At 36.6% G+C, this 60,948-nt stretch overlaps 2 protein-coding genes across 2 annotated transcripts; both read left to right on the top strand.

Annotated features, from left to right (window-relative positions):
• Window positions 1–18,212: 18,212 nt before the first annotated feature.
• LOC125231174 lies at window positions 18,213–47,755 on the top strand. Its single transcript, XM_048136537.1, has 6 exons — window positions 18,213–18,225; window positions 28,318–28,460; window positions 29,384–29,543; window positions 37,858–38,062; window positions 45,814–46,322; window positions 47,275–47,755. Exons 1-6 carry the CDS (start codon window positions 18,223–18,225, stop codon window positions 47,701–47,703), a joined length of 1,449 nt encoding a protein of 482 aa, XP_047992494.1. The 5' UTR covers window positions 18,213–18,222; the 3' UTR covers window positions 47,704–47,755.
• On the top strand, window positions 30,670–32,735 carry LOC125231175. The gene is made up of 2 exons (XM_048136538.1): window positions 30,670–30,844; window positions 32,194–32,735. The coding sequence occupies exons 1-2, from the start codon at window positions 30,758–30,760 to the stop codon at window positions 32,719–32,721; spliced, it is 615 nt and encodes a 204-aa protein (XP_047992495.1). The 5' UTR covers window positions 30,670–30,757; the 3' UTR covers window positions 32,722–32,735.
• Window positions 47,756–60,948: the final 13,193 nt, after the last annotated feature.

Raw genomic sequence — 60,948 nt, 5'->3', positions numbered from 1 at the left:
GTGTGTACCTACTTATGCTTAACACAGCAAAAGGGAGTATACAAGTTTCTAATGGGGTGGAAAGCGCATGTGACACTCTTTGAGTTCCAGGCGTCCAAAGTAGTATAAAAAAAAGCTTCAATAGATCTAAAATTATGAACATTTGAAAATACTTCCCGCCAAAGAAACAAAATTCATCCTCACTTTCTCGGCACGTGGCAAACCAACAACAAACGGGCCTCTCGCTCGATTTTGCCCAGAACGTGCAAGTTGTGGAATGAGCTACCTTCTGAGGTGTTTACCTTGCGCTATGATATGGGGTTCTTCAAGAAGCAGGTATTTAGGGAAACTAAAACTTAAAAACCCGTCCATCTAGTAGTTTTTGAGTTTATTGCGAACATAATACAAACACACAGACATACATACAATAGGATGAAACTATTAATCGATGAGATACCGACATTCCCAACGCTTTTATGAAATTTTGCATTACATTTTTGCCATTTGCGTTGCGGCCCATCAAAGTTGCGTAAGGTACAGCGGGACAAATCTCGACTGAGGGGCAAATGTAACTAATCATTCCATTATAATTACACTACGATAGTACTCTTTATTTTATTATACTGTGATGATGTTGAGTTCTACATGATTGTATCCACTGAACCCTACCATATATAATCGGTGGATACTCTATTTAACAATGCAAATATAGTAAAACATGGAAAAGGTGTACCAGTTACATTTGCCCCCTATCGAGATTTTGCCCCGCTGTACCTTACAAGAAAACTCCAAACCTGTCACTCACACCACTCCCGGTTCTCAAACGTTACTCAATAATAACTCGGCTACAAAATAGGTATTTATTTAATCGCTGAACAATTGTGGTCTTCTTACCAAAAGAGCCTTAAACTCCTGTTTGCAATAGAGAAGAATTTCTCATCAAATTTAAAAGGAAAACATCCTTATTGCATGAATAATAAGGGCTCTTTAGGCTTGGGAGTACAAATAATCCTTTCAGAAACTTCAGCGGTCAAGTTAACAAACTTTTGTGTATTTTGTATTGTTATTTGTAACAATGGTGAGCTTTTGAGATCATTTTGAAACATTTACAAAATTTACTGAGGGAGTAAAATACAATATTGCTATGGTTATAAATATCTATTTGATGACATGTAACCTGGTGTTATTAATAAATTATCTGTATCTGTATCTGATGAAGCGCTGGTAGCCTAGCGGTAAGTGCGACTTTCGTTCCGGAGGTCGCGGGTTCGAACCCCGGCTCGCACCAATGACTTTTTGGGAATTTATGTGCGAAATGTCATTTGCCAGTCGCTTTTCGGTGAAGGAAAACATCGTGAGGAAACCGGACTAACTCCAATAAGGTCTAGTTTATCCTTTGGATTGGAAGGCCAGATGGCAGTCGCTTTCGTAATAACCTAACCACAAAATTAAAAATTTGAAAACCGGCCAAGTGCGAGTCGGGCTCGCGCACAAAGGGTTCCGTAGCAGCAAATATAATAAACCAATAACTTAACCAAAATTACAGTTAAATCAACCTATCTCAAAAACTATAAGAGATACTTTGATCAAACCAAAAATCGTTGAAAGAGTTAATTAGCATGCATCACCTCTATTTTTTTTAGAATTTTATACCCCGTAGTTATAAAAATAGAGGGGGGGGGACATACTTTTTACGACTTTGAGAGCTGATATCTCAAAAACCGTTCACTTTAAGAAAAATGTTTTTTAGAAAACTTTATATCATTTTAAAAGACCTTTCCATTGATACCCCACACGGGTATGTACATCGAAAAAAAAATTTTCATCCCTCAGTTACATGTATGGGGGGCCCCACCCCCAATTCTTTTTTTTTTACTATTTAGTGTCATAATTTTGTAGCGGTTCATACAACACATATTCCCATCAAATTTCATCACTGTAGTACTTATAGTTTCCGAGTAAATCGGCTGTGACAGACGGACAGACGGACAGACGGACAGACGGACAGACGGACATGACGAAACTATAAGGGTTCCGTTTTTGCCATTTTGGCTACGGAACCCTAAAAAACCCCCGACTAATCTGACGCACGAAAGCTGCAAGCTGCGATTAAAGACGGACAACTCAGTGGATTTTACTGAGTTCATTTGACACGCTAAGTAGATTAGATACGTTTGCTTGATCTAGGTATATATATATGACATCTGTGGAGGCGAGTTTACCCTACGTATACATAATTATGTTGGTAAGTACTTATACCGTCCGTTAGCCGTTTTGACCTAATAAAGTAATCAGCTGAACATAAGGAAATATATTACAAATACAACATAATATACCTACATATTATTTGACCGCAATCACGGAAACCTACATATGTCTTATGTAATACATAAAATATAAACATGTGTATATATAGTATACGTACTTCCTTTATTGATTAAAAGCTATCGAAGGTCATTGAATCGTTAAAACGAAACTGAATTTGAAGTCCTGTACCTGTAATGATTTAATTTAGACCTACTCCTCATCTTGGATGGCATATAAAAAAACCCTCGTCTTAAAATAATTTGCTCATTTATAATACCAAGTAAGTGAAATTTCACTGTAACACATACCTATGTATTGTACCTTCAACTACACTACATACCTACTTTATCAAAAGGCAGAAATTGTCATACCATATCCTCCTTGCGTTATCTCAGCATTTTCCATGGCTCATGGGAGCCTGGAGTCCGCTTTGACAACTATTACCAAGATTTGGCGTAGACACAAGTTTTTACGAAAGCGACTGCCATCTGACCTTCCAAGTTCCAACCCGAAGGGTAATAGACCTTATTGGAATTAGTCCGGTTTCCTCACGATGTTTTCCTTCACCGAAAAGCGACTGGCATTATCAAATGACATTTCGCACATAAAACTCCGAAAAACTCATTGGTGCGAGCCGGGGTTAGAACCCACGACTTCCGGTACGAATGTCACACTCACACGTACTTACCGCTAGGCTGGAGCAGAAATTGTCATACCAAACGTCATAATGATTGGTTCAGCAATAATTTCGCCAAGTATTCGCATGGTAACAACAGTGAGTCAAACACAATGAAATTACTGTCAGCGCTGCGCGGGCGCAGTGACGTGTCACGACAAGTCATTACGTGTGGGGTGATCCATAATTGTACCTACACCAGCCTTTGCAAGCGGCTTCGTTCGCGTTAAAAACTTGCGAAATTCTCCATGCAAACTTCCACCTCCCATTTTAGTGGGGGGGGTTAGAAAGAGACAAAAAGTAGCCTAGGTCCAACTTGGACTTGGACCGTCCAAGTCCATTCCTTCAATTATCTCCTCTTAAAAAATTACATCAATTTGTCGCTCCGTTTAGCCGTGAAAGGCCGACAAACAAAGAGACACACACTTTACTATTTATATTATTAGTGTGGATTATGATTTCGAGTGTGCACGGGAAAACGCCCCACTTTGTCGATTGCTATAAAGCCGCTTTATCAGTTTATTTATTATAAAGATACAAGTAAATCTCGCCTTAAAGGTAACCGACAAAGTGGGACGTTTTACTAAACACATTCACAATTTTAGGCTAAATAAAAATACATAATATAAAGAAGTAAGATTTTCGCCATATTCATATTTGCATTTGTTTAAAAATTTGCTAAAAGATACTAGCGTTGTTTAGCAATTTTATCCTTATAGTTTATAGTTTCGCCATGTCTGTCTGTCGGTCCGTCCGTCCGTCCGTCCGCGGATAATCTCAGTAATCGTAAGCACTAGAAAGCTGAAATTTGGTACCAATATGTATATCAATCACGCCAACAAAGTGCAGAAATAAGAAAATGGAAAAAAATGTTTTATTAGGGTAAATACATGTAAAGTGGGGACTGATATTTTTTTACATTCCAACCCCAACGTGTGATATATTGTTGGATAGGTATTTAAAAATGAATAAGGGTTTACACAGATTATTTTTTGATAATATTAATATGTTCGGAAATAATCGCTCCTAAAGGAAAAAATGTGCGTCCCCCTCCCCCTCTAACTTTTGAACCGTACGTTTAAAAAATATGAAAAAAATCACAAAAGTAGTACTTTATAAAGACTTACTACGAAAATTGTTTTGAACTTGATAAGTTCAGTAGTTTTTGAGAAAAATACGGAAAACCACGGAACCCTACACTGAGCGTGGCCCGACACGCTCTTGGCCGGTTTTTAAAGATTAAAACTCAGATATAAAACATAGTCCCAGATATAAAGCATCGTTGTATTATCTATATACATTATCTATAAGTAGGTATGTATAATACATACAATGCCTCATCATCATAATCATAGGTCAGTTATTTCGCCACATGTATTCGCGTAGCAACAGCGTAATAATAATCGCCAGCGCTGCGCTCACGCACCGTCGCGTCACGAGTGTGGGGGTGAACCATATTTAATTGACGGGTGTTTATTGTTCTATTTTTAAGTCGGTTGCTATGCTGTTGATTGAAAGAGAATCTAAAGAGGTCAATATACAGAGTGTAACAAAAATGGTGGTGATCCGTTTAAGGGCGTACTCAGTATCGTATTCTTTTCAGGAAAAAGTAGATGAAAATTTTTTTTTCGCTAAAAAAATTTCACTTTTGTATGAGCAGGGCCGCGCGAATCGGTCGAATCTCCATATAAAAATAAAAAAATTTTTTGCGAAAAAAAAATTTTTAACCTACTTTTTCCTGATGAGAATACGATACTGAATACGCCCTTAAACGGATCACCGCCATTTTTGTTACACCCTGTATGAGTAGGTAATATGACTGTAATTACGTCAGCATTTTTTTTATACTACGTCGGTGGCAAAAAAGCATACGGTCCGCCTGATGGAAAGCGGTCACCGTTCGTCTTTCACGGCAAAACGGAGCGACGAATTGACGTAATTTTATAAGTGGAGGTAGTTGGAGGGATAGAGAGAGTATTTTTTGTCTCTTCCTAGCCCTTACTTCCCTGAAACGGGGGGGGGGAGTATGAAGTATTCCACAATTTTCGAATTGAACGCGAGTGAAGCTGCATGCAAAAGCTATTTATTAAGAAAATTGTGTCAAGTAAGGCTACGTCTATTGTATTTAACCATGACTAATTTCAATAAAACCAACTCAAGCCACAAAAACCTTGAAGTCCAAAATGTCAGGTATTAGACTGAATTTGCTACCGTAATCTAGATACTTCTAAAACCTAGCCACTTTTTTCCGCACCTGTTAACCTTCGCAACCAAAATTAACTTGTCCGATCTAACTTTTTGCTTGCCTACCGTTACCGTACAATGACTAATGAGTCATACAGTTATCTCTTTCTAGCTTTGGATGAGTGAAAGGGACGGGTTACGCTTTTTTGTGACTGTTGCCAGGCGGTGATGATAGGTCAGTTGCGAATAAAGAGGGTTTAGCTAAAATTTTAACCATTTTAGTTTATACAAAAAGTTCATTAGTGTCCTGTCAAAATTAATTAGGTTAAGTACGGTTAAGTATTAATTAAGTACTTTTTGATGTTATTTGATTGGGCTACAGTAGTTTTATTTAATAGGTATTTATGTTGGGCCGATTATATTTTATTAATTTAGTATTAAGCTGATATATTTATAGATATTAACAACGTGCCGCATTCTTGGGTTTTATACTTACATATATTATTTAGCTTAGCTGGAAGAAATTGCTAAATTGGATAAGTTCGAATTTGTACAAATATGTGAGTGTTATTTTTTTCCAGTTTTATGTGTTTTTTATACAATAAATTGTGTTACTACTACTACTCGTAGCCACATAAAAGTATTAGGTAAAATAATAATCAAACTATATATCAGATAATTAAATAACTTTAGTGCTTCAGTGATAAAACTACTCATTTCCCAAGATAAGAAAGAAATTCATAAAAATTCCTGAAATTCGTTACTCACTTCCATTCCACAACCCGATACCTACATATGTACATCCGTCCAAATCGATTGCTCACAATTTCATAATATAGTATCGAGTTACATTAGTGGGTATTATGAGTATACTTACATACAATCACGGCTGTATTTTTCTTAACATTTTTATATTAAAGGAAAAATTGGAAAAATTTACGCTTCCGGCGGGACTTGAACCCGCATCATTTTTGCAATCCGTGCAATGCTCTCACCAATTGAGCTACGGAAGCCACGCCGGACATCGCAAATCTTTCCATGCCTTTCCTTATGTACACACGTCTTGGGGTGACGTCCAATTTTTCCTTTAATATAAAAATGTTTAGAATCGTTAGCAGACGTTTCTGCTTGTTAAAAATTAAATTTTGTATTTTTCTTAATTATAAATGGGCGTACTATTGGCCACAGACTAGCCAAAAAGCCAAAGACGTGGCTTACGGTGGAGTGAGCTCGCCCAGATGCCTGTTTACTCTTGATTGGAAGGTTGCCGGGTGTCCCATAAAGGGGTAGGCAGAACACATGAAACTACTGATGGTCCAGTACCACTCTTGGCAAATAAGGGGTTGAAAAAAAATAATTGTGAAAGTAATTTCACAATATTACTCTTATGAGTATGCTCATTGGAATCGAGCGTAGGGCTTGCCTTTTTGGGGCAATGGGGAAAAGTTAAATTTGTGGTAATGTATAGTTTTTGGTACGGTATGTTTGGTAGTTTTAGGAAAAGTAAGCTCCCAATTTTTCACAAAAATGTATTGAATTTAACTGTTAAGTGTGTATTTTATCTTTGTGCTCTAGAGCCATAATGGACATCACCAATATACATAGTGGGGCCTGTAACAAAGGCGAAGAATTGAACTGTAGGCTATTCTCCTTATACTGATCAACATTTGTTCAGTGACTTTTAAAAATTATGAAGTCTTTAAATTTTTAATTTTTCATACAAAATAAATATTCGCTTCAATGTACGCCATTATTGTTGTCATTGACGTTGTCTGTCACACTTTAGACTTAACAGAATTCGCAATACATTACCTCTTAGAAAAAACTTTCAAGGGTGATAAAAATCAAAATACAAGTTATTTTTAAAAGTCGCCGAAAAAATGTTGATCAGTATAAGGAGAATAACCTAGAGTTCAATTCTTCGCCTTTGTTACAGGCCCCACTCTGTATTATGCCTTGTTTTTTACTTTGCTCAATCTGGTTAACTCGAATCATAAAACGAATGTTAGTATTTTGCAACTACACACTATAAGTAACCATACTTTAAAGACACAACAATATATTTCGCAGATTCGACTATTTATACGAATTTTTAGTAATTTTTTTTAGGTTTAGTTTAATCACATTTTCAAAAAAACGTCCTGTTATTTCAAACTGAATTTACACTTTTTTTTTTAATTTTAGTTACCGAGGCGACCTTGCTAAATTAATGCATTAATATGAATATTAAATATTATCTGCTTATCATACTGTGCACATTTAATTTATGTAAATACTTCCTACTTCATACCGTCCTTGTTTTGGGACGTGTATCTTTACGAAGATAACAATGAATTAATTTATTCACTGCCAATGAAACAATAATGGAGTCTTCGCGTTTCGTCACACATTGTTCGAGCTCTGAATGCGACGAGCGCATGGCAACACACGTCTTTATAAGAATTACGTCCATATCTTATGTAGGTGCATGAATCAACTTTTTCTTGATACTTGTTGCTATGGTCCCGTAACCTGAGTCGCAAAAAGTTTTTCCAGTATTATACTAAATACCAGTAGTTTGATGTTGTTTGAATTTTAAAATACCTTATTAATTTGATATATGTAATCGAATGCAACGTTTTAACGTTGTATTCTTTCAGGAAAATTCTCCTCTCCTATAAAGCAACGTTGTAAATGTAAACTAGGTACGACCTAAGTATGTAGTACTTACCTACACTTTTAATTATACATTTAGTTTCTTACATTTTCCTATATTGTTGGCAATTTCGTAACAATATAGCAAAATGTAGAAAAATTGCATATTATTTTATTTTCGTATCCGGCTATTCCGGTTGCTTACAATATCAAGTAAAAATAACAATTATTATTTTATTTTAATATATAAGAAACAAAGTCCATAAAACTGAATATGAATATTTATAAATTTTTACTAATATGCATTTAGCAACTTATTTACAAAATTCCACTACATAATTTAAATAAAAATGTTTTGTAAGAACAATTAATTTACGTATTGAAAATAAGTATTTTGTTTCCATGTGAAAATTGTGCAAATAATGTGAATGTCGTCATTAATTTGTTTTCGACCTAAATGTTGTATTAACAAGAACAACGGTTAGTAACAGATGTGATACGTAAGGGGTTATAAATAAATTATTAGTTCTGACTTCTGACGTAAGTAAACTACACCGAGAACCACGTGGTCTTAATTTTTATTCCTCATCATCATCATCATTTCAGCCATGAATCGCCCACTGCCGAGCATAGGCCTCCCTTCGTGTACGCCACTTATCCCGGTCCTGGGCTAATCTCATCTCATTTTTATTCCTACGAATAGACAAGTAAAAGTGACTTTTTGTCTATCTTTATTTGTACCTATATATTTGTATGTTTACCACTGATAAATAAGCCGACAAACATTTAGACAGAATTTTAGAAACTAAATGAGGCCGCCATTTCCCCTGTCTTCGTACGTAAGGGCCCATTTAGACGGTACGAGAACTCGCATACGAGTTTTATTACATTGCCGTATTTGATGGTAAATTGTATGTAGGTAATCTAAACAGCCCGCAATGTAACTAAAATCGCATGCGAGTTCGCAAGCTGCCTAAATCAGGCCTAACTGTCGTATATTTGACATTTTTTTGCCAATATATTCCGATTTGCTTCAATCGCTTGAATTTCGCCATAATTAAGTCCGTACATATATGATAATCGTTATTCTATAAATCGATCGAATTTCGTCATCATTTCCACTTCCCTTGGTAACAGTGACAGGTGTAGTGTAGTGCGTCAGGGCACGTCAGGGTGAATGCGACTAGTTGCGACATGTCTTATCGGTCACCTCATGACGTAAAAAATTGTACCGTACATACAAAGGGCAGGAGGGTAAGTACTTGACGACTGTAGCACTTTAAGTTCTCGCGCTTTGTACACATATTTAAAGTCACATACAGGTTGAACGCGATTAATTAACATTATTTTTACCATAACATTAGTCTTCCGCGACCACGGCCAGTGCAACCGGCCGAAACGTTGGGAAAAAAGGTAAAAATAATGTTAATTAATCGCGGTCGACCTGTATCTGACTTTAAATACTTGACGACTGCAAATAAAGTGTTATATTCATAGCTCCGATTTGGTACTTATGCACATAATGTCTCAAACATCCTCTTCTTCCCAAAACAATTGATGGAATTTCATCATAATTGCGTCCGTAGCTTGAGTCACTTCACTTGAGGCACGTCTAGTGCGAGCAGTGCGTCAGGGCCAATGCGACCAGTTGCGACATGTCTTATCGGTCACCTCGAGTCAGGGTTGATAACGGGTTAAACACGTGGTTATTTTAGTATAGAGGAAATAAATAATATGCGAAAATGGAATGCAGTACTGTAGTAGTATAGAATGGTATCGAAGAATCAAAACAGATTTTTGGAGGCGGTTTAGAAATTGATACACTGTTGCATAATAATTCCAGAAAATGTTATAATAATTATTAATACAAAGTTAAATACCCATCGTTCATACATTATTACCTTATTTTGTTAATTAGAATTAATTAAATGGCGCACATTTCTCTTTAAAAAACGAAATTAATGTAGCAGCGAAAATAGGGTATCCTTGAATTATTATCCAAATATGGACATATTGAGTTTTAAAATATATACCTTTATTGCAAAAATGCGCCATGTATGTACATACCAAAAGACGATTTTAATACGACTAACAAACATAAAGTAGGTACTAAATGAAATGGATCAATTTGACAGTCATTTGTCAAATTGTCACATGAACTTTTGACCGTCGTTAACACTATTCGACACTTGGTCAATGTCATTGTTAATATTGCCAGTTGCCGCGGACAGATAGAAGTCGCAATCATTAAATCTTTGACTAAATAGGATAAAAGGACTTTGATAAAATTACAGGTGTTTCTTTAACAAGATTGTCCTAAAGAAACGTCTTGGCATATTATGATTTTATCATTTTTAAGTGTTCCGTACCTTATAAAGGAAAAACGGAAGGAACCTTAGGATCACTCGTGCGTCTGTCTGTCCGTCTGTCACAGCCAATTTTCTTTTGAAATGAGATTCTGTAGGTTTGCTTATTCAGTGACCATAATTATTTCTTTATGTGAGTGAATTATGTTCATACATGTTTCACATTTGAAGCGTAAATATTAAAACTATAAATTCCAGATTAAATGCTGTTATGCCATGACATGAACGAGACATTTTAGAGGACAACTTTTGTTTAACACCCAATTTAACTTACCTACCCAAAATCGTGCAAAATAAATATCATTAATGACAATTGAAAAAAAAAATCTATTATGGAATTATTACAAATTACTTAAAAACATAAGTACAAAGGTACCAATTTATTTTGCAAACTAAAATTTTCCACAACTTAAGGTAAGGTCGTAAGAAAACCGTAATTTTTTTTCTACAGATTACACAACATTGCTCATAGGTTACGGATAACGGGCAACGGCCGAATCCGCCTGACGACAGTAACGAACGAACGATGTGACTCAGCGGCGAACGACGAACGTGCTGTCTGCGCGTACGCACGCACCACGTGTTTCTCGAACAGCTAGAACTTTCTAGAATTCTGGAGGCATTCTTAAAAGTGTTCCTTGAAGAGGGATTCTAGAAAGTGCTCGAGTGAATAGCTACACATCTATCAGCATCGAGTCTCGTTTTATGTAGGTATAGGTATGAGAAATCGCTCCTTAACTGTTGGCATTTTCAGAATTTGGGACCCCCCCAATTAGCAAAAGTTGTTAACAAAAATTAACTCGCTGTCATTTTGCGACAGTAATTAAGCGTAAAATCTATCTAAAATGTACTTTTTTCACATTCTGAATATAGATTATCGCTTAAGGTTTATGTAATTAACACAAAAACAATATTTTTATTGAAATTTCTTGCTTAATTATCGTCACAAAACTGACAGCAAGTTAATTTTTGTTAACAACTTTCGCTAATTGCGGTGTCCCAAATTCTGAAAATGTTCTTGTACATATGGGTGGACCCTACGAGATTATCTCTGGTCATTCTTTCTGGGGGTTACAAAAGAGCAATGTCTTACATATTGAAATTTAATCTTTTAAAATTAGAGAAACATTATTATGCTAAAGCTGCGAGGAGAATTACGATTTCAAGAAGTAAATCTGAGGGGTCTATATTAATTCGCATAACTGAATACTTCTAATATGAATTGGCATACCGTTTATTACGCATAACGTTTAATACGCATATCATTATTTCGCATAACAGATTACGTATAATGCTAATGCGCATAATGTAAAATGGTATAACGATGAATTGGTATAAGTATAATAAGCATAACTTTGTTTCGTATTATTAAATGGCATACAAGAAAATTATATTTTCACCACACTAACGGGTAAAGGCTTACTTTGCTGTTCGAAAACAGATATCAAATTTGCATTTTAGTCACAAGAGTGCAAAGTAATTTCATACAAATTTTAACTTGATATTTTAAGCTAGTTGTTTAGTATACAACCTTTTTATTTATATCGCTGTACTACCTCATTGGATTTAGTGAGGCTACTGGCCTGTTAACTTACCCTTGTGACCAAATATTAAAATTTCGAGTCCTCGATTTCGTCGCTTGAAAATCTGAACGATGAAATAATATTATTTAGACAGATAGATAGATAGATATATTCTTTATTCATACCCACAACATACATGGCATTGAAAATTTAACATCCAAAAAAAAAAAAATTTAAAACAAAAAACAGTAAAAGAGTTACATGCAAACTTAACTAATAACATTATTTTAACTAATACCTATGCCATGCATCGTGGCAGAGAAAAGGCGCTGACTCAGCGTCGTGATGCGGCAAGCCACATCGCTGGTATTCTGCCAGTACCTTAATATAAAATGTGCAACGCTTTTGCGAACAGTTTATACAAGAAAAACTAACGTGCTAGTTGTGTGCAGTGTGTGTGTGTGTGTGCGTGTGTGTGTGTGTGTGTGTGTGTGTGTATGTGTGTGTGTGTGTGTGTTATAGATAGGTGTTGAAAGAGTGTTTCTGTGCGTTTAGGCTTTATTTTAAGGCATATATTATTGGACAGATGTAAGTGATTAATTGATTAAATACGTATTTGTGACCAGAGATGGAGACAAAGAGAGAGAGTTAAGGGTAAATTCGGTTCAACCTTGCTGTTTTTGTTTATTAAAAAGTTCATTTTTATATTTTATTTTGAAATTTGCTTTATTTTTTAACATACGAATTGGTGGTGGTATGTTATTCCAACATTTAGTTGCGCGGTACCGAAAACTCCCCTTGAAAGCGGCAGATCGATGTTGGGGAACCTGTAATACTATCGCTCTGGAAGCTCGCATTTGGTGATGAATACTACTTTTTGAAAACCATAAGAGTTTATTATATAAATAAGACGGCTGCTTGGTTTGAATTGTATCGAAGAGCAGACAAGCCAACATAAGCTCTTGGCGGGCGGCCATTTTTAGTATTCCAGCATTATTCAAGAACGGCGTGATATGAGTACGAGGAGGGATTTTAAAGCAAAATCTGGCACAAGCATTCTGAACCCTTTGGATTAGACGCCATGATCGTGCAAGAAGGCAAGGACCATAAGCCGCAAGGCAATAATTAAGTTTTGACAAAACAAGGGCTTCACAAAGTCGCACACGCAGAGCCACAGCGAGGTAACCTTGGATATTATATAGCACCTTTAAACGATAAAAGCAATTTCGAACAACGTCCGCCAAGTGCCTCTCAAAACGCAAATTTGTATCCAATAGGAGTCCAAGATTTTTTGCTTCGTCAACGCGATCCACTTTCACATCGTTGATCCTAACGTTTGGCTGTTTAGAAATTATATAATTAGTTTGATTTAAAGATCCAAGCACCATGTACTTCGATTTAATAGGATTAAGGACTAAACAATTTGCAGAGGACCACTCTGAGAGTCGCCTTAGATCATCATTCAATTTAACAACGGCAGTAGTAAAATCTCGTGGGGGAAACGATATAAAAATTTGGAGATCATCTGCGTAAAGATGGTATTTGCAGAATTTGATGCAATTAATAATATCGCTGCTATACAAAATGAATAAAAGAGGCCCCAATATTGATCCTTGAGGAACTCCTCGTTCCGTAGAAAGTGGATCAGACATCAAGCAAGAACCATCCTTTTGTGCCAATTTCACGATTTGCTTTCGATCATTAAAATAACTATGGAACCAGCGTATGGTTTTCTCATCGAATCCGTAAAATCTTAACTTTGAAAGAAGAAGTTTCACATTTATACAATCGAACGCCCGGGAAAAATCCAACAAAACCAAAATTGTCCCATGCCCAGCGTCTTGTGCAGCTAGGACTTCGTCTATGACATCAAGGAGAGCTGTGGTAGTGCCTCGCTTTTTCCTAAATCCTGATTGTTTTTCGGGTAGTATGTTATTAATATCTAAATACTTTGAAACTTGATCATAAACCACTTTTTCCAATATTTTAGATAAATAAGGCAGAATACTGATTGGGCGCAAGTCCTTATGATCCTTCGGATTATTGATTTTTGGTATAGGTCGAACAATAGCAGTTTTCCAAGTTAGGGGCACCTATTTAATTACTATCCGTTTTCAATTTCGTTAGTAAGGTACAGCGGGGCAAATCTAGACTGGGAGGCAATTGTAACTAATCCATTTTTTCCATTATTACCTACACTATTTCCATTATTATATGTATCCACTGAACACGCCTACCATTTATAACCGGTGGACACTATTTAATAATGCAAAGATTGTAAAACATGAGAGAAATGGACCAGTTACATCTGCCCCCCACTCGAGATTTGCCCCGCTGTACCTTACTTACCCCTATTTTTTTCATGCTGAGTAAGCGAGACAGTACCTATAAAATTAAACACTCAAAATCGAGCGCTCGAAATTGGAAAATCAGCCCCTGATTGATCCAATCGCTTGCTCCATACAGTTAGTAAGTATGGCAATTCATTTTAGGATAATTAAAGTTATACGTAATAGTAGTATGCAAATTTCAATTATGCAGATTCATTATTATGCGAAATAAGAATTATGCATTTTTAATATTATGCTTATTCAATGTTATGAACAATTATGTTATGCCAAATCTGTTATGCGAATTCAAATTATGCGAATTAATGATAGGCGAAATAGAGGGCACCCATTTTTTCCATTATTACACAATGATGTTGAGTTCTACATGTATCCACTGAACACGCCCACCATAATTATGTAACCGGTGGATATTCTATTGAATAATGCAAATATTGTAAAACATGGAAAAAATTGACCAGTTACATTTGCCCGCGAGATTTGGGCCCGCTGTATCTTACGTACAATATTAGAACTCATGCGTTTTGTCTTCAGAATCAGATTTTTTGTGAATAGTTTTAATAAAAAGATCCTTATAACCTTAAGATTTATTGTATTGTTTCCTCTCATTTGTATATCTTACAAATATTATAATCATATTAAGAGTAGCATATTCGTAACTTTCCATGTTTTTATTTCCTAGTATGTCATAAAACAAGTTCCTATTTATTTAATTAATGAACAGGTCCGTTTGTCCGTTGATAAGAGCCACGTTACTTCTGGTTGATAAGACCAATTAATGTTTACACTTGTGAGGTAATTTGATAAGTTAATGACAAAAAATAAGTAATTATAACTGGTATAAGTTATTTTTGTGAGCTTTGGACTAGGTTTAAACACGCAATGTTTTCATGAGGTTTCATAAAGACGCAATTCATAATGTTAAGTCATTTTTAACCGACTTCAAAAAAGGAGGAGTTTCTCAATTCGACTGAATGTTTTTTTATTATTTTTTATTTTATTTTTTTTTGTATGTATGTTACTCGATATCTCCGAGAATCGTGGACCGATTTTCAAAATGTTTTTTTTTATACATGACGCTTTTACTATCTATACCCACAGATAGTAATAAAAAATATTTTTGTCAAATAAAGGGTTAAATACCTACTTACCGTTTTAATTTTAACTAAAAATATTTTGTATAAACAATACTACAGGTTTTTAAAAATAGTTTTATTTATACTTTTGCTTATTTTATGTAAATCCAGTTTTGACAAAATAAAACGATTTTAAATTAATTAATAACCCCCTTATTCATAAACGTACTCTAAAGTTATCAAGCCGATAAAGTTCGTTTGTCCTTTTCTATCACACCAATACGTCGGAAAGGGACAAACGAACTTTATCGTTTATGAATAAGGGGGTTAGTCTTTACAATTAAAAGTTATAATATGTATAACCCTTCATTAGGTAACTAAGTCATTGGCATAATGATTTTATAAATTTCACAATGAGTACCTAGTACCTACCTTGTATACCACATTAGCTCTATCCATATTGGGAAGGGATTTCCTCAATTCTATTTTGAAAACACGAACCTGCTACTAAATATTTATTATGTAAATGTATTAATTCTCGCTTTTAGACGTAAGTAGGCATTACTTGGGCCTTTGATGATAACATATGAAACATTTATGTATTTTATTATGTCTGAAAGAACTAACACAAAATCTAACTTCTCCTCTCCTACCTTATCCTATCTCAAAACCTGATGCAACCTCCCTGTATGTTACGCTTACGGAGGTACACTGAGAGAAATTTGCATTGTGAATTTAACAAGTTCGACTTGTTGCGGTTTATCCGTTTGAATCAGCGAAACGTATGTTTAAAACAATATGTGTCAGGTTGTTTTTATAAAATCGACTTGTTGATTCAAATATATTGCCGATTCAAGTGACAAGTAGCTTGTTGTTTGAACCAAAGAGCACGTAGGCGCTATTTTAACCAAAAAACTTGTTGAACGAACATGAAAACTGGTTGTAAATTTATTTTTTATTAACAAGCAGAAACGTCTGCTAACGATTCTAAACATTTTTATATTAAAGGAAAAAATGGAAAAATTTACGCTTCCGGCGGGACTTGAACCCGCATCATTTGCAATCCGTGCAAGGCTCTTAACCAATTGAGCTACGGAAGCCACGCCGGACATCGCAAATCTCTCCATGCCTTTCCTTATGTACACACGTCTTGGGGTGACGTCTAGCGCCATCTACCGACAGACTATTACATCTTGTAACCCCGCCGGAAGCGTAAATTTTTCCATTTTTTCCTTTAATATAAAAACTGGTTGTATTTTCTCTCAGTGTAGGTACCTTACCTGCCCTATAGAACAAAGGTGCTACGTGCCCACCCTGCCGAGCTCCGTGTCATATCTTATCACCAACGTCACTGCTACGTGCTCATGATAAGAGTGGCGTAAGTGGGGGACACGTCATGTGGTGATGGATTCAGCACCACCTTTGTGGAAAGGGTGATCCGCTGTTTCTTCTTCCGTGACACAGTATAATAAAGAGTACTATCGTACAGTATGGCCACTCTCGATCCGCGCTGATGCCGCCCACCCCCTCTCGGTTACCTCACAGTTACCGCCTAAAATTGTTTATATAGGTATTATAGTTACAGAGATAAAAGCCGCCGCGCCATAACACTTTTCGTTACACCTGGTTTTCGGTCCGGTCACTCTACTACGGGTTTTTAAAGACGTTCACCTAACGTTTCACGTCAAAAAAAGATCTAAAGACAGGCGGTTTTAGAATCAAAAGTAATTGTGTGTAGGTATTTTAATAAAATAAGATGTAAGTATAGAATAGGATTGTGATTTGAAAGATATTTTAAAAGCGAACAATTGATATATTTCTTATTATCTATATACTATCCACACGACTGACAACTTTTATTTAAAAAGTTGTGCATGACGCAAACAGTCGATAATAAAATAAGTTATTGCGTTTTAATAAACTAAATTTAGTCCGTTCTTTGTTTCCTTATAGCCTAGGGTTATCACTTGTACGAAATAAGCGCTTGTATTGCATCAGTCTTGATAGTAGGTGGCTAAAGACAAGTGTTAATAATCAGGTAAATACCCCAGAGCTATAATATTCAGATAGAAGAAATTTAATAAGTCAATATAGACTTATATTGACTGGGATATAGACCGTGATTACTTTTCTGATTTTTGAAAGCAGCCGACACGCGCGAAGGAGAGTAGATCGCGCGCTGTCTACGCAACTTTGACATCCACCCGCCTTCGTCAGTTTTCCGTGATCATGATGCATGCAACTGCGTCGAAATATCGGGAGCTCGACAAAAATCAAAAAGGTAATCACGGTCAATATAAGTCATTCAAAACTCTTGTCAATATATTTGTATAGTCACAGTTTGTACTGACTTAAATAAATAAATATTATACCCCTTACACAGATCAACCTAGCCCCAAACTAAGCAAAGCTTGTACTAATGGGTGCTAAGCGACGATAAACATACCTACTTACCTGTTACTTACACGTTATTGGATAGGACATATCGTCACTACTTTTAAAAAAACTTGTATCTTCTTTTGTCAATGAAGAAAAGAATGTAGTTAGTATGTATAGAATGCATAGAGACTTACTACGTTTTAACTTTGATGAGCAGTGTGAGCTCTGACCCTTGTTGAGTGTTCTTAATTTTTGTGTTGTTGATAAATGACCTACCTAGATTTCTTAATATAGGTAAGTTACTTGCTTATCGCTCCTAAGCATATTATATAAGAGAACATGATATAGATGCAGATTTTTTTTTTTTTTATTAGCCTACTGTAGTGTCCCACTGCTGGGCAAAGGCCTCCCCTCGCTTCTTCCACTCAACCCTGTCATGTGCGTAATTTTGCCAGCTTGGATAAAATGCGTTCAAGTCGTCCCGCCATGCAGATAAAAATTATAAACTTCGTAGTATAACCTGCTAAAAATTAACAAAATATTGCGATTTAAGCTAAATTTAGTCTATATATTTCCTTATAACCTAGGGTTATCACAGACCGGCATTATATATTATTATTGCATCAGTTATACGAGAACAACACAGTAGGTTACATCAGCCAGCCATACATTTAATCTAATAAAACCACGTTTTGTACTAATGGCAGTTTTCATTAACGGTTAAATGTGACCTGAGCGTTTAATGGGTTAATGGTAACGTACATTTATTTATATCACTTGGTAACAGAGGTAATGAGTAATTTAGGTTAACCACAAATGATACATACCTACATACCACTTACAAGGATACAGTCGAGTTCATAAACATTTTTTCACTTTAGTGCTTTTTCACATTATACGATCCGATATCGGATGTAGTACCGATATATCATACATTGAAGCCGCCATCTTTGATTTTTGCCTTTGAAATCCTTCCGACATCCGATATCGGATCGGATAATGTGAAAACGCACTTACTGCTACGAGTTAAGACGATACGGTAGGGGTCAATTCTCCATACAAACGCTCTCGACTATTTCCTCCCTGGTTTTTGAAGCAATGATTTTTTCAACACAGATTGTTATTATTTTTATCTGTGTCGGACCGTTTTGATTTTTTTGATATTCTGCTTTTTAAAGACTCTAGAGCCAATCAAAAATTTACAAAAACGGCCTTTTTCATTGTGGCGCAAAAAAAGGTGTGGTACTCAAGATTGGTAACAATTAACCAAAAATGCTAAACGGTCCGACATAGATTATTTCATTGTTATTCAGATTCTCAAATTTCGTTCCGATTGATTAAGTTTTGAAGGAGGAAAGAGTCGAGAGCGGAACCTCGATTTTAAAGATTTTTTTGAAATATCTTTTGACTGAGTTGTTCTTAATGGTCAATTTTTTTTGATAAATCTAGTTAATAACACTTGTATATTCAACTAAACTTCCCAAGTTGAAAGGGGGGGCTCCTTTCCATTTTAGCATTTTCGCTACCGTATCCTCTTAAGTTGAAGAAATGTACTAGATATTTACAACTGTACTACACAGCAGGTGTAATGATGACAGTGACCTATTTCACATTGACATTGACACTTTACATTATCAATTTCTGTGCCTATTTCTGGGTTGATGAGTATGCATTACTACTAAGTGTCAATATTTCTTTGTTGAACAGGCAATGAACAGCGAAGTGTCACTATCGGGCGACAATTTAAAGAAAGAAAGAAAGAAAGAAAGAAACGTTTATTTGGTGTATAAAAAAAATTAAAACTTAACCTATTACATCTTAGTTTAATAACACTTTATACACCAAAATGGTTGCCACTCAGCATTTGCCGATGACTAACTAACTAAGTTACCCTGATAGTGTCCCTGCCTGCTAACGCCGTTTCTTGCGTGGGCGACGGTCGCGCGATGGTCGCATACGAAATCAAACCTTATCGATATGGAAGTAGACGATGCGATGAGACGCGACGGCGACGGTCACGCGACGGTCGCACCACCGTCGCCCACGCAAGACACGGCGTAAGCCGCGGTCCCGGTTTCGAATCCCGGTAAGGGAATTTATTAGTGTGATGAGCACAGATATTTGTTCCTGAGTCATGGATGTTTTCTATGTATATAAGTACCTATGTATTTATCTATAAAAGTATGTAAGGTGTACTCGGGTAATTCCGAACGTCAAAAACCGTCGGTAAATTCCGAAAAGGGACCTTTATTACTATGGAATAACGGGTGATTATCATTTGAATTTCGGAATTATCCGATTAACGGCATTACCCGAATACACCTAAATATGTATATCGTCGCCTAGCACCCATAGACCCCATAGTACAAGCTTTACTTAGTTTGGGGCTAGGTTGATCTGTGTAAGGTGTCCCCCAATATTTGTTTATTTATTTTTATTTGCAATAAAACACGTAAATAGATACTGAATGGGTCTTAAAACTAAAGAAAGTGTCAATGTATTCGACCAGTAGGCATGCAAAAATACAGATTAAACTTAAATTGTAAGATGTCAATAATGGAAAATGAAAATGAAATATTTATTTTTCAAGTAGGCATATTACAATGCGCATATGAACGTCAAATATTCCTCAGTTGCAATGTCACAATTTCCTTATCTTTCAACCCATCTTTGCCAAGAGTGGCACTGAAACTTGAGTATTTCATGTACTCTGCCTACCCCTTTATGGGATACAGGCATGATTGTATGTATTATATAAGATGTCAATATCATGCATCATCAATCATCAACACATGTCATTGTGGTGAAACATGCCACAGGTGGAATAAAACGGAATGGTGGCCGTTTACAGTATGAGAGATGAGTCAAAGAGTAACCAACGTCACAGATGATGAAAACTTGTCTTGCAATAAATCAGTGACGAAGCCCTGTCATAATCAACACATAATAGGCCCAATATCAATGGAGAAAGGTAGAATATTCATTAAAGCTGCTGTGAGGACAGTGAGAGACATGTCCAGTCTTGTCTACTCTCGTGCTAGCCAGAGGAAGTGCCTCTGTGTTATGGGCTTTATTTTGTACCTGCGATATGAAAATATAGGGTAAGTTCAAACAAAGAAACACCCAAATTTCAGTCTTGAAACAGGTAATCAACGATTAAATAAATAAATAAAACATTCTTATCTTAATTACTTAATAAATACTGGTCAGAACAACAGACACTTTTTAAAAAGACGCCTATGAGTCTAGAGTCACGTATACCTATCACAGGCAGCACATCAAAAAGTCTTATCTATCTTCATGTTTCATAGTGACTTATGACCTCTTGATTTTATAGTATTTTTGCAGCAATGGCTGATGCAATTTTCTACGATTAACGATATAATCATCATGAGGAATTAAATTAATGGTAGTTAATAATTAAATAAATGTACGTTTGCTGAACGGCGGTATTATGTTAACATCATGTGATGTTACGAAGGTAAGTGGAAATATACAGACATGCAGGCTCCGTGTAAATAAAGCTGGTCATTATCACATTTTATATAGTTATGTAGGTTTAGTTTTTTTTCGAACCCCGGCTCGTACCAATGAGTTTTTCGAAACTTATGTGCGAAATGTCATTTGATATTTGCCAGTCGCTTTTCGGTGAAGGAAAACATCGTGAGGAAACCGGACTAATTCCAATAAGGCCTAGTTACCCGTCGGGTTGGAAGGTCAGATGGCAGTCGCTTTCGTAAAAACTAGTGCCTACGCCAAATCTTGGGATTAGTTGTCAAAGCGGACCCCAGGCTCCCATGAGCCGTGGCAAATGCCGGGATAACGCAAGGAGGATGATATAGTTATGTAGGTTCAAGACATAATATCTCCTCCACAGGACAGGCATAGTTATTGATTAAGTTTTGAAGGAGGAAACAGTCGAGAGCGGAACCTCGATTTCAAGGATTTTTTCGCAATATCTTTGAACCGAGTTGTTCTGAATGGACAATTTTTTTTCGATAAATCTAGTTAATGACACTTAGTATATTTAACTAAAATTCCCAAATTGAAAGGGGGGCCCCCATTCCATTTTAGCATTTTCGCTCCTTTATCGTCTTAATATCATAAAAAAAATTGAATTAACTTTTATTGTTTCTAATAAATAAAATTATAAAATACTAAACTTAATACGGAATATGTGTATAAAATAAGGATACAAAAGTAATCTATTTCCTTACTTAAAATTAGCTTATAAGTAAAAAATGCTCCCCAAGTCGTCACTGTGTGTGTGTGTGTGTTATGGTGCCCAGAAGGCTGGCAGCGTTACCCCTTTGGATAGCCAGACTTAACCTCTGGCCGAAGTAGCTGCCACCTCTCTGGTCATCAGAGGCATCCACCAGGTGCTGGGATAGACCTAAAATACCTAAACAGTTTAAAAATAAAAATAGTAATTAAGTATATTCAGATAATCATATTGTCACAAAATAGTACTTGCCACGTATTAGGTTTATATGTAATTAATCTGGTAATATTATTTTTAACAAGCAGAAACGTCTTCTAACGATTCTAAACATTTTTATATTAAAGGAAAAAATGGAAAAATTTACGCTTCCGGCGGGACTTGAACCCGCATCATTTGCAATCCGTGCAAGGCTCTTAACCAATTGAGCTACGGAAGCCACGCCGGACATCGCAAATCTTTCCATGCCTTTCCTTATGTACACACGTCTTGGGGTGACGTCTAGCGCCATCTACCGACAGACTATTACATCTTGTAACGGCACTGGAGTCTCAAGTTATATTGATTGGAAGCGTAAATTTTTCCATTTTTTCCTTTAATATAAAAATAATCTGGTAATAACTGTCATGACTTAAAGAGCCTTACGTAAGTTACTTACCTACGTAAACTTAGTCATTACGTACTTACATTTAACAATTAATTTCAATAAAATAAACTAAAGACGTGACTGACTCAAGCGGATGAAAACGTCAGCTTCCGTTACACAAGTATATTGACAATGACAGTAATTTATGTATAAAATTTAATTTAACAATATTTCAGTCTATACGTCTCATGCATCATGAGATGGCTCGATCTTTAGTCCCCACGCTGACCTAATGCAGATTGGGGATTTCCCATACACCTTTGAAGTATAAAAAAATTACAATTCCAACATTAAAACTAAAATTAAACCTAAAAATAAAACTAAATAACAAGCTACCTATGAAAATACTTAACTACAAAAATAAAACTGTTATAAAGATGTACATCGCAATCGCAGATGAATTCAAGTTTCCTCACTACGATTTTCCCCACCGAAAAATTAGTATCACCTGTGTGCGTATCCGAATGCACAAACGCTTATGAAACGCTCACGATAATATCTATTTCGTAGGTATCTATCTCTATCGCTCTTGCGTATTGGTGCGACAGAGCCAGACTACCTTTCGCGGCGTTTCATTTTCGTTTCACGTCGGAGAAATGCCATTCGGCTACGGGGCCTGATATTATAGCTAGAGCTAGGATTTTAACCCGCGACCACGTACCATAATGAAAGTCGGGCGTCATATTCACTCGGTATAACTACCGATTATCAAATATCTGGTGGTTGATGATCTCTGATGGTTGTTCTAAAATTCAAATTCAGATACAAACTGTTTTGTAATTTATATATAATATCTGGGCGACCGAGCTTCGCTCGGTTCTATTTTAATAGATCACGTCTTTAGATAAAAAAAAACTCTTATAAATACAAAAACAAAAAAAAGACAAAAAACAAAAACTTATTTCTGGCCGGGATTCGAAACCCTGACACCTACGATCTATCTGCGTACATTAGACCAACCTCGTACGACTGAGCAAAGCGGAATCGATGCGCGCGCGGCGAAATTAACGACCATATTTTACGTTTACTAACGCGAAAGAAAAACTCATGAAAACTCGAAAATTCGCGTTTTCCGGGATCTAAGGCTACGCTAGATAGATTTTTCACCCCCTAAAACCCCCACATAACAAATTTCAGTGAAATCATTAGAGCGGTTTCCGAGATCGTCTGTATATATAAATAAATAAATAAATAAATATACAAGAATTGCTCGTTTAAAAGTATAAGATATCTTACCTTACTCTGCGGAACCGGAGTTACTGAAATTTGAATCTGAATATATAGATAGACTACTTCATATAAACTTACTCTGATTTAACTTGAGTGTGCGCTGAATGACGTATGTCTTTTGATATTATATTGCACAATACCTATTGGAGTAGGCAAGAATTATGACGCTTCTGAACGTTATGGTAAAGGAAAGCCTATGTTTCATTTTCACTGCCATTGCCATGCTTCTGGGACAATATATTTATTTTTTTAATCATTATTGAACAAAAAAATACCTAAAATTGACGGACATAATGCATTAATGCTTTAATAAATATATGTATGTATATGTACTTCAGGGATAGTTATCAAATACTACATAAGTAGCCAGAAAGCCTTATACATATTGAAGTAAGCCTCTACTAATAAGTATCAGACATTTTGAAATACGCTAACCGATAGCGTAAAAATCACGAAAAATTATATTCATTGTAACAAAAGTTAACAGTTCTCTGAAACGGTTTCTAGAACCAAAAAATTACATTCCTTTTCTTAAACGTCTAAAACTCATAGAAATATTCATTATTACTCGCCAATTCAACAATTAAAAAATTACTAAATTAGACAACATGCGGTCTTATCGCTAAAGAGCGATCTATTCCAGAAAACCTTTGGGTAAATGGAAACAAGACGCAGAAAAAAACAACTGTAGTACCTTTATAAGCTCTGTGGCCTATTTCACCACAGTGACGACACTTGGCAAGTTGGCACTACAATTTTGTACCTATTTCTAGGTTGATGCCTATATAATAGAGGTATTATTGCTGAGCGTCAATATTTCTTTCTTGAACAGGAAATAAACGGCGAAGGGTCACTGTCGTCAATTGTTTCTGTGATGGAACAGGCCTCTGATGACTGCACCAATCATATTATTATCACTTTCGCAATGCCTGCATACCCCGGTTCGATCCAGGAAGCTATCACATATTATATTTACTTTCCTAGCAATTTGCCGCGTAATGTTCTGTACCTCTGATTACTTATTGGTTTGTAATAGCTTCCTGCATACTTGCAACAGTGATGGCAGTGTGGGTAGTAGATAATATTTACAAAATAGATTTATAAGACTTTAGATATAAATATGGAATTTTCAGATAAAATCCGTAATAAACAAGTTACGCTCAGATTTCAAAACGACGTGCTAAAGACGAACGAAATACTAAAAGTTAAATTTAGACTTCAATAATGTTAAAATAAATCAATTATTATTAGCTGTTCTTAGATCCAATATGGATCGGCGGATATTTCACTATCAATAACCACAAAATTAAAATTTTGAAAAACCGGCACACGGCAAACGGCATAGTAGACCGATTTTCATGAAACATGGCTAAGAACACTCCCGACTAACTCAGCTTTCAAACAAAAAAACGAAATCTAAATCGGTTCATCCGTTCGGGCGCTACGATGCCACAGACAGACAGACAGACAGACACGTCAAACATATAATACCCCGTCGTTTTTGATGATTTTGAATCATAAATATAGTTTATTTAGTTTTTTGATGTTTTATAGTCAGTATTACTTACCTAAATAAGGTAATTTACTAATAATAATGTAATTACGATGATCAAGCATATTGTTTGAAACCGCGACCTCGATCGACTCACTGACTAATTAGTATAAGGTGACTCCTTTGTTATTCGTCATACAAGGTTTTATAACTATGAGGAGCACTTATCTTTAGTCTTTTTTTAATTCATCATCATCATCATCAACATATCAGCCCTTTATCGCCCACTGCTGAGCATAGGCCTCTCTTCTAGTACGTCACTTCTCCCGGTCCTGGGCTAGTCTGATCCATTTTTTTAATTTTTTTACTACCAGTATTCAGGCGGTCTAGCATAAATTGCGTTCTCGTGCCATACACACATCAAAAGAGACTTCAAGTATGAACTCGTGGGCGAGAACGCAAGTTATACGAGTGAAAACCTATGAGCAAAACTCTTAGATAAACACTGTATTTATATTTGAAAATAAACGTATATTTACATAAATATTACCAGCTCTTAACAAACTACACGTAAACAACACTTCAATTTTCTCCTATCACCCGCTTTGCCTAATAAATCTACCAGCATAAACTGTGATGACGTCACAAAATGGCAAAATGTCTGCCGTGAAACAAAAACTACACGACCGAATCCAAAAGTCTTAACCGCCCACACCTCTATACTAAATACTGTTCTTTTAGAATTGGTCGGGTTTTCTTATTTTAGATCCGAGACACCTGTGCGCGTATTAAAGAAGGGTGCAAAACTGATATATTGGCTTATATTACTTGTCTCTTGTAGGAAAGTGAATTATGTCTGGGTTTAGTAGGTCCACAGTTCGGAAGATCACGAATGTTAATCTGGTGATATACTTTGATTTAACTGTTATAGCGCTTTCACATTATCCGATCCGAAATCGGATGTAAAACCGATATCCTTTAGAAAGCCTTGGCATCTTTTTCATTTGTTTATAGCCTCCCTACATCCGACATCGGACCGGACCGGATAGTGCGAAAACGCCCTTAGGTTTACATGGCTAAAAGTAATTACATATTGGCTTACACATAAATAAGTACACTTTATTCATAAATAGTATATGTTCAGTCCAATTTTTTTCACGTGACTAAATAGGTAAACAAACAACCTGTTTTTAACTATTCATGTAATCTCTCTCACTCAATATTTCCTTTACAAATACTTTCTTTTAATCACTAGTTATCTTATCTTAAACAAGTAAATAACCGAACAAATATCATACGATTCTCGCTGATAACTGATACATTGAAAACTTGGTGTGGTTCGTGGATTTGGTGACTAAGTAATTATTCGATATGATATGATAGACACCTGATGAGTTTCTTGTCTGATAACATTTTATCATAGAAAAATAAAGATTTCAAGAAACACCATAGTCTATTTTAATATGACATTGCCATTACTTTTCATGAATGTCATTTAGAAAAAATAAACATTTTTTTTTATAAATAATACATTTTTTTACATACGTACTTACTAACTTTGTAAAAACCCCCGACATATCGCAGTAGTCCGATTTTCATCAAACATGACATCAACAATCCCGAAAAACGTGATCTAAATCGGTTCATCCGTTCGAAAGCTACGATGCCACAGATAGACAAACGCACAGACACGTCCAACTTATAACACTGAGCTCATTTTGATACTTTAAAATGAGCAAATATGTATAAGCCTCCACACGTGATACGAACCCTCGTATCAAAATAACCCAATTTTACTTTACAGATCGCATAAAAATATTCAAGAAAATAACAAATTCTACTCGCAACGCAATAATCTCATTTGTAATCGATGTTATACACCGCAAGGCCGCCATCTTTGTTAAGACGCTACAGGAGCGAAAATGCTAAGATAGAAAGGAGCGGGCCTTCCAATTTGGGAAGTTAAATATACTAGTGTTATTAACTAGATTTATCGAAAATAACCTAACCACAAAATTCAAAATTTTGAAAAAACCCCCGACCGCGACCTAGTGCACCGATTTTCATGAAACATGGCTAAGAACACTCCCGACTAACTCAGCTTTCAGACAAAAAAAACTAAATCAAAATCGGTTCATCCGTTCAAGAGCTACGATGCCATACGAGACAGACAAACAGACAGACAGACAGACAGACAGACAGACAGACATACACACAGACAGACACGTCAAACTTATAACACCCCTTCGTTTTTGCGTCGGGGGTTAAAAAACTGTCCATTAACACTCAGTTAAAAGATATTGCGAAAAAATCGAGATTCCACTCTTGACTGTTTCCTCCTTCAAAACTTAATCAATCGTAACGAAATTTGAGAATCTGAATAACAATCAAATTATCTATCTAGGACCGTTTAGTTTTTTTGGCTAATTGTTACCAATTTTGAATACCAGACCTTTTTTTGAGCCAGAATCATTAACGCCATTTTTGGAAAAAATTTATTGTTTCTAGCGTCTTTAAAAAAAAGAATATCCAAAAAATCAAAACGGTCTAACACAGATAAAAATAATAATAATCTGTGTTTAAAAAATCATTGCTCTATCTTTAAAAACCAGGGAGGAAATAGTCGAGAGCGTTTGTATGGAGAATTGACCCTTCCTGTACCGTCTTAACCGTGTGTGCGTGCACACAGACAGAGTGCGAGCCGGGCGAAGCGAGCGCCAGTCAGGGCCGCGCCGCCATTGCGATCGCCGCGTGGCCATATTGATTTCGCGTTCTGCACATTCGCGCGAGTGATAGAGTTGTGCCTACTCGTTCACTGAAAAGATCGCTCCCAACAGTCCCAACTAGTACGATCTCCGAAGTGTACTAGTTCGTTCTTTTAGTACATTAGTACACCGAGAGAGCGTGAGACAAATACGCTCGCTCGTACTAGCCGAGAGCTGATTGGCCGTTTTCGCCTCTCGGTCCGAGTCAGTCGGTTTTAGTTCGGTTGCGGTCGGATCACACGGATCGCTTTGCTGTCATTGTCACTCTTCGCTCCTTTCGCTCCCATTTTGTTGCGCGTGTGTGAGTGTACTATATGTACTAGAGAGCAGAATCATTTGGGAGTAATTCGGTCTAGTACAGTGGAGGGAATCGTGTCTTTTGTACATGTCCTACACAAGTCTAGCGAGTGAACGAAGCGAGCAGAGCGCACGCTAGCCAGCTAGATGGCTATTCGCTATCGCTTCGACAACACAACGCTTTCTCTCTTTGTAGCTTTTGGATTGGAGCGTAAGCAAACGCCGTTTTGAACAAATGCCGAAGATAAATCGCACGTACTGCACTGTATACGGCTGCCTTGTCAACAATGTTAAGAATCCGCATCATTCATTCTTTTCGATACCTCGTAATGAAGCAGTGTAAGTATTATCCGACGATAATTACGATATAAAAAATTAAAATTTTTATAAAACCCCCGACCGCGACATATTAGACCGATTTTTATGAAACATGGCTAAGAACACTCCCGACTAACTCAGCTTTTAAACAAAAAAACTAAATCGAAATCGGTTCATCCGTTCGGGAGCTACGATGTGCACAGACAGACACACACACAGACAGACAGACACGTCAAACGTCGTTTTTGCGTCGGGGCGAGCGATTTAACGCTTTAGATTATTTACTAATACCTATGTACGTTGTAATAAGTAGAAAGGTACAAACAGGAATGTTAAGTAAGCCATGGAGACTATCTGTACGGGAAAACAAACATTGGGACGAGAAAAAACGCACCTCAGATCCTTCTTTGGTTTCGGGTGCCGGCAGCGGTGACCGCTTACGCTCGTTTGGCTCATATCTAAAAATATTTTTTTTTACTGACCGTTTTTTGCCCCGAAAAAAAAATTGTATTTTTTATCACTCGATGCCAAACAAGCAATGGGACGGCCTGCTGCTAAGCAGTCACTGTAGCCTATGGATACAAGTCTGACTTCGAGAAATTTCCTTCGCACGTGTGTTATACAACGTTTTACAGTACATTTCACACCGTTTAAAATTTAGACATAAGCAAATTAATTACTGCTTTGCGCCTCATGGCGGTAAAAAGTAGTATCACTTGTATTGTAATTGTGCCTTATAACACAAGTGTGGAAAAAAGAGCTTTGAAAAACGAGTGGCGATAAATTAAACCTCGTTCAAGGGGAGTGTTTTAAATCGAATCGAAACTTCGGAGGGCCATCTGTACTGAAAAATGTCGTATGATACACGTGTGAAAAAAAATTCGTTGTTTTTTTTCGCACTTGTATCGTAATGTACTATTTTAATGTTGTGGTTATTTCTCCAGACGCTTGCGCTGGCTCCAACTAATGGGGCGCATGGACATAGTGGACAGCTACCATTACCATAGAGTGTGCGAAGAGCACTTCAAGCCGGAATACATCCTGCTCAAATCCACCAGGAGAATGCTCAAGAGGAATGTTCTGCCGACCTTGAAGCTGCCTTATGTGAGTAAGATCACAGAATACAATTTTTTTGTTATCCGTTAAATTCGACAAGTCGTTAGGTTAATTATCAGGAACCACCCTGTATATCACTTTTAGTTAAATTCGCAAAAAAAATCATAATTTTCATACATAATAAATTAATTTATTATTGTGTAAGACCCTTAAGAATGACATTTAAGTTAGTGTCAAGTGATTGGCGGCACATGACATTAGGAATTAATTGGTAAAGGCTGTGTTGTGCCAAAAAGTCGACAGACGTCCTCTATGAACAGTTTTTACAAGGATGTGCCAAGTTTTATCACTTAATTTAAGTAAAATTGTCAAAGAACGAGTCAATTTAAAACCTCATTCTAGAAGTAACAGTTTTTTTTTAATACTACGTCGGTGGCAAACAAGTATACGGTCCGCCTGATGTAAAGCGGTCACCGTAACCTATGGACGCCTGCAACTCAAACAGTGTCACATGCGCGTTGCCACCCCATTAGAAACTTGTACACTCCCTTTTGCTGTGTTAAGTACACAGCAAAAAGGCCAAAGATATGCCAAATAATGTAAATTATTTATTTTGCTTAAATATTTATTAGTCAAGTCCACTTGTGTATAAGTTTCTTTTAAATACTATAAGCATAGTTGCCCTCAAAACGTACTTTGGCGGCCTTGGCTGTACATGTGGGCAGTGTGATAATACTCTTTATTATACTGTGGCAGTGCACACTGGGCACCAAAATTAGTGACCATGTCAGAGTTTTGTCTCAGGCTATCAACCACTTAAGGGTCATTCTCCGAGCAAGGAATTTACCATGGCCCCGGCCATAAAGCACAGTTCTAATGTTATATTAATTCTGCAAAAAATACGATAACATAATTGCAATGTTCTCTACCTGGAGAGCATATAATGTATATTAAATATCAAATGGATCGTACTTAAAAAAAATCTTGAAGCGGTAAAATCTGACAACCGTGCCGTGTCCCTAACCCAGAATTCAAGAAATTATAGCAGATTACTTAAAACCTATTAACATTTCAAGAAGTCAATGTATGTTTTCATATATCTAATTAGTCGACTAAACATATTTACAATTCTTTATTACGAAATATAAACTAAAAATAATATAAAGGTATTTTTTTTTACTTGTCTCAAAGACAAGCCTGAGAATCATGCTTATTTGAAACCACACTAATACCTCGCCAATGAATCGACGTAGCGGTATCTAATGTCCTTCAACGTCAAGTGTCAGTCGCGGCGTATCAGCCGAACAGGCAACACGTCGTCTTCACGCGGGATTTTTGGAGCACGAAAGGTAAGATCGCCAATATTTCGTTTTGGTTTAGGCTGATTTCTGAATATGATAAAGATATTTCCAAAACCTCACGTCCATTGTTTATGTAAAAATTCCTACAGTACACTCAGATGGCCTATTTAAAGTAACCTTGAGCTTGTTTAAAAAATCGTAATGTTAAAGAGTTATTTTGAGATTTGTTATTAATTCTGATTATCGTGCATCTGACTTTCATGGATTTTTGTGACATGAAAGTCAGAAATCATGCATGATAATCAGAACTATTCATATAGTAGTCATAAGTTCGTCATAATTGTTATTAGTATTACTATTGTTTCTCCTGTTCATGGTAAAATCCCGGTATTTAGTCATATACTATGCAATATGATATAAAGTGTAGGTATAAATATCATACCCTACGCAAAAACACCCTGTTAATGTTATTATTAAATGGAAACTGATTTAACAAGTTCTAGTTCCTGTTTTACGTACCACTTTACTGGTTACTTCAAAATTAAATACTTCACTGTCAATGTCATTTTATTTTCCGTTTGATTGTGTCGTTTGAAAATAAATTTAATTTTAAAATGCCTTCCCGTTACACAAATGATGGTCACCATAACATGGTAACGTGTTATCACGATGCACACTACAGTATGGCGAGAGCTGCCACTGCTGCCAGGCTCACATGGTGATTTTTTTTAGGCTATATTATAATATTTTTTGTTAGGTAAATGAAGTCAAAAAAGTTACATGAAAAGATTTCTTAATTTCTATTTAAAATTATTTTTGTAATGTAAAGTATCATGTGTTAAAACATCTACAACTAATACATTAGGATCTTATACCGCATGTGGATTCCATACGGGCGAATAATGTATCCAGTTATAGTATCTGATCAAACGAATCGTATAGGATAATTATTTTGTTAAACAGTGTTATTAATTAAGAGTCATTATTTTTTTAAATCTGACCAAGCGGCAATGTACGCCGTCCAACTTAATTCGACATGACATAAACGTCATGTCGTAATGACAATTAGGTAGGTACGCTAATTGATGTGGACGTAATACATTGCGTGCTGAATTATTATGTACGAAAAAAAAATCTCGTCTATTCAAAAAGAAAACATATAGTTAAGCTCCTTGGGTCCGATACTAATCGTTATTAAGATATTCGCCCGTATGGAATACACACGCTGTATACGTAAATATACAAAACTTCATGATTCAGTAATACATTTTCGCACTCATCGCAAAAAATAAATGGCCTTACAGTGTTCTGATACCCAGACTAAGTACACGCTAGACTAAAATACCATCTAAATATCCTTTTTTATATCAAATGATTACTCTGATACCTGATTTCAGATAACAATGGCAAACAAAAAACAAAGCGATGAAGAAAAACGCCTAAAACATAAAATGAAAGAACGTGAACGAAGACGTAGGATAAAGAGTGATCCGGTTCTCAATGAGGCTATGAAACAAAAAATTAAAGAAAAATATGCGAGAAAAAAGGCAGAAGGAAAAATAACAAAACTTCATGAGGAACCACGCAAAATCCAAAAAATATTAAAACAAAAGAATCGCGAGAGTTCCAAAAAGCATTATTATAAAAAGAAAAAAGAGGCTGAGCTAGTATTAAATGAGAGGCTCATAGATATTCCAATAAATAATGTAAGTGAAAATGTTCTGGATCCGTTAACTCAATCTCTGGTTCAGTCACAGCTACCGTCATCTATTGCAGCTGATGTAGGTGAAACATTCTCTGCTCAAGTAGATTCTGCATCTAATTTACGTGAAGCGTCTACGGCTTCTTCAAGATCTTTCACAGCACATCACACTGCTAACTGCAATATTGCAGTAGATGTACCTTCGCCATCGACTCGTTCTTAAGTAGTGTCTCCGTGTAATATACGTGAAAACTCTCCAGTGCCTTCAAGCTCCTTAGCACAGAACACTGACAACATAATTAATCCAGTAAATATACCTTCGCCATCGACTCTATCTAGTGATGGATCTATCCACTCTTGACTGCGATCATATAGATAATAAATCCCATGAGGACTATCAAATACTTCAAACTTCAACGCCAAAGAGAAAGACGATTTCAAAGGTGAATAATTTCAGAAAATATAAGTACAGGGTCAACAAAGAACTAAAACTACTTCACAATAGAATAACAGAATTAAAAACAGCTAACAGAAATTACCTAAAAACAATTATGCGGCTCCGTAACAAAGAACATAAAATGCGGGACCAAATCAATATAAATCAAACACCTAATTTGAGCACAGATGAAATACAAAGCCCGGCATCACAATTAGAATCTGAACAAGATACACGTTTGATAACTGAAATAAAGAAAACTATTCAAAGTTTTTATGAAGAAGATTATAACAGCCGTATGTGCCCCGGAAAGCGAGAGTGCACTAGTAAAAATAAGGTTAAAAAACAAAAAAGATTCCTCACAGACTCGTTGCAAAATTTACACCAGAAGTTTCAAAGGCAGTATCCAACATACACCGTCAGTTATTCTCATTTCTGCAAACTTCGTCCATTCTGGGTACAGATTCCTAATATTAAAGCCAGAGAAACGTGTCTGTATCAAATACACGTAAACTTTAAATTAAATGTCTTGGCTTTAAGTAAAAACGACATAATAACGAAAAAATCTCCGACAGAAATTCTAGAAACTTTATGTTGTGACGCTACAAATATTAACTGTTTAAAAAGGAAGTGTGAAACATGCAAAGATAAACAATTAACATACAAAGACACAGACAAATCAGATAAAGTTAGTTACACGACATGGACCAAACAGAAAAAAACCTACTTGAAAGACGGGCAAGAGAAGAATACTTTACAGACAACAAAAATAACCATTGAAACCACGCCTATGGAACTAGTCAACGAATTTAAAAAGAAACTTGACCCTTACATGAACCACATTGCTAATATTACAACACAAAGCAGGTATATAAAAAGGATAAAAGCTGAACTCACAGACCAAACGTGTATCATTCACAGTGACTTTAGTGAAAATTATGCCACCAAGTATGCAGAGGAGGTACAAAGCTTTCATTTTGGAAGTATTCGACAACAGATAACCTTACACACTTCAGTTATCTATTATAAAAAAAATGGCATTAATATGACTCAGTCTTTTTGTACTGTAAGCGAATCTTTAAGACACGATGCAATTAATTGCCATCTGGGAGCACTTACAACCAATTTTCAAGTTCTTAGAAGTTGAAGCTCCACAGATTGATTCCATTTTCTTTATATCAGACTCCCCGTCAGGACAATATCATAATAGAAAAATGTTTTACATAATGTCCTGTATTCATTGGAATTTTCCTGATTTGAAGTGTGTAGAGTGGAACTTCACTGAGACTGGCCACGGTTAAGGAGCACCGGATGGAATTGGCGGTTGCTTGAAAGCTACAGCTGATAGGATAGTTGCTCGAGGAAATGATATACCAGACATACAAACATTTATAAATCGCCTCAAACAAAGTGTTAAAAATGTAATTGTTGAAATCGTAACAGAGTCAAATATGGTGGAAAAAGAGTTATTAATCCCCTTAAACATCCCACAATTTAAAGGAACAATGAGCGTTCACCAAGCGATTTGGAATTTTGATAATCGAGAGTATTTAGCGATGAGGGCACTTAGCTGCTTGGGAGAAGGATGTATGCATAAATGTTCCCAATGTCCACATGGCCACCACATTGGATTTTTTTATTTGAATCCCGTTAACGATGCTTCAAGACCGAGAGGTAAAACAAATGAAAAAAATCAACAGAAGTCACAACAAGATAAGAAAAGAATGCTTAGTACTAAATTGATGCAGAAAGCTGAAAAAACAAGGGTTAACACTATTGAAATAGAATTAAATACTAATAAACGGAATGAGAACCTCCAGACACTTAATCGCACAGAACCGGGTTTGTTAGAATTCGTTCTATCGGATGATGACAATGTATAGACAAAGAATATAAATGAACCCGTAGACTCAGCAGAAAAAGAGAATACACCAGAACCTAACAAAGCTTTAAAAAAGAAGGTGAGCGACAATAAAGGGCCCAAAAATAAGAGTGACCATAAAACAGCTGAGTATAGATTATCCAACATAGAATTATCGGAAAATGACAACCTTTTTGCCGATGTGTCTTTGTCAAAGGTTATGACCCCAACTTTAGGAAATAATTCATTGTCTACTATAGGTCGCTTGTTTGAAGATTCTGATGAGGACTTAAATATTTTTTAAGATTATTTTTGTTGTATGTTGTACAGCCAAGAACATAATCAGGCAGCTTTTTCAGCTTTATTCTTATTACTTTGTCTCATTAAAAAGCTAAAAAATTACATTTTTGACTGTACATATACGTATATGCCAAACCCAATTAGTGAGATCATGAGACTTAAATGTGTTTAACATACATGTTTATTATAGATACATAGATGTTATTAATAGCTAGTTTATCTTACATAGGTACATAATTGTTGAGCATTTAATGAATGTTATTTATACCATATATACATGTTTATTATAGATACATAGATATTATTAATAGCTAGTTTATCTTACATAGGTACATAATTGTTGAGCATTTAATGAATGTTATTTATACCATATTATTCTTGACTAGTTCTTTTTATATTTTTACATTTTGCATTAATGTTACTAGAATGTGTAATGTTCCAGTAACATTACACCGAATCGAAACCAAACGTGATTAGCCTTATCGATCTCAGGGAAATAATTTTATAAGTACAAATATTATATAGCTTTTGATCTCATTGTTTTGTTAGGTATTTGATTATTATAAACATAATTATGCTGTGTCTACATATGTTAAGTATTTGAATTTTATATACAGATATAGGTGCAATAATTGTTCAATTGTTTCTAATTAGGTAGGCTTGTTACCTAATTATTCCCACAAAAGCCCACTCGGATAAAGGAGATTTTAAATATAAAAAAACACCACGACATTCCTAACAACAATGATTGTATATTTTTAAATTAAACTTACATTAATAATGTGAGTATGTTATGTAGCTCGTTACTTTGTTTAAGACTTACATAATTGATTGTTAATAACTGATTGTTAAATTTATTATCATTTAACAGTTGAGGAGGTCACACTTTCTCTTCTTTAGCCAAGAACGGTTTTTTTTAATAATAAATAACATTTTAAATCATTTCATTAATTATTTAGTTATATTTTTTCCTTCTATCAATAATCAAATCTGACTTTCATGTATTCAAATCTGATTCTCATGCCCTCATGATGTGATTTTCGTGACCCCTGATTTTCATGCACCACATAACTACGATTCTTCTAGATATCCAGATGGGCCTTCAATAGAATAGCATAAAGGCAAAGGTTTTTAATAGCTTTATTAATTATAATTAGGTATCTTCCTAAAATAGTTATAAAAATCGAGCACGAAAGTCAGACAAAAAAGCATGTCTTGGAGAACTGCCCTGAAAACCTCATGAAAGGGACTGTAAAATTTGTATGGACGAAATGAGTTTAGAACGTTCACTATTTTATGACACACACACAGACAAAATAATAGGTTTTCACGAAACTGAATACACTCAAAACTGTGGTTGTAGGTTTACTAGTTAATTTTTCATTAGTAATCTACCCTCCTCCGTCGATGATATTATTACTTTTTATGTTATAAAATTCAATTTTTGTACGGGATTTGAAAAGTTAGGAAAACATTATTTTGAAATGAAATGAAATGAAATGAAATGAAATATTTATTTTCCAAGTAGGCATATTACAATGCGCTTATGAACGTCAAATAAAACTACGCCGGCTCTAACCCTACGCCTCAGCCTCGAGAAGATTTCAGTCCCCCCTCAGTTGGAGGAGGGTATCCACTATGGGACCAGCAAGAAACTCGGCGGGCCACTTCTTTTCAAAACATTACATCTTATATTTAACATGCATTAAAAAAAAACAAGATACAATTTAATAAGCAAAAGTATTCATAAAAAAAAATATTAACACAAGAAATTATACAAAGTACAAAGCTATTATGATTATTAATAAGAGATGTTAGAGATGTATAGAGTCTCTAAGTGTCACAGTACATCTAAAAAAATTATACATGAAGAAAAAAACCGAATAACTAAAATAACTTTAGAGTTGTAAAAGACTCTTGTTGTCTTAAGCAAAGGAAAAAAAAATATATGTATACTTAATCTACTTTTTTTCTTGGAGATGTATATGGTCTCCAAGAGTCAGAAAGAAAAATAAACAAACAAGGACCGAACAGAGTGCCTCAACGTAATCTCATTCAAAATTAATGTTACATAGAATAGCATAGCCCCTATTAGCTGAAACAGACCGGTCTTCACAAACAGCACCCGTTCACGAATATGGCGCGCATCTCAGCCATCGCCTCCCTCAACCTTCATTCGGGAAGGTGGCGACCCGATCAACGACGTCACCGTAAGCAAAGACTTTTTAGCGAGCATGACATGTTCAAGCTGTCCGGGCTGTATTAAATATTCCAATAATAAGTGAATACGGTATACCTAGATGTAAGACACAACATTCCGTGCTTGTATGTTACATAGTTTAAATTGACTTAATTGAAAACAAGATCTTGGGAGATGTAAAAGGTCCCCACAGTCAATTATAATTAATGGGATATAATAAAAAATAAAAATTTGGAGGTGTAAAGGTTCTCCAAGTGTCAAAAGAACTAGAAATAGAAAAAAAAAAAAATGCGTATGAAATACAAATTTCACGTCAAGAGACTGTTAAGCTAGCAATCTCCAACTAATTCTACAGAATACATAACTAGTATGTACTCAACAAGTCAATATATATATATACCAAATATATATTTTTTCTTCACTTGTCATCACTCTGTTTGTTTATATTAGAAAGACACTTATTTATTCAAACACAAGCTCTACAGTATGAAAGTATAACATCAATTCATCCTTACCTCTCGAAATTAAGCTTAGTTTGTTACAGACAAAAAAATTGTTACAGACTGGTGCTGATGACGAGCCGCCTGAAGAAGTACAAATCAAGCAAGAACTAGAAATCAAGCAAGAAATAGAAGACTCTTTCTCAGAACACGAAGACGACATACTGGAAGCTTTGGAAAAAAGAAAAAGACAGAACGAGGATGATCTTTTAGGTGAAGCGAGCAAGAAAATTAAAGAAAATAGACACACAGATGAAGATTCTTTAGGTAACTCTTCAAATTTATTTAGCGAGGTGATAGAAGAAATGGAAAAAGCAAAGACTTTAAGTCCACAAAACGGAGATGAAACAGAAACTCTTGTAACAACGCAATCGCCAAGCGTGAACGTGAATTTTCCGAAATTCAATTTTAAACCTTCAGGAGCAAAACTTAAGGAGTCAGAACATGACAGCGCAAAGCATGCATTAGTTCCTGTACGTTTTATGAATTCTGTGTTAAGCTCACAGGAAGAGATTTTGACAATATTGAAAAGTCAGGTGTTACTGGAGAATCCAGATCCTGAGTTGGTGACGTTTCTCAGGGTGGTGGGAGCGAAGCTTTCTCGGGTCTTACCTGTTAAAAGGAAAAAGATACAGGATGATATTATTAAAATATTGGATGAGATATGATGTGGCAAAAACGTAGCCAATTCATGTTATGTTAGTTTAGCTTATTAAGAATAAATAAATGTTTCAAAATTGACCTTGATATAATGATTAATGTCATCAAAATGTGGACGTATACTTATATTGGGGAATTCTTGCTGCTAGATTAGAAACAGTCTAGAAATAAAAAAGTGCAAAGAAAATAACAGTCAGTTTTTCAATATCTGCAACCCCTTTCCTTTTTTAGGATTCCGTAGTCAACTAGGAACCCTTATAGTTTCGCCATGTCGGTCTGTCTGTCTGTCTGTCCGTCCGTCCGTCCGTCCGTCCGTCCGTCCGTCCGTCCGTCCGTCCGTCCGTCCGTCCGTCCGTCCGTCCGTCCGTCCGTCCGTCCGTCCGTCCGCGGATAATCTCAGTAACCGTTAGCACTAGAAAGCTGAAATTTGGTACCTATATGTATATCAATCACGCCAACAAAGTGCAAAAATAAAATAAAAATGTTTTATTATGGTACCCCCCCTACATGTAAAGTGGGGCTGATATTTTTTTTCATTTCAACCCCAACGTGTGATATATTGTTGGATAGGTATTTAAAAATGAATAAGGGTTTACTGAGATCGTTTTTTGATAATATTAATATTTTCGGAAATAATCACTCCTAAAGGAAAAAAAAGTGCGTCCCCCCCTCTAACTTTTGAACCATATGTTTAAAAAATATGGAAAAAATCACGAAAGTAGAACTTTATAAGGACTTTCTAGGAAAATTGTTTTAAACTTGATAGGTTTAGTAGTTTTTGAGAAAAATAAGGAAAACTACGGAACCCTACACTGAGCGTGGCCCGACACGCTCTTGGCCGTTTTTTCATGGGATAAAAAGCAAATGATCAGATAGGTCGCTGACACGGCCACCCGAAACACCAGAAGAGTTGCAGGTGCGTTGAAGATGAGGTGTACGCTCTTTTCTTGAAGGTTTGAAGGTCATGTTGGTCCGGAAATACTGTAGAGCGGTTCATTCCACCACTAATATACTTATCTATGCCTTTAACAGCTTATAAAATTGTTCCTTTAACCCCTCAAGTACCTTGTTCCAGATCTGTCCCAGGCTATTTCAACTGTAATTAACAGATTGAAAGCTATCAATTCAGTAGCAAATTTTTGACAACTGCATTCCAGGGTTTAAAATCTTTGAAAGCAACTTTCAAATCAAGAGTAAACAGGGATGTTCTGGGCGAGCTCACTCCATCGTAGGCCACGTCTTTGCCTTTGGCTAGTCTGTGGCCCAGAGTAGGCTCAATTATAAAAAAAAGATTAGCTTGTATATCTACTGTCAACATGTTTTTTCTCTGCTCTGTTACATTACAAAACACTCACGTATTTGAAATCGCAAATAATGCAACGGTTTCTGCGTGAAAGTCAAGTGTACGAAATTTTAGGGACCCACATAGTTAAATAAAAAACCGGCCAAGAGCGTGTCGGGCCACGCTCAGTGTAGGGTTCCGTAGTTTTCCGTATTTTTCTCAAAAACTACTCAACCTATCAAGTTCAAAACAATTTTCCTAGAAAGTCTTTATAAAGTTCTACTTTTGTGATTTTTTTCATATTTTTTAAACATATGGTTCAAAAGTTAGAGGGGGGGACGCACTTTTTTTTCCTTTAGGGGCGATTATTTCCGAAAATATTAATATTATCAAAAAACGATCTTAGTAAACCCTTATTGATTTTTAAATACCTATCCAACAATATATCACACGTTGGGGTTGGAATGAAAAAAAAAATCAGTCCCCAATTTACATGTAGGGGGGGTACCCTAATAAAACATTTTTTTCGATTTTTTATTTTTGCACTTTGTTGGCGTGATTGATATACATATTGGTACCAAATTTCAGCTTTCTAGTGCTAACGGTTACTGAGATTATCCGCGGACGGACGGACGGACGGACGGACAGACAGACATGGCGAAACTATAAGGGTTCCTAGTTGACTACGGAACCCTAAAAAAGAACCATTTTTTATACTTTGTATATTATTTGTGTTCAGATATGCACACAAATAACATACGGTCCAGTTGACGACAAGTAGTCTTCTGTAGCCTATGGACGCCTGCAACTCTAAGAGATAAATAAGAACACCTGACGACAAAATTTGTTATTTCATTTTGAGGTATCTGTTGTCAGCGTAATATAATAATAGAATTTAAATACAAATTATTAAGTTTTTGACTAAGGAGTATAAGGACTTAGGTACTACTAGTATACAGGCTGGCAAGAGAGAGTAGACATTCAAAAAGTGACATCATAGTGTCGTCCCGTTTTCTCACACACATTGATTTGAAAGGGACCGCACTACAATGTTGCCACTTATTAATTTCTTATAAGTTTACGATGATTTCGGAAATTTTAAATCTAAATGGTGACCATAATTTTAGAATAAAACGGGACTTAATCGCGTAAACACTTACATTTATATTTGGCCCGACGTTAAAAAACTAAATGCTAAATACTAAATATATTATATATATTTCCTTTATTTATTTTGCTTCTTAGGTTAAGCTTTTTATAATATGAATATAAAAGTAAAATACAAAAACACATACAAAACAATATAAAAAATATATAAACACATTATAAAAAACCTAACCTAGGGTGCCGCCAGCAGCGGGGCAGGGCCCAAGCTGCCGGTGGTTAGGGCTGCAGAGAGAGGAACCGTCGAACTATCCGTGCTGTGTCCAAGATCACCGCCTTCTGCATCTGGCCCTTGATCTTATTATTATTATTATTTCCTTTATTTATTTTGCTTCTATTGATCTATGATCTAGATCTATCAGTGATCTATATATTATTTGTATGTCTTTCCCATCACGGAACAATGGTATTCCGGACCTTTGGGAGGCGTGCGCGGGGCCGAAGCCAACACGTAGAGGCCCTTTCGACACTTTAATGAAATGTAAGGGGTACACCGAGCGGATGTTGCCCTTGCCCGTATCATGGGACACACGCAGAGGCAACACCCGCCAGGGTGTAAGGACTATTTGAGAGTTAATGGAATCTAAAATGAACTGGTCTATTTTGATGAAAGTGATGGACTAAATACTGGGCTATGGATAAAAAACCGGACGCCTGCCTAATAAAACGGTATCCAATTTTATTTCCGGCAGACGCGGACTCGTCCCCACAAGATGGGCCCCCACAAAAAGCGACATCCAAGATGGCTCAAGGGCAACACCGGTGTGAGAACTCAAGGGTGTCGAGAGGTGTACACCGCTTTCTGCCCAGTGGCTGTTAAGCCACTGCACCAACTCGCGTCTTATGCAAATTTTCACTTCCACCCCTGGGGCATATAGCCCTAACGACTCCACTCTGGACGGCCAGCCAAGGCAAGCCAGAGGTAGAGAGTACTGTCCCACCCACCCGCCTTACGGGTAACAGAACTCCCCAGGAGCACTCGGGTACGTGGGGTCGCTGTTCCCCAACAGCTCGCCACAAGCTGCCCTGCGTTGACTGATTGCACTGGTAAAACCAATGGGCGATGGGGTCGTCACATCCCTACGCCTATGTGTCTTTTATTTATCTTCCTTCTTAAGTTAGGTTTTGTACAATATGAGTATAAAAGTAAAATAAAAATAACACTTACAAAACAATATAAAACATATAAACACATAATAAAAAACCTAACCTAGGGTGCCGCCAGCAGCGGGACAGGGCTATTATTTTATTATTATTACTAAATGCTAAATGGTGACTTCCGGTTCGAACGCTATCTTAACGGTATCGTGTCGTGAATAAGATTTCTTTCTTTTGCTCATTAATGTTGTTTAAAGTGTAATATCGATAGCTTATTTTGCAGTAAACTAATGTCCTAGTGAGAAGCTGATGAATAATTAACCTCGAAACGCGTTTAGCCTCTTTTTTGTCGTCAACGGCCGGTAGTCCACGTGCTCTTGTAAAATCTAGCTAGCAATTTACAAGTCAACTGACCGTACACGGCCGTACATACCGTACCACCTTGACACTGGATAAATAGTCCCGCCAATGGACTGAGGCCATTTAATTTTAAAAACTTAACTTAAATCTAAATAGTGTTGCAATTTTTTTTAAGATAAGAATTAACATGATTCATTAGAACCCTTGGTATAATTCCCAAACGAACTTACCAATATTTTTCACGCCACCCGTTCAGGAGTCTCTCGATAATTGAAAAAACAAACATTATTGTCAGTACAAATACGAAAAATTAACACATTACTCTCCTTTCGGAACCGTCTTGGTTAGGGCGTCTGTTATAATTTGTTGTGTACGAAAAAGGTTTCATACAACTTTACACTTTACTACTTTAAAATAAGATTCAAATTACAAATACATTTTTAAAAGTAATCGCTGTCAGATGTTCAGATATGCAAATATGAACTTTAAAGTAAGGAGTTAAAATTGAGATTACGGTGCTAGTAAGGTTACAGGTTGGAAAAGTAACTTAATTATTTAATTGGTTAACGTATATTTTCAGTACAGATGGTGTTTCTTTTACGCACTAGTGCGAGAAGTGGTTCATTATATGCCAGGTCGAAACTTCGGAGGGCCATCTGTACTGAAAAACGTCGTACGATGTGCGATAAGGAAATTCATAACTCGTGTCGACTCGTGTAAATCAGGTATAAATAAATATTATAGGACATTCTTACACAGATTGACGGAGTCCCACGGTAAGCTCAAGAAGGCTTGTGTTGTGGTACTCAGAAAACATCCATCGCTCAGGGACAAATATCTGAGCACATCACACAAATAAATGCAGACCAGGGTGGCTAGCCGAATGGCACAATCGCTCACGAAACGCTCACGAAACGAAGCGCTAGTAGATATCTATCTCTATCGTGCTTGCGTATTGGCGCGACAGAGCCAGCGGCGTATCGCTTTCGTTTGGCGTCGGAGAAATGCCATTCGGCTACGGGGCCTGGCGCTTCGTTTCGTGAGCGTTTCGTGAGCGATTGTGCCATTCGGCTAGCCACCCGGTTGTCAAAGATCGTCAGGGTATGGCAGATCAATGAAAAAAATAATTATGTTAACATTAACACCCTATAAGTATCAATGCTAAGAGGATTGCGCAACTCAAGTGGGAATGGGCCGGTCATATTTATCGCAGGGATGACGATCGATGGGGCCGGCAAGTATTGCTGTGGAGACCAAGACTGGGAAGCCCAGGTGACGGGAAACCACGAGCCAGATGGTCGGACGATATCAAAAAAGACGGCAGGGCCGACCTGGCACAGAACCGCCGCTTACAGAACATAATGGAAATCCATGAAAGAGGCATATGTCCAGCAGTGGATGCAAATATGCTGAGAAGAAGAAGAAGAAGAAGTATCAATGGCAGCAGTACAGCACACTTGCTTTAAATTTAAAAAATTAAATATATGTATAGGCACATCTCGGACACTGGCGATCAAATATGTGAAAGAGGCACACATTCTAAGCTCGTGTAGGTGAACGCGTACCATGCTTGTATGAGTGAGATATGACAGGTTGACTGTTCGCGTTTTTGACAGGCGGTAACTGTGAGGTAACCGAGAGCGGGTGGGCGGCGCTTTCAGCGGGGAGCGGAAGTGGCCATAATTTACGATAGTACTCCTTATTATACTGTGGTATAGGTAAGTACTTAACTAAGTAGTTATTAACAGTGACCTTGACATTATTAGCTGTGCAGTCGGCAACGATGTCATCGCGGCAAAAAAAAGATCATTGGTGTCAATCATACATAAAGATTTACATCATTTGACATGTATTTTTCATGTCACTGTGATGAGGGCACTATAAGTATTTGACCTTGTAACCAGTCGCAGGATGCTTATCTTTTTAAACTACACTCATTTTGTGTCAAAAAATACAGTAGTAAAAGTAGTAGTTAGTACTTTTTTACTTTAGTATTTTTCTTCTAGGATGAGTTAAATATATTTTTCGAACATAGTAATCGTAATTCCGAAGTGTCACAGAACTCATACTGTTGAAAAATAGTAAAAATACTACAAGTAAGTAGGTATACGTGCATGTTCAAAAGTTTTCATTTCACAATGTAGCCAACGGAGCATCGCTGTCAAACCAATAATTATTTCAAGCAAGGTTAATTGTACTTTATAAATACGAGTAACAACATCACCCTTAGTTCTAGATCAGCAGAGTTCAAAGTGAACTATCATTCAAGTGAATAGTTCATTGTTGAACTATTGTATGGGACCCTAACCTTATGGCCCTACACCGGGGGAAAACCCGCGTGCAGAGGGGTATGTGACATGCGTGGACGTTTTTTGATGTGCCTATTATTATTCTGGTTTTTTATTCAATTTGATGGGTAAAAATAATAACCACGATATCTGTAAGTAAACCAACAATAATTTCTGTGAAAAAAAAGAGTACTATTGTAACTAAAATATTTGACAAAAAGGTTCACAATAAGCTCTGTCTTGTTATTAATTAGGCTTTTCTCAAGCGCGGATCCAGCTTCGTGCCCAGGGGGGGGTCACGTGGTAAAGGCCCAGGCCCCAGAGGGGGGGTCACGTGGTCTATTTGTATGGCCAACCTAGGCTCCAGGGGGGGGGTCATGACCCCCATGACCCCCCCCCCCCCTGGATCCGCGCATGCTTTTCTAGTAGGCTTTTGTTTTGTTTCATCTGTGCTGGTTTCATCAAACGTTACGTAGGTATCTAAAACTTTTTTTATTATTACCTAACAAGAATCATTAGAAGATACCTGTCAAATTGACCACAGGCTCTATTTACAGAAAAATGCACTAAGCTGATATCTAATATCAATATAATAAAGTGATTTATCTTTGTAGTTCAAATAGGTAGGTAATTTTATACAGTAGGTAAGTAAATATTTTGCCTTTGTGTTTATTAAATAAAGAACTTGTACTTTGAAGTTAGGTACTTATTTTAAAGAACAAAAACCCTATGTAGGGTCACGTTTAGAGGTATATACCTACAATACCTGCAATTTCAATAGGTATAACCTACTTTTATAATATAAAAAAAACTATTAATTGTACTTATTTAATTGTTGATATGCCACGTCTAGCATAATACGTTAGATAAGTGTTGTGGTCATAACATGTAATTTAATACTATAATTAATTTAATAGCGCCATGTGCATAAATAACTATTTTATTATTAAAAAACAATACGATAAGACAATCACGTTTTCTGTGAGGACAATCCGAAAGTAGATTTTTATACTTATTTAAAATATTTAAATAAGTGCAACTATTAAAATTTACAAATAAATAAGAGTAAAACGCACGTGCGAAATACTAAATGCCATTATTTACACAAAAGAACTTCGAAGTTGCTACAGTATCAAATAACAAAAGCGTAAAATAACAACACACAGAAACCGCGCGTGAACTGGAATCAAAGATGGCGGCGGTAGCGTGGGGTGCGCACACGCCGCGCGCGGCGCTACGCCGTCAGTCAGCCGTGGGCACGCTAGCGGAGGGACGTCTCGCCGTTACCATGTCGGCACTCACGCAAACGCAAAACTCGATCCTCCGCATTAGCGACGAGAAAACTCTTCAGCTCATAGAGTTGTATGAGCAAAATGAATGTCTTTGGAACACTCATGTTCCTGAATACAAAAGCAGAGAGAGGAGGCAGAAGGCAACGGAGAAGATTGCTAGAAAACTCGATATTAAGTACTTCGAACCACGCCATGTTGTGATCAAGTTTAAGAATTTGAGGAACTCTTACTGTCAGGAGTTAAAGAAGATTGCGTCGAGCGTTAGTCTGGGGTTGAGTCAGGAGGAACAGTATAAACCGAAGGTGTTTTGGTTTTCGAAGATGGACTCGTTTTTGAGGCCTCATCTGCAGCCAGGAAGAGCAACGAATGGGGCGTTTTCCGTGGTAAGTGAATTATATTTTTTATTACTTTGAAATAAGTATTTGTGGCTATGACAGTAGCCAAATGGAGCAGATGGCACATGTAAGCTTTATTAGTGACGTCATAATCAACCGTGTTCTTTAATCACCTCAACGTGTTATAAGTTTGACGTGTATGTCTGTCTGTGTGTCTGTCTATGGTATCGTAGCTCCCGACCGGATGAACCAATTTAGATTGAGGTTTTTTTGTTTGAAATCTTAGTTAGTCGGTAGTGTTATTAACCATGTTTCATGTGAAAATCGGTCCACTATCTCGGGGTTTTTTTCGGAATTTTAATTGTATGGTTATTGTAATCAAATATTAAGCTTTTTTATCTAGTAAGGGGCATTAGGGTAATTCTGAGTGACAGAAATGCTCTGGTAATTCCGATAGGGGAATCTTGATATGATGGAAATAATGATGAGTTTTGTGCGACTTTCGGAACTACCCTAATGCACCTTATATAATTATACCTATATGTAAAGATATGTTGTTATCGTGGGTATGCAGTCACTTTTAACCCGTTACTGCATATGAAGCCATTAATTACCGATATCATGTTGAAGTTTATTGAGAACTAAGTACCTACTCATTAAAGTTTATATTACTACAGTTATTATTTTTTTATTCATGCACTAAAGGGTTGAAATACGCCTTCGAGTTTGTGTGGTAGACTGCAGTCTACAGTGAAAACCTGGGATTTCTGTGACATAGTCCATATACTAATATTACCTCTATAAATGGGAAAGTGTGTGCCTGTTTGTTCGTCCGCCTTTCGCGGCAAAACGAAGCGACTAATTGTTATGATTTTTTAAGTGGAGATAGATGAAGGGATGGAGAGTGACATAGGCTACTTTTTATCTCTTTCTAACGAGCGAAAGCCGCGGGCAAAAGCTAGTACAAAATGTTATCTAACTTTTGTTTCTCTTCTTCTAGCAAGTGGATGGTGAACGAGTGAAGAGTGAAGCGGGAGACAGCGATTCGAACCAAAACAGCGAAGACTTCTGCGTCAAAGAAGACAGCGTCAACTCATTCCCTATAGTAGAACTAGATATAGATGATTCTATCAACTCTGAAGACGAGCCACCAATGAAACGTGCGAGATATTCTTCTTCTTCTTCTAGAATGATATCGTCTTTTGGTCAGAATAATCTAGAGAAGACTATAAAAGACTTGGAAGCGAAGATCGAAGAGTTGACTGAAGCAAATAAAGAAGATTATTATGACTCGTTTGGGAAGTATATAGCTTCTTTGCTAAGAAGTATGCCGAAGGAAAGAGCGATGCTTTTACAACCAAAAGTGATAAGTCTGATAGTATCAGGGTCTGGGGGCGGAGAAGGCTCTGTGAGTCAGTCTGATAATTAGTTTTTTTTTTTTATAATTCTTTTGTAATTGCATTCCAATAAACATAATGTTTCTTAAACCTTGTTTTATTATACTAGTGTGATTTTAAAAAGACCACGTTTATCTGTATCTATGTATATATATTTTGACGATCGGTCTGGCCTAGTGCATAGTGACCCTGCCTGCTAAGCCGCGGTTCTCCCGGTAAGGGCACTGAATATTCGTGTGATGAGCACAGTGATATTTGTTCCTGAGTCAGGGATGTTTGTATGTATAAGTAAGTATATCATCGCCTAACAGCCTTACGCTGTGGCTTGCGTGGGCGACGGTCGCGCGACGATCGCGCGACGGCGATGCGACGCATACGAAATCAAACCTTATCGATATGGAAGTATGAGACGCGACGGCGACGGTCGCGCGACCGTTGCCCACGCAAGACACGGCGTAACACCCATAAGCTTTGCTTAGTTTGGGGTTAAGTTGATATGTGTAAGGTCTGGTGTCCCTCAATATTTATTTATTTTCTCCGCAATGGACGATGTCGATGGAAAGGACGAATCTTTATGTTTATACTTAGTCAATGAGTTAGTTAACATCTTATTATTATGTCCTTCCAAACTAACCTTATAGGTACGTATATTTAAATTCTGTACTGTGCAATATACGTAGGTACCTATGCATCTATAGGTCACTTCTGAGGCAGGTAGGTAGTGTTACCTTTATAAGGTGTGTTATTTGTAAATAAACGATATCATCCATACTTATTTTAATATTATAAATGGGAAAGTGTGTGTGTCTGTTTGTCCGTCTTTCACGGCAAAACGGAGCTACGGATTGACGTAATTTTTTAAGTGGAGATAGTTGAAGGGATGGAGAGTGACATAGGCTACTTTTGTCTCTTTCTAACGAGAGCGAAGCCGCGGGCAAAAGCTAGTAGTTTATGTTTCTGAAAATGTGTTGTTTTTCCATATATGTATAGAAATAAATTGACACGTGGCAGATGCCTAAATGTTTACAAAAAAAAATACAATCTGTCAAAACTGCCAAATGAAATAAAATGTAGGAAACATGGTGTCTGTCAACCGTCAATCGGAATTCACCATTTTGTTGTTTTACTTGTTTTGCTAAAAAAGACGTGTTTCGGAAATCCACGGGTGCCGTCCGTGACCCTATTCAACTTTAAATATGTATGACATGACATGATACAGTCAAGTGAAATTCCAAGTTAAATATTTACAAGGAAAATACATAGAAGTGTCAATTTTTACAAAAATAACGGTTTAAGCATCTAAGTGGCATTTCACTGTCAATCTCCTTGTTAAATTGAGTGACATCTCGCAAATTTTACAATAGTGACAATTGTTGCCCGACAGTTACACTCCGCCGTTCTTTGCCTGTTAAGACGCTACGGGACCGAAAATGCTAAAGTGGAAAGGAGTCCCCCTTTCAATTTGGGAATTTTAGTTAAATATACCATTATTGAAGCATTGGTAGCCCAGCGGTAAGTACAAGTGACTTTAGTTCCGGAGGTCGCTGGTTCGAACATCTCGAACCTCGGTTCGCACCAATGAGTTTTTCGGAATTTATGTGCGAAATGTCATTTGATATTTGCCAGTCGCTTTTCGGTGAAGGAAAACATCGTGAGAAAACCGGACTAATTCCAATAAGGTCTAGTTTACCCTTCGGGTTGGAAGGTCAGATGGCAGTCGATTTCGTAAAAACTAGTGCCTACGCCAAATCTTGGGATTAGTAGTAGGAGGTAGGGCATAGCGAATGATATTCCGCTTTGTGTGGTAGGGCACAGCACAGCGGATATCGTCTCGCTCGAATCTAGAGCAGAGCCCAACTGGGGTAGTACCTCCGCTTTACAGAAGACCGCAGCCAAATAGCACTAGACCCTACTCATAGTGTTGTGTTCCTGTCGGTGAGTAAGGCTGCCAGAGCTCAACGAGGGTGCGGTGTGCTGATGACGGGAGGACTTACGGAACTAACTTGTTCCGTTTATTGTCCTTTGAGTCGTCGGCAACCCGAACCCTCCTTGGAACTTGTACACTCCTTTTTGTTGTGTACTTAACACAGCAAAAGGGAATGTTTAAGTTTCTAATGGGGTGGCAACGCGCATGTGACACTGTTTGAGTTGCAGGCGTCCATAGGTTACGGTGACCGCTTTACATCAGGCGGGCCGTATACTTGTTTGCCACCGACGTAGTATAAAAAAAAAAAATATTGTCAAAGCGGACCCCAGGATCACATGAGCCGCGGCAAATGCCGGGATAACGCAAGGAGGATGGTGATACTAGTGTTATTAACTAGATTTATCGAAAAAAAATGTCCATTAAGAATAACTCAGTTAAAAGATATTGCGAAAAAATCTATAAAATCGAGGTTCCGCTCTCGAATGTTTTCTTCTTCAAAACTTATTTAAACGGAACGAAATTTGAGAATCTGAATAACAATGAAATAATCTGTGACGGACCGTTTAGATTTTTTGGCTAATCGTCACACCTTTTTTGAGCCATATTGAAAAAGGCCGTTGTTAGAGATTTTTTATTGGCTCTAGCGTCTTTTAAAATAAAAATAGCAAAAAAAATCAAAACGGTTCGACACAGATAAAAATAGTAATAATCTGTGTTGAAAAAATCATTGCTCTATCTTCAAAAACCAGGGAGGAAATAGTCGAGAGCGTTTGTATGGAGAATTGACCTGTATCGTATCGTCTTAACAAGGAAATAATTGGTATAGATATCAGCAGCGGCTGGTCCATACAAGCCGATTCCCACCGGCTTGCCTAAAATTGATTACTAGTAAAGTACCTAATGTTAAGGTAGGTTTCTTTTTGCTCAGTGTTGCCTAGCAGAAATTTTCACCAGCCGCCACTGATAGATATTGACACTGAGTAAGGCCCACTTGCACCAACCACTTAACTCAGGGTTAGTGGGCTGTCATCTGTCAAATTCCATATAAAATGGTGGGTTAATCCTCCATTTTCATTGATGCAAGTGGCCCTTGCAATGCTACTTATCAACCCAGAAATCGGCACAGAATTGCCAGTGTCAACTATCCTCTGAGTAAGTATAATATGTTTTCAATTTTTTACCGACTTCAAAAAAGGAGGAGGTTCTCAATTCGGCTGAATGTTTTTTTTTGTATGTGTTCCTCGATATCTCCGAGAATTGTGGACCGATTTTCAAAATTGAGGGGTCTGATGATGGGATCCTGGAGAAATCGAGGGAACTCTTCAAATGTTATAGGCACATGTAATGTTTTTAGTGTATTTTTCAAAGGTAAACCAGTATTTACGCCTGATGGTAATAATTTTATGTGGCTGAGCTGATGATGGAAGGTCAACTCCTCAATGGTTAGGAGTTAAAGGATAATTCTTTCACTAGTGTACATATATTCGGACTGATACATATAATATCAATAGGAACCACTAAAAATCAACAAATAAATAAACTTTTTTAACAAAAAATAAAACCGCCTTCAAAAATAAGCGCGTTACAAAACACGGAGAAACTAAAAAGCAAAAAATAATAAACCTTTGAATTCAGATTTCTTATCGTATTGCAATAATCTAAACATCCAAATTATAAACAAATCAATTATTTTTGGAGTCGTTGCCAGCCTGCGTATGGTTGGGTGGGGCAAACAGGCAATAGCAAGGCGACGAACAGGCCCCGTAGCCGAATGGCATTTCTCCGACGCCAAACGAAAACGAAACGTAGTCCGGCTCTGTCGCGCCAATCCGCAAGAGCGATAGGGATAGATATCTACTAGCGTTTCGTTTCGTGAGCGTTTATGCCATTCGGCTACGCACCCTGGTCTGGTACCGACTACAAAAATAATTGATTTGTTTATAATTTGGATGTTTAGATTATTGCAATACGATAAGAAATCTGAATTCAAAGGTTTATTATTTTTTGCTTTTTAGTTTCTCCGTGTTTTGTAACGCGCTTTTTTTTTAAATTAAAAATATTCTTTACATGAAACATTTTCAAAATACTATTTTAATTTTTTTTAATACTACGTCTGTGCAAACAAGCACATGGTCCGCCTGATGGAAAGCGGTCACCGTAACCTATGGACACCTGCAGGAGTGTCACATGCGCGTTGCCAACCCATTAGGAATATGTACACTCCCTTTTGCTGTGTTAAGTACACAGTAAAAAGGAATAATAATATTGTAATTTGTTCTTTTAAAGGGACGTCGGGACCCAGCCGGATTGAAATCCCTCGTTGCAAAGAACACACTTAGTTAGCAACTTTCCGAGGTCGTGCGCATGAATATTAACACGGCACTGTCAAAACCGAAATTTGCATCTTTTAATGAACTGATGTATTCAAATTAACTGGCAAATAAAAACCGCTGAACACTGTACAGTCTGAACAATTATTTAGTTAATATAACCTAACCACAAAATTTTAATTTTGAAAATACCCCCGACCAGGACCAGGAGTCAGGACATAGTGGAGCGATTTTCATGAAACATGGCTAAGAACACTCCCGACGAACTCAGCTTTCAAACAAAAAAAACTAAATCTAAATCGGTTCATCCGTTCGGGAGCTACGATGCCACAGTCAGACACACACACAGACAGACAGACAAACAGATAGACAGACACGCAAACTTATAACACCCCGTCGGTTTTGCGTTGGGGGTTAAAAAGAGTAGAAATTAAAAAGTGGCAACATTGTATCCCTTTCAAATCAATATGTGTGAGAAAACGGGACGGCACTACGATGTTGTCACTTAAGACGCTGACAACACGCAATGACCTTGACGCTAGCGTACACTGTCTATTCGCATGGGAGTTAGTGAGAGCGCGAAGTCACTAAAACAGGGCGGCTAGGTACGAAAAGTACGGAAAAATATTAAAATATAATAGAAAGACGCATTATTTGTGCAATATGTTTCGTTAGTGTTTTAGATCTGTGTATTTTTGTTATTGTAATTTGAATTTAAAGACAACTAAGTGAATAATTGAACGACATGTTCCATGTCGTTCAATTGTTCGTGTAATGACGAACTCGAGACCAATCTTTGCAATTTTTTTCTATCGAGCCGATTTCGTTAAATCGTGTATCGAGTACGGCGTGTTCGTTAAAATATAATGAATAATAACATATAATTTACTTGCCTTACTAAAACTAATAGTTTATCTTAAAAAACTGCCCAAGTAACATCAATTTTGCGCAGTTAGGTGTTGTCAGCCCCTTAATACTTTCTAATTTTTTACTCTTCTTGTTTTTGGTCAGACTGTACAGTGGGTATTAAATTTAATACAGATTCGGACAAAGTTCCAACCGCAAGTTCCAACCAAAAGTTACAACCTTACCGCATAAGCAATGAACTCGTGTATACATATATTTGACACTTAGTCCGCATCTATATTTAAAACATTGACTGTATATAACTATGTGACTATAGCGGTCAAGAGCGAACGGGATTCTAAGTTTTTTGCTACCCATGAGATATAATTTAGTTAAGTACTGTAAGTGAGTCGGCCTATCAGTGGAGAGCATCCAAACATTTAAACAACGCTTTGAATCAATATTTTTTTATATTTTAGGAGCTAAGTACAACCGTTCACTCTCAATCGCTGCTTCTATATGAATGCCCCATTGAAGTGTCTGTTTTCCTTGACGTTCTTATACTGTTCCAATTTTAAATCAGGGACTGCCAGTCAGCGACCATGACTGCTGTAAAAGGTTTCATTCTGAATGCGAAACCTCTTACATATCCCTCCCCCTTATGTTAGAAGCAGCCATTGTTCACAATACTACACCCTATCCTATCCTATTCTACCCTAACTACCGGTTGGCCCTACCTAAGCCAGGCCCCCCTACACACAAAAAAAAATCTCCTAACACCCAATAGTGACAGCCTCATTCAAGGTAGCCAACATCTAACGCTCTTTGCGTGGTTGCCTAGTCCACGGTTGAGACCGCCATAATTTGGATAGTTGGACTATAGCCAAGGTCCTCGCAAATTAGTCAGATATGGACTATGGTTAGGAAAACCAATGGCAAAAACCTAACCCCTGCCCATCGACTAAACCCTTTTATTTTGAACTTTCTGACAGCTAATTGTCTGTGGCCATGACTAGATGACATTGACATGACAGCTGTTAGCAAATTCACCTAACTTCAAGTAAAAAAACAAGGCAAAACGTTTATTTCACATGAAAAAACATAATAAATTTTGAAGATGCCGATTCTTGTTGGCGGTGGCGTTGAAGTGGGGGCTTCTCATGGCCGCCAATCTTCCCGCCGCGCCGGTTGCGAAGTGAAGTGGAGCCCGAACGGCTCATGAAGATTGCTGCAGCTGCAGTGCGCTGCACGTTGGTGATGACGACGAAGTGGGGGTTGCATATGACCGCCAGCCATCTCGCCACACCGTGAACAGCTGGATCAACTGGTCATCTAGTCGGCCTTGTCTTGATACATGTAAAAGAAATGTGTATGAACATTGTTCTTTGTAGTCAGGAAATTATAAGGGTGTTGTGGCGTATTACTCTATAACTTTATAAATACAATTATATCTATTTATTAAATATTTACAGTTTGGGGTGTGTTTTATTCCACAGTTTACATATTTTCATATAACTTAACCTTATTGGTAGCTATAGGAAAACATTATGGAATAAATAAGCCTATCAAATAGTTTTTATTCTAATATAAACATTGCATAAATAATATGTATAGTATTCTACATGTTATATATTGCGCCAAAATAATTAGTTCTATGTGGTTATTTACAAATAATTATCCTTTTTAACATTAGGGATAGGCAAATGACATTTTCTGTCACAAGTCGTTTTTCCTTTGAAATAATGTACATTTTAGTTCACTAATCACAATTATTCCCTAAGTTCTACAATATAATGTATAATTAAAAGATTGAAACTAAATTTACATTGCCTATCTAATGTAACCTACATATCTAGGAAGATTTACTGCATATGTGTATGATTAAGTATATAGGTATGATGGAGCTGATGTTCACGCAATTTGCGTCGACGCCCATGGTCACCGAAGAGGAGTCGTAGAGTTTCTTGAACAACACAATCTTGAGCGCCCGTTGCTCTGTTGAATGTCTCGCATTCCATTTTTACGTCAATTCTGCACAGCTATATTTTAACTACGGAATGGGTGATAATGAGTATTAGATAGTAAGAAATATATCACCCGGAATAGCTCTTCGTATTGGCGACGATGGTCACTTCGTTTTCCTTCTTCTTAAAGCGCGTTTGGCTTATCGCTTGGCATGCGCTTCCTCGCGCTGTGAGGTCGGGGTTCGTTGTCTGAAAACTCTGAAACCGAAACTAGGGGAAACTTTCAGACGTTAGTGCCTCCACCATGTAAGTGAGTCGGCCTATCAGTGGAGAGCATCCAAACATTTAAACAACGCTTTGAATCAATATTTTTTTATATTTTAGGAGCTAAGTACAACCGTTCACTCTCAATCGCTGCTTCTATATGAATGCCCCATTGAAGTGTCTGTTTTCCTTGACGTTCTTATACTGTTCCAATTTTAAATCAGGGACTGCCAGTCAGCGACCATGACTGCTGTAAAAGGTTTCATTCTGAATGCGAAACCTCTTACAGTACGTAGTGAAGTAGGTATATATCTAGTTGACAGCGACAAACAAAAAATCTTTAAAAGGAACTCTTACGAACATGTTCAATTTATGAACTTCATCCTAATAAAAACTAAAAATCGAACCTTAATTATCTACATACGTAATGAACTGTGCGTTTTATTTTAGGAACAAACTTTAGATTTTGTAACTGTCAGTAACTTTAAGATTATGTTAATGATAATTTATTGGGACCTTACAAACGTTGGGGTTTGAACACACATTTTCATTGAAAATTCAAAATTTTAAGTACCCAGATTTAGCATTGCGCATAGTCACACGGGGTACAAAACACTACATTTACATATCACATTGCTCGCATCTTTAGACGAATGGGAAGCTAGAAAAAATACTTGCTTGTCAAATTCATCTAAATCTAAACTTTACGAAAAACGAGCATGATGAAATGAACCGAATAGAACAACTCGATTTATTTTGTCGTGGTCAGTGACAATCCTCCTCATCGACGAAAATATTTTATCCATAGTCACGACCACTAAAAAAACTGCCTGTTTAACAAACATTTCCACATGCACGAACTACTAGTAATGAGTGAAGACGTCGGATAACAAATTAGCATTAGTTAGCTTAGGTTATTTGTGTTAGCTTAGGTCATGAGCAGTGCTCATTACATCGCTATAAAAGATATAGTCCCCAGTATAAATGAAACTGGGAATGTATCACATGGAAAAGAAATCAGAGATCATGTAAATGCTGGTTTTGATGAAATGGCTGAGGGGAATGACATCTGGGCGAGTGCCACGGTAAATATAGACGTTAACGTTCAGTGTTGAATGATGTACGTAGGTTCGAGTCCCGGAGTTTATCGTGTTGTGGTGGTTATGGTTAGTTTGTGATTTCACTACAATCACTACTTTGTTATTACTACTTCATTATTATTAAATAAAATAACACCCATTAAAATGTTCTGCTGTTTCTTTCCTTCACCGAAAAGCGATTGACAAATATCAAATGACATTTCGCACATAAATTCCGAAAAACTCATTCGTGCAAGCCGGAGTTCAAACCCGCGACCTCCGGAACGAAAGTCGATCGCTACTTACTTACCGCTAGGCTACCAGCGCTTCAAATAGGATGCTAAATAAGAGTATTAATGTATAGTTACCACTATAAAAGGACCTCAAAAGATTTAAAATAAAACTTAAAGCCATACTTTGCCTGTACACACACTGTGGTTTTGCATAAAACATTGCATTAATCATCAAAATGTTATTTTAAAGAGCCATTAAAGACATCTACTGCGAAATACGGTAATTAAATGGAACGAGCACGTAGTCATAATTCCAATACACTGCTTTAAAACCGAAACCCGAACTTAATCCTATAGCTGAATAAATCTGCGCTAAGCCTAACTTAACTAGCTTAAATAATCGTTAGGTTAAGCTAAGCGCCTATTAGAAAAGCCAGGAAATGGTCTTTTTGTTATCGCCTTCGAGCGGCAGATCACGTACACCAACGAACAAAATTGTTCCTCTCATTTACCGAGTACTGACCCTTGTAGCACCCAGCATAAAAAGAACTGTATCAACACCAATTTACAGACATCCAGAGGCAAACTTAAACTGGTTATTAATAAAGGTATTTAGTAAGCTACAGGAATAGAATAACAGAATTAGGGCAAAGTTGTTTGTCCAGAGTTGCGATAATTCTGAAACGCTTGATGAGTCAAAGGCCTTTGCAGAGTTCCTTACATTTTGGATGTAGGGACAGGAATGGTGACAGAAGTTTTACGCTTCCTTCTAATTTTGTCTCTAACGAGTCTAAATTATAATGGAAAATAAGCCAATTGTATTCTGCGAGCACGAGTCTTTTGCCTCTTATAATTAATCTGTAAATTAAAAATTATGAAGTTTGTTAGAAACTTTCGCTTTGGAATTTTTTTCATGATTTTTTGTATCTGCTTCATTAGCCAAGTATTAAATTACGTGATTTACTATACTTTTTTGTAATATAAAATATGTATGTTTGTTGTTCCTGTGTGAAGCTGTGTTTTTGATTCGCTCTTCCTTGTTATCGAAATACGAATATAATTGCGTATAATTAAAAGTTCTACCAACAGATAATCGAGAACTCTTGCAAAAAATATTTTACATATTTATACAATATTTTCTCTAACATAAATAAAGAATACCTACAACAACATATTTCAATTACTTACATTATATCAAAAGGTTTATCATATATAATAGTGGGTGTACCTCAGGGTCCACTCGTATCAGTTCAGCAACCCAAGATAACAAGCTTTTAAGATTGCATTGTCTTCATTGTTTTCTGGCCTCAAATGTTATCAGGCTAGCGTGGCCGATTAAATGTGCCTTTGGCTATCGAGCTTGATTAGGTAAAGGAGGTTTTACTTGATGATAATGTTTTTTTACTGAATGATAAGGTGTATTTTTTTGTTGTTTTCTAATGAAATGCACAGTTGAAATGAATCGTACAGCAAATCCCAAATGTATAAATTAAATTACGTATAGGATTGATTGAATTGAGAAACGATTCGGTATTCAATATTAAAGTCATACAAAACTTATGTGTATAGTAATGTTTAAAAAAATTAATTTTTGTTTATAATTCCCCGTATTCGGGGAAAATATAATTTTTAAGAAAAAAAACCCGCCGCCTTCGGGGTTCTGGTGAAAGCTACTTGCGAATGTTGGATTACGTATTTCGGTTCTGACCATCACCAACAGTTCCACTGCACCAAATGTCACTGTTCTGGACGTAAGGGCATGCTGTTCTTATAAAAATACCAAAGTCACTATAAGCGTGCCGTTCAGATTTGAGGAGTTCCGTTCTGACCATCATCAGCACTTCCACTGCACCAAATGTCACTGTTCCGTACGTAAATTCATGCTGTTCCTTTAAAAATACAAAAATCACCATATATATGCCTTTCAGATTTGAGGAGTTCCCTCGATTTCTCCAGGATTCCATCATCAGAACTGGGTTCTGAGAAAAATGGGACCAATTTGTATGCATATACATTCAATCAAAAAAAAATTTTTCAAAATCGGTCCAGTAACGACGGAGATATCGAGGAACAAACATTAAAAAAAAATAAAAAATAAAAAACATTCAGACGACTTAATAACCGTCCTTCTTGAGAGATATGAGGCGACGGTTAAAAATTCAGGTTTATCGCTGTTCTGTAGTATTCTTTATTAAATGTATTCTACACTTTTCTAAAGATGGGCGTCGTATTTATCAGCAATCAGTGCTAAAATGTTTTTCTTTCTTTAATAATAAAATCTACACAGCTCTTTAGTTAAGGCTTATTAGCGTGGTATTTTTTACAAGTTAACTACGAGTATGACTATTCAAATTAATTGAATACTGAACCAAAAAAACATATTCTGTACTTTCCTAATCAACGTATAAAATCATCTTTTGTGTCCACTATTTTTTACCCTCCCCTGTAACTTACAAAAACTGTAGACAAAGACCGAGCCAAAATCTGCCTACGTGCCGCTCGGCTCGGCCGATGAGTGAGAAGGAACTATTCATTATAGTGTGGGCGAGCAGGACAGATGAGGTGAAGGACCGAGTGGCGTGATGCAGGCCGATTATTCCAAAGACAATGCAAGACGAGTTGTTGATGAAGACCAGAGAAGATATGACCTTGAGTCGAACAAATCTGTATGGTTGGAATACGAAGTTGAACTGGTTCTTTTAGAGTTGGACTTTGAAAGACTCGTGAATGCTGCCAGGTATATGCGTTATTAGGTAATAGCTATGCGTATTGATTTGTTTAGGTAGGTTTTGCCTTCAGCGTTATTATGAGTTAGCTTGCAAGTGGTTGTAGAGAAACAATATTTGCTCATTCTACAATAAAATCTTTAAACTTTTTCTATTTGTATCTGAAAGGTTATTCTAAAATAAAAGTTTTTGTAAGTAATCCAATTAAAACAGATGCATTAATAAAAAGTTTCAACAATTTTTTCATTGCACACGGTCCTATAAAAGAAAGCTAGGATTTAAAAATAAGTAGGTACGGAGTTTTAAAACCTCTTTCATTACTTGAGTAAAGTAGCCAATTTTTAAAGTGAAAATCTTTGTCTATTTTTGTAATTGTATCATTATTCTTAATACTTAAATTTTCTTTCTGAATACATGTTTAAGCTTATCATATCAGTATGTACGACTATCATAAGTAATCATTCGTTTAAGTTTCTTCACTAATTAGTACTAAAATAGTAATAGCCACGTTTTGTACAACTACTTATCTAGGCGTGGCATTTCTTCTAATGAGTTTACTAATTACTTCCACGTTATCAGCTTATTGCCTAATTTCTTTTACAAGAAACACGTGTGCTAAATAAACTAAAGATAACAATAAATGATCTTTGTTTTTGATTTTACTATCATAGGTACCTATTTACTATATATTTCATCATCATCATCATTTCAGCTGTTAATCGCCCACTGCTGAGCATAGGCGCCCCTTCGTATACGCCACATAACATAAATTAACCTACTCGAAGTTTAGGACAGGAACAAAAGAATGGTTAGAAATCTGGTCTTCACTCTTTCAATAGTACTGATACTGACTATTTTTTACGGTCAAGTAAATAAGTATGCTTGTCCAACCGAAAAGTGACTCTTTATTGAAAATAAATTGACCAAAGACAACTTTAACAGATATCAAATAACTATCCCGCCGCTTCCCATTGTCCTGCCTATATCTCACTCCCCAATAATCAGCCAGAAGTAAAAACGAAACGGCAATAAATGGCTTAAGCACAAACAAACTTTGCAATACAATACAAGGATACCAGATAACAAAGAACTTTCGCGTAGCGTCATCTCTTAAAATATCCTGATAATAATACATCCACGATTGCATGTTGCGTCGCACGTACGCAACGCGCTTGGGGCAAATATCAACCCAAACGGCATGTCTTGAAACTCAAAATACCCTGACGGAGTCATAAAGAAATTTCTGACAAAGGTCCTGACACGCAAACTCTTTAGTAAATCAGAACCACGTTACTTCATACCTTCTGTAACGATCTTATGAAATCTCTATAGAGTTCATTCTGGCTTGATCGTGTTCTTTGTGGTTTTGTTGACCTTTTTTCAATACCAGGTTTTTTGGAAGAGTTTTTAGTGAGTGCGGATTTTTGTTGAAATGTGAAGTCAAAGTCAAGACCTTTTTTGAAACGTTTTAAAATTGGTTTCTATTTTTGTTATCATGTTGACTTTTTTCCTACAGTTAGGTATACATTTCATATATCACATGAATTCTCAGGGATAGCAGCCTGTACTTATTTAAAAAATATAAATTATACATTAAACCTTATCTAGGATTTGGTAACTACATTCTTTTTACACCAGCTAAATACGTCATGCTTACAGCTCAATGAGTTAATGTATAAAATTATTCAATGTATTCGTCTTAATCTTTTGATACAGATCAATAAACTGCATTGTTCTACTACTACGAAACGAATATTTAAAACACCTGTGAATGGGATTGTACTAAGTTCATCTTAGTAAAATCAAAAGTAAAATCAGTAAGATGAACTTAGTAAAATCCCAATGAAATTTTAAATCAACTCTGCGGTTGACAAGTCAACAAATCTAGGTTTATTAGTGTAACCGCAA

The sequence above is a fragment of the Leguminivora glycinivorella genome, chromosome 11 (assembly GCF_023078275.1).
Source record: "Leguminivora glycinivorella isolate SPB_JAAS2020 chromosome 11, LegGlyc_1.1, whole genome shotgun sequence".
Lineage (NCBI taxonomy): Eukaryota > Metazoa > Arthropoda > Insecta > Lepidoptera > Tortricidae > Leguminivora > Leguminivora glycinivorella.
This window is presented reverse-complemented; position numbering and strand designations above follow the sequence as displayed.

Excerpts from the sequence above, each read along its gene's own strand:
- LOC125231174 (XM_048136537.1), top strand. Across the intron at positions 28,461-29,383 it reads ATACCTCGTAATGAAGCAGT|ACGCTTGCGCTGGCTCCAAC; the intron begins GTAAGTATTATC and ends TTATTTCTCCAG. Across the intron at positions 46,323-47,274 it reads CGAATGGGGCGTTTTCCGTG|CAAGTGGATGGTGAACGAGT; the intron begins GTAAGTGAATTA and ends CTCTTCTTCTAG.
- LOC125231175 (XM_048136538.1), top strand. The coding sequence starts at position 30,758 with ATGTCCTTCAACGTCAAGTGTCAGTCGCGGCGTATCAGCCGAACAGGC. Across the intron at positions 30,845-32,193 it reads GGATTTTTGGAGCACGAAAG|ATAACAATGGCAAACAAAAA; the intron begins GTAAGATCGCCA and ends ACCTGATTTCAG.